Below are 72,089 nucleotides of genomic sequence, written 5' to 3'. Positions count from 1 at the left end.
CTCCAGCTCTTGCTGGCAGGAAAGCTCTGAGGGGCTCTGCACCCAAATTTGTCTTTTAGTCATCTCAACTTGAGCTGTCTGACAGTTTGGAGCACATGGAAGGTGCCCTGAAGCTTTGGTAACTGTCCGGCTGTTAATCCTTGACAGGGTATAACCCATATAGCTAAGGTTTCTGCAGAAGTGATCATTCAAACATTTGCTGTTATGTTAAATTTTACTTGCACAGCTGTACTTTCTACAGATGAATGCCATCTTCAAAATGACCAGGTAACTAGGCATAGGGGAGAAGCAGCAGGCACTACCACCTGCCAGGTAATGCATTGCACTGTAGCTCTACAGCTGGGATGTGCTTGTGCAGATGTATGCACATGTATGTGGACCAACATCGCAGGGATTGTACACTGCTTGCCTGTTGTCGGGGGGGGGGGTAGTGTATAATAAAAATCAAGGAAGCCAATACCTGACACTTTTCCTACACTGCCTGACCATACGTTCAGGATACTAATAAGGGTGAATCTGCATTGAAATGATACGATTCCTGATGGTCTCAAGCAAAATAGTGAGCTAATGTAACAGCTGCATGACTGGGAATCCCTCTTTTAAGTGGATTCTGCAGAGTGAGATTTGTGTTTCCTTGTAAGACAGTAGTGTTAGACGCTCACAAGTTAAATGTTGATGAGCTTTTGTGTAAACGAAGACCAAGATGGACAAACTTTTACACAAACCTTAAAACAATCACAAGTGAGTTAGCAAGACTGAACAATGCGGTGAGTGGGGTTTCTGTAGAACCAGGGTAAAAGGAAATACAACTGGACAGTGTGCTGCAGGAGCAGCAAGTTTTTGTTCAGTTTCACATTGAGACAGAACAGCAGTGAGATTAGAAAGCTAAAAGAAAAACTGAATGCTACAGATATGGCAAGATGGTACAGAAAAGGTGGCAAAATGAGAGGGCATTAGATTAACAGACTAGAACAGCAGTGAGATTAGAAAGCTGAAAGAGAAACTGAGTGCAGATAGGGTAAGATGGTACAGTAAGGGGGGCAAAGTGAGAGAGCATCAGATTAATAGGCTTGCTTAAGGAGTGTAAGAAGGGCATATGATACAGATTCTGAAGGAACACTTACAGCTGATCCTAAGAAGGCCTGGACTGGGTTTTGCAACTGAGCCCTCAATGTATAAAAGGCTATGAAAGACCTTAGAAGATTGAGGCATCTCTCACTCATAAAACAGTGGATTCTAAAGATGGCTATAGAATTTAGTGGACTAATAAGGCCATAATATGAAGTATGCCTGTAACTTCTTGAGGGACCTCTATAACAGGGGCAGGAATTTCCTTCTGACTGGGCTGTTATTTGTGGCAAGAGTGTGCAGTAGCAAAAACTGTGTACCCTGGAAACATTTTTTTGTAACCTGGAGGGATACATGATAGTCACTGGAGTCATGCAAGAAGGTAATAGATTTTTATAGCAAGGTGATGAGAAGGTTTGAGCTGGAATAAAGGTCTCCAGGTGGATTCTGATTCATCAGCAGGTGCACAGGTTTAGCCTATATACCAGGTGGGGTAAGGAAAATGTATACAGGGGGTTGTCAGGCCACCAGTTGTCTGGAACAAAAGCCACATTGAAAAGTCATGGTATTGTAAGAGGTGGGAAAAGTATAGGCAAAGCCATAATCCTGTTTGGAAGATGACTTTTTCAATGTTGTATTTACTTTTAAACTGTAGCAAATGGCTTGCTATAATTTAGCAAACAGTTACTGCAGTTTAGACCACTCATTTATCCCAGCTTCCCTGTTTTGCATTTATTGATTTAGTCGAATTCATCACCATTTTTCAGTCTGCACTTATAAAGGAATGCCATCTGTTTGTTACTGTACTGATATTAGGTTGTTTTTAACAGTATTCTCATATTTTCTAACCACCTCTGATACTGCAAAAGCTGTTCTGAGTTTGTCAAAGTTCACCTGAGTTTGCCAAAATATTTCTTAGTTTTGCAAAAGTTTTTCTGTGTTTGTAGAAGTTCTCCTACATTTGCACACATTTTCTTGTATGGGGACCATTTCTCAGGGTTTGTGAACTTAATTCCAAGATTCCTGATAATGCAGGAGAACATTTGATGTTAAGTTGTCTATTTCACCTTCGTTCTTGCTGGTTGGGATCGGAGCCGATCCTCGGCTCCAACTCGGTCATCTTCTATAGTTCGAGAGCTGTTTACTGGCTCGAGGCTACCCCTTATCCCATGATGCCTAACGATAACTACCCAGATCTCATTTGCCGCTTCAGCTGCGAAGTGTCGTTTTTCTGGCTCAGGCTCATATAAAGTTTATTCGTATAACTTTCTTACTCTAGAAATATATTTTTTCAGTGTTTTATTGTTAATGTTTAGTTGTAGTATCCCTTCTTGTAGAACTCGTTTAACTTAGAGAGTTCTCCCCCGCCCCTGTCCCCCTATCCTTCGTGTCAGGTTAGCCATTTAGGTTAGAGGCTTTCCTTATACCTTTCTTTCATGGGTTAGCCATTTAAGTTAGAGGCTTTTCCTATTTAAAAAAAAAAAAATCCTTTAGCTATATTTAGTACAGTGTGTTTTTTTTTGTAAACTGTATTTTACTTTGGTAGCTGTTGTGGTATTTGTTGTTTCCTTCTTTCAGGATGTCAAAGGAATCCAAAGTGTCTGTATTTAAGAAGTGTGACTCATGCTGCAGAAAATGTCTCTGACAGATGGGCACACTGCTTGCGTCTATTATTTAGGCACTGTGCACCTGCAGGACTCTTGTTCTGTCTGCCATGCATTTAGTCCAAGAGTCCTGCAGGAGCGTAAGAATAAGCTTATTCTTAGGGGTCTTTTAAAGCCCCAGGATTCTCTGGCCAAGACCTCTCAGCCTGTGAAATCCTCTAAATCTACCAAGCTGTCGGCTCCAAGTTCGGAGCCGTCCTCGGTTCAAACTCTGCCTTCTACTTTAGTTCTGGCTGGCACTGATAAGACTATCTCCCTGTTGGCTCTGTCAGAAACTTCGGAGCCTTCGCGGAGCCACAAGAGGCTGAGGTCCCCTTCATTGGAATAGGTACATTTGGCTTCTCGATCTCCATTGTTTCAGAGCGAGCGCAGTCACAGATCCTCTCACTCCTCTCGATCCTCTAGGCTATAGGATCACGATGTGGAGAGAGTGGTCAGTAGGTTGCTAAAGTCGCAGGCACTTGCCAAGATGTTGTCCAGCCCTCCTCAAAAGGTGTCGGCTCCGTCCACTTCTATCGATGTTCCTCCTCCGACTCCAATGAGTTTGGAGCCGGAGTTCGTTGGGGTTCGAGTAGTGGAACCGTCGGCTCCGATAACTCTATCTCCTTCAGTTCCGTCGTTGGCTCTGATCTCCTCGGTGGTGCTGTCCATCGAGGGATCTGGGTGCCGGGGCTCCGTCGTTGGCTCCGAGGGGGTGAGTGGCATCTGACCCTTGTCCGACCCTGTTCTCCCTCTCGGAGCTTCGGTGCAGGTGAGCTCAGCTCCTACATCGGCCTCGGAGCCATCTCCCTCAGTGCAGAGACAGATTCCAATTTCCTCAGAACTGGAGCTTTCTCTGCATCGTGGCAGGGATGCCTTCGATGTCATGAGGAGTGTGCTGGCCACTGAGGTAGCTCCACGATCGGCCCCACTGGCTCCATCCCCTGTAGTGCCTGTGCCAACCTCTGCTCCTCCTCCAGACCCCAAGTGTAGGGAACTGGCGCTCCAGGGCACCCCATTGGGTGTTTCCTCTTCTTCTGAGGCCTCCCCTGATCATTCAGAGGAGCCCCCTCATAAGAAGAAGTGCAAGAGGAAGCACATTGACTCTCCTGAGTTTGTCACTTCTGATACAGACTTAGATGAATCGGAAGGGTCCCCGAGATCCCCCTCTGAAGATGTTTCCTTCTTGGACATCCTAGAAATGCTTAAGCAGAGGGGGAACTGGAATCCCCTAGCACCTACCGAGGATGAGTCTGTATTTCTGGATGTGTTCGGTTCCCGACCGTCCACCTCCTGGGTTTCTCCGCCTTTCGATCCAGTTATGGCAGTGGTGGCTCGAAAGGCTTGGTCAACTCTGGATACAGTGGAACCAACTCCAAGGAGACCTGGCAAATTCATCACACCACTCCAAGATAAGCAGTTCCTTACCAAAGGTGTTCCTGTTGATGCCATGGTGGTAGCAGCAGCCACCAAAAAAGAGTTAGCAGAGACCTCTTTGTCTGTCCAGCCTCCTAACAAGGAGTCTAGGACCATGGACAGATACGGGAAGTGAATGTTTGCTTCAGCGACCTTTTCTATGAGGTCACTGAACTACTTATGTCATTTTTCCCGGCTTCAGAGGGATCTCCTTAAAGAGCTCGGTGATACCCTTCAAGATCCATCAAATGAGGGTGCTCAAGCTAAAATAGCTTCCCAGCTGGTGACATTTAATTCTGTAGTTAACTCCTCCATGAGGCTCATTTCCTATGCAGCCGATGGTGCGGGTTGAGCCGCAGGTACTGGTGTGGCCCTTAGGAGGCATGCATGGATGCGGCTGTGTAATTTTGCGGAACCCTTTTGAACATCATTCACCAACACTCCCTTTGATGGTTCCTTTCTTTTTGGACCACAGGTGAAAGACACTTTGACTAGGTGTGAGCAAGAAGGCAAGACTCTCTCTGCTGTGGGAATCCGTTTTTCCACTCCTCTTAGACCGTACCCCAAAGGTCAGAAGAGTGGCAAAATGTGGTTTTGAAAATCCCAGGGAGCCCTGCCTGACACATGTAGCGATTTTTCCTCCAGGGGCAGAGGGGGAAACAATAACAACAGGCGCCGCCCTCATGGCAGAGGGGGTCCGCAGAACCAGGGCAACAGGGTTGGGAGAGTGGCCTAATGGTGAAGGTGTTTGCCTTACAAACACAAGGTGCAGGGTTTGAGGCTCACAAGGGATAATTGGCTAGGCTTAAAATGTCTCACAAGGGCAGTTAGCTTAGTACTAATCTATGAACCTATGAACCTATGAGAGTCTTTCTCTGTTAAGCCCTTTCAGCATCCCTGAAGGGTTGCCCGGCTGCCCACCTCTGGAGGCAGTCGGGGGAAGACTTTCACTGTTCCCAAAAGCCTGGCAAGATTTAATGCAAGACAGATGGGTATGGTCCATTATATCCGGAGGTTACAAAATTCCCTTCTATCAACCCCCCTTACCGTCAAGGAAATCCCTTCCAGATGTTGCACCCAATCTGAAGGACCAAGCAGTAATAGAAGTTTCAAAACTGCTAGAAAAAAAGAGTTGTCCAGGAAGTCCCGGCAGACCAGCATGGATCCGGAACTTACTTAAGGTTCTTTTTGGTACCAAAAAAGACAGGGGACTGGAGACCGATTCTGGATCGCAGCAGACTAAACAGGTCTGTACAAAGAACAAAGTTTCGGATGGTCACACTACAGTTCATTCTACCCTTTCTGGGTCAGGACAATTAGATGTGCTCGATAGAGCTTCAGGACGCGTACTACCATATCAAGATGGACAGGCACTCAGCTGGGAGCCAGTTATTACCAGTTCAGAGCTCTGCCCTTTGGTCTCACCACAGCCCCCAGGGTGTTCACCAAATGTATGGCAATTGTCACGGCTCACCTGAGACGTCGAGGATTCCAGGTGTTTCCATATCTAGACGACTGGCCTTTGGCTAACAAAGTTCACAGATGACTGCAAACTAGGAGCCATAATCAAAACTGCTTGACAGGGGCACAGGAAAATAATTTTCTTGGGTGGCAAAAGCCAGGGTACCGTTTGGCTAGGCTTATATAGGCCCTAGGGCCAATAGCCTAGTCTACCTATGAACCTATGATCGACTTTTCACAAAGTCGAAATTCATATGGCCGAGACCATATGATTGACTATTGAAAAGCCAACCATGGGGAACCGCTATCTCTGTACAGTGCAGAGTGGGAAAATTTCCCTCTTCCACACTGTAATGCGATCTCGAAGTTGGTATATTTAAGTTATGGGGGGCGTGAGGGGTGGAGCTCCCCACAGAGGGGTGCATAGTCCTCCTGTTAATAGCTTTTAGGTAAGTGTTTGTTGTGTTTCTGTGTTTACTTTACATGTTCAGCTTCTCAAAAGTCGATCATATGGTCTCTGCCATATAAATTTCGACTTTGTGAAAAGTCAATCATGTAAAGTAGACCCCTATATATATATATATATATATATATATATATATATATATATATATATATATATATATATATATATATATATATATATATATATATATATATATATATATGGGTTCCATACACTAGATCGAAGTTTCACTAATTCGAAATAGTGCATGGAATGCTCACTGCAGCAAAAGTGCACTTAATCAAAAGTGCACTTACGTGAAGTTCAGTATAACGAACGGGTGTTGTATTGAACTTCCTTGCAGTACTCACGGACCTTAGGGTTAGGGCATGGGTCATAGTAAGGGGCTATCCTCTTACCATGACCCGTGCCCTAACCCTAAGGTCCGTGACGACTGCAGCGCAGTGAAGGACATACCAATGTCCTCCACTATGGTGCGACAGTCATGAACCTTAGGGTTAGGGCATGGGTTAGGGTAAGGGGATAGCTTTACTAACTATCCCCTTACCCTAACCCGTGCCCTAACCCTAAGGTCCATGACTATCGCACCATAGTGGAGGACATAGCTTGTTTTTTATAGGTTCATAGGTTCATACTAGGTTATCTGCCCTAGGGAATTTATAAGCCTAGCCAGAGTGTGTTTGGCTTTCGCCACCCATTTTAAATTAATTTTGCTATGCCCTTTTTCGAGGTTAGTATACTGTGCCTCTGTCTAACAGTGACACAGAAGTGATACTCGGGGTAAACCTACGATCTCCCATCCACTCATCACTTGAAGAGAGTCAATGAGGTACTCTGCCTAACCTGGACTGGGATTTTATTCCAGAGTGAAGGGAGCCTGTGGGTTATGAATCTGTCCCTCCAGCATGTCCTATTTATTTCAGTGCTGAGGTTCAAGTCGCTCGAGCGCGTAGCTCAATGGGATTTGGATTTTCTGAGGTGCAGCATGTCCATTAATTCCGGGTTGGACATGGCTTTATACGTCAGGCACAGATCGCCTCTGAGCAGGCGGTATGCCACTGAGTAGAGCTGGAGTTTCTTTAACCGGGCAGCGTATGGCATCTGTTTGAGCTCTTTGATCCTCTTGGTGAGGTACTTTTGGGGTCTTTCCAGTTGCTGCAGGTGTCTGGTAAGGTACATCCCAAAAGGGGCATTGTACTCAATTATGGGCCCGATGAGGGATGAGTAAAGAGGCAAGATGACCTTCCCTGATCTAGATATGAATCCCTTTATGATTAGGTGGGCTACATAAAATGTTTTTCTAACCACTTTGGCCACGTGGTTTTCAAATGAGATATTGCTATCAACTTGGGTCCCCAGGTCCCTAATTACTTCTTCCGTACTTAATGGATTACCACCTATGTGGTAATTTGTGGGCACTTTGGTTTTGCCAAAGGGGATGACTATACACTTTTTGGCGTTTAGCTTCAGGCCATGGCTCTGACACCAGTTGTCTGTTTCTATGAGCCCCTTTTGTAGGATGCTTGTGTCAGCTGGAGAGTCAATTATGGCGCCTAGTTTGCAGTCATCTGTGAACTTGGTCAGCCACAGTCCTTCCGTGTTGACCTGTACCTCCGAGGAATATATACCAAACAAGAGAGGTCCCAGGACTGAGCCTTGTGGGACGCCACTTGTAACTGGTTTGGAGTCTGACATGGCTCCAGCAATTCTAACCATGTGGGTTCTGTCCTTGAGCCAGTTTGCAACCCATCTAGTGACATAGGGGTTTATATTTAAGCTGGTGAGCTTATCTATAATGCCTGAGTGGGGTATTGTATTGAAGGCTTTTGCGAGGTCCAGGTAGGCTGTGTAGACCACCTTCCCCTCGTCAGTGGCCTTGGTGACTGTTTCAGAGAAATTGACCAGGTTTAAGAGGCAGGATCTGCCCTTAACAAAGCCGAACTGGGTAGGATCCAGTGTCTGTAGGTCCCCAATATCTTTATTTATGAGGTCCATGATGATCCTTTCCATAGCTTTGCAGACCAAGCTAGTCAGGCTTATGGGGCGATAGTTTCCAGGATCCATTGAGGCACCACCTTTGTGGAGAGGGACCACTGTTGCTGTACGCCACTCTTTGGGTACATATCCTGTAGTAAGGCTGAGATTGAACAGTAGTTTTATGTTTGGGTTTAGCTCTTCTTGGAGTTCATGTAGGGCAGCCGGGACACAGTCTGGTCCCATTGATGCTGTGTTTTTTGCTTTGGAGAGGGCGGCTCTTACCTGAGCATCTGAGATGTCAGGGGGCAGCACTCTGCTGGGATAGATATTTGCCCTTTTGGTGGGGAGGGGGGGGAGAAGTTTGCGCTGAACCTGTCAGCTAGGATGTTGGCAATGTCTGTGGGTTCGGTGTATTTTTTGTCATTTTGGACTAATTCTGAGCATATCTGGGAATTCCCACCCAGGTTCATAGGTTCGTACTAGGCTATCTGCCCTAGGGCATTTATAAGCCTAGCCAGAGTATGTTTGGCTTTCGCCACCCATTTTAAATTAATTTTGCTATGCCCTTTTTTGACGTTAGTATACTGTGCCTCTGTCTAACAGTGACACAGAAGTGATACCCGGGGTAAACTAACATAACTAAAGAAAGCCTTGTGATTATCCTTAGTGTCCTGTGCAATTTTTCTCTCGAAGCTGGCCTTAGACGATTTTATGAGTGCCCGTAGTTTTTTGCTAATACTGATGAGAGATGCCTTCCCTTTTTGGGATTTTGCTCTATCATGTAGTTCATAGGTTCATAGGTTTATACTAGGCTATCTGCCCTAAGGCATTTATAAGCCTAGCCCAAATTTTTGTGGCTTACGCCACCCCTTATATGAAAAAATACTGTGCCCATTAGTTTGTTGTGCCTCTGTCCAGCAGTGACACAGAGATGATTCCCGGGGTAAACCTACGATCTCCCATCCACAGGTCTAGATTTCTCTTGAACAGAGTCAGCGAGGTGCTCTGCCTCACATGGACCGGGATTTTATTCCACAGCATAGGGAGTCTCTGAGTGATAAATCTATCCCTCCAGCACGTCCTATTTATATCCGTGCTAAGGTTTAAGTCGCTTGCTCTAGTGGTTTTGGTGGATTTGGACTTTGAGGTGGAGCATGTCCATTAATTCCGGGTTGGACATGGCCTTGTATGTCAGGCACATGTCACCTCTGAGCAGACGGTATGCGACTGAATAGAGCTGGAGTTTCTTCAATCTGGCAGCATATGACAGATTTTGGAGTCCCTTTATCCTTCTGGTGAGGAACTTTTGGGGTCTCTCCAATTGCTGCAGATGTCGGGTGAGATACATCCCGAATGGGGCATTGTACTTGATCATTGGTCTGATAAGTGAAGAGTACAGGGAACAATGACCTCACTAGATCTGGATGTGAATCCCTTCATGATCAGGTGGGCAATGTAGAAGGTCTTTCTAACCACTTTAGCAACGTGAGTGTCAATAAAAAGGCCACTGTCAACCTGGGTCCCCAGGTCCCTGATAACCTCTTCTGTGCTTAGTGGATTGCCACCTATATGGTAGCTTGGGGTTACCTTGTTTTTCCCGAAGGGTATGACTATACATTTTTGGCGTTTAACTTCAGGCCATGGCTCTGGCACCAGCTATCTGTTTCCGTGAGTCCTTTCTGAAGGATATCCGTGTCCGATGCACTTTCCACTATGGCCCAGTTTGCAGTCGTCTGCAAACTTTGTCAGCCAAAGTCCTCCCATGTTGGCCTGTACTTCTGAGAAGTAGATGCCAAACAATAGGGGCCAAGGACCGAGCCCTGTGGGACACCACTTGTGACCGGCTTGGAGTCTGACACAGCGCCAGCAACTCTAACCCTGTGGGTTCTGTCCTTAAGCCAGTTTGCAACCCATCTTGTGACATATGGGTTTACATTTAAGCTGGTAAGTTTTTCTACAATACCCGAGTGGGGTATTGTGTCGAAAGCCTTTGCAAGGTCAAGGTAGGCTGTATGGACTGCCTTTCCCTCATCAATGGCCTTGGTGACTGTTTCGAAGAAGTCGACCAAGTTCAAAAGGCATGATCTTCCCTTGACAAAGCCAAACTGGGTCGGGTCCAATGTCTGCAAGTCCCCTATATCTTTGTTTATGAGCTCCATTATGATCCTCTCCATAGCTTTGCAGACTAGACTTGTTAAGCTTCTGGGGCGGTAATTACCAGGGTCCGTAGAGGCGCCGCCTTTGTGGAGTGGGACCACAGTTGCCATACGCCACTCCTTGGGCACATATCCTGTGGTAAGGCTAAGATTAAACAGCTGCCTTATGTATGGGTTTAATTCCTCATTTAGCTCGTGTAGCACACAGCCGGGGACACCATCCGGTCCCATTGATGCTGTGTTTTTAGCTTTAGAGAGAGCAGCTTTCACCTGCGCATTTGAGATGTCTGGGAGGCTACACTCGGCTGGGATAGTTATCTCTCCTTTGGGGGGGAGAGGGGGGTGAAGTTTGCACTGAACCTGTCTGCCAGTATGTTGGCAATGTCTGTGAGTTCAGTGATTTTTGTATCATTTTGGACTAATTCTGAGCATATCTGGGAGTTTCCACCCAGGTTCCTAACATAGCTGAAAAAGGCCTTATGATTGTCCTTTGAATCCATGGCAATTTTTCTCTCAAAATTGGCCTCAGTTGATTTTATGAGTGCTCGTATTTTTTTACTAATAATGATCAGGGGTGACTTCCCTTTTATGGATTTTGTTCTATCATGTAATAGCTTTCTCCTCTTATTGTAAAGTTTGTTAATGGCTGGGGTCCAGCAGACTGGACGTTTGCCCTTTGTGGAAAGAGTCTTGGTTTTATTTGGGATTGCCTGATCCATGCAGTCCTGGAGGTGTTCATAGAAGGCATTTGTAAGGGCTTCCGCAGCTTGGTTTGTGGTTTCCTCTGGCTCAGGGGCCTTGAAGGATACCACACCAGTCTTGAGTAGTGTGAAGTTTGCTTTAGAGAAGTTCTTCACTATGGTCTTTTTGTTTGGGGGGGGGGGGGGGTTGTGGATTTCCAGTGAGATTAGTTTATGATCAGATCTCACCAATGAGGGATATACTTCCGGTGTGGAGCATTTTGTCCCCATGTTTGTGACAATGAGATCTAGTATATTTTCTCCTCTCGTGGGAACAGTGACTAGCTGTTCCATGGCATTTGAATTTATGAACTCCAGGAACCGTTGGGCTAGAAAGTTATGGCTTGAGTAATGTTCCCAGTCTATATTCGGTAGTTGAAGTCACCCAATATGATGGTGTTTGTAGATACATTTATACCCTCCAGTGTCTTCAGGAAGGCTGTGTGGGTTTCCTGAGTTTGAGAGGGTGGCCTGTAGCATGCTACAATTTGTAGAGCAGTTTTGCCTATGGTTAGTTGCACCTGGATGGTTTCCGAGCTTGTGCATTGCCACCAACCTGGAGGTGTGGGTATCCTTTATGAATATGGATACACCCCTCCTTCTGTGGTGTGGTCCGGGTTTTGGGCCGGAGCATGATATGAGGTAAAACCTAATAGTGCCGGGGTGCTCTCAGGAGCCTTGAACCAGGTTTCAGTTACAGCACAGACATCAATGTTCTCCATACTGAAAAGGGCCTCGAGTGCGTGCATTTTGAGATTTAGACTTCTGGCATTGAGCAGCATTACCCTCAGTTTCTTCCCATTTTTGTTTTCTAGGGTGGTAGGTTTAGAATTTGAGCCTTGCTTAAAAAGGCACTATGGGGTGGCAAGAGCCTTAGCCAATATCCGAATCCCAGGGGTGACAGGTGCAAGCTGTCCCTTGGCAGTGTGGCTTGTCAAGCATGTCATCCCAGGCAGACAGACACTGGATCCCCTTTGAATGACACCAGATATTAAGCCAATTGTTAAAGCTGATCATCTTGTCTCTATATTGTGGCATCATTCTTGGTGAAGGAAGGATACTGCTCAGGGTTAGGGTCATACCTGCCTGGGCTACATAATCAGAGAGCTCCTCTATGTCTCTTTTCATGTAGTCCAGGGAGGTGCGTCTCAGGTCGTTCACACCAGCATGGACAATGACTGTGTCATATTTGTACTTGCCGTGGAGTGACCCGAGTGCTTGTGTTATGTGGCGGATTCTAGCGCCCGATAGGCAGCTTACTGTGACCCTCTCCTTGTTCAGCCTGGTGAGTGGGACGTCAGTGTGTCTGACTATGGAGTCACCTATGACAAGTATGTTTGGTGTTGTATTTGGCCTTAAGGGATGTGACTGCTTTGCACACTGCTTTTGTGGTTTATGTGTTGCTTGTGGGGTGTCTTGAGGTAGCAGTTGTTTGGGTGTCTGCTTTGGAGGCCTCTGCTGTTTAGGTAAATTTTTACTCAGAGCCTCCGAGTATGTCTTTGTGTGTTTATGTGTTTGATTCAGTGGAGTGGTAGCATTATGTGAGGCTGGTTTTGTGGTGTGTGTAGTTGCCTTCTCCTCCTGTCTGGTCTTGCCAGTCCTGAGTTGAGAGAGCTCAGCCTCCAGTTTGGCTAAATAGCTGCATCTCTCGCAAGTATTTGTGTTATGTGGGAGGAGGAGAGGGTTGTCTGTGTACATGAGGCAGTTATAACATTGCCTCAAGATTCCCAGATTCACCAGCTGGACCGGAGAGGAGATTGACAACTGACCTTTGGACATGCTAGAATAATATTGGGAAATCCTTAATTGAAAACAAGGGCCAGTGGGGAGCGAGGGTGTAGTGCTTTTAATTTTTAGTGCTGACTTATATAATTGCTTTAGTGAGCAAGTGCCAGGTTCCTCCTTCTATTGTATAGTTTGTTTATGGCTGGAGTCCACCAGACAGGACGCCTGCCTTTGGAGGATTGGGTCTTGGTTTTATTTGGGATTGCATGATCCATGCATTCCTGAAGGTGTTCATAGAATGCGTTTATAAAGGATTCTGAGGTCTGGGCCGTATTTTCCACAGGCTCGGGGGCTTTGAAGGATTCCACCTCAGTTTTGAGGAGTGTGAAATTTGCTTTAGAGAAGTTTTTCACTGTGGTTTTCTGGGCAGGGGGTGGGGTCGGGATGTCAATACCCAGTGAGATTAGTTTATGGTCTGATCTTACCAGTGAGAGATACACTTCTGGTCTGGAGCATAGAGCCCCCATGTTAGTGATGAACATGTCCAGTATGTTTTCCCCTCTTGAGGGAGTGGTAACAAGTTGTTCCATAGCATTTGAGTTTATAAATTCTAGGAACCTTTGGGCTAGGGTGTTGGAGCTAGAGTAATGCTCCCAGTCTATGTTTGGGTAGTTGAAGTCACCCAATATAATGATGTTTGGAGAGACCTTCATATTTTGCAGTGTTCTCAGGAAGGCCGAGTGGGGTTCCTGGGTTTGGGAAGGTGGTCTGTAGCAGGCTATAAACTGGAAGGCAGTTTTACCCACTGTTAGTTGCACATGGATAGTCTCTGATGCTTCGTGCTGTGCCACCAACCTGGAGGTGTGGGTATCTTTGACAAATATTGATACTCCCCCTCCTTTTGTGGTTCGGTCCAAGTTTTGGGGCCGAAAAGCATGGTATGAGGTATAACCTGGTAGTACTGGGGTGCTCTCGGGAGCCTTGAACCAGGTTTCTGTTACTGCACAGATATCGATGTTCTCCATGCTAAGGAGAGTTTCAAGTGCGTGCATCTTGAGGTTTAGACTTCTGACGTTGAGTAGCATTACTCTTAGTTTCTTATCCCTTGTGATACCTATGGAGGTGGGTTTGTCTTTTGAGCCTTGCCTAAAAAAGGCACTATGGTGTTGGCAAGAGCCTTTGCCAATATCCGAAAGCCCAGCGGTGACAGGTGCAAGCCGTCCCTAGCGAAGCATCGTGGCTTGTCGAGCATGTCATCCCAGGCTGACAGGTATTGGATCCCCTTTGAATGACACCAATACTTAAGCCAATTGTTGAAATTGATCATCTTGTCTTCATATTGTGGCATCATTCTTGGTGAGGGTAAGATGCTACTCAAGGTCAGGGTCATACCAGCCTGGGCTACATGCTCAGAGAGCTCCTCTATGGCTCTTTTCACTGTGCTGCGGTGTTTTCGGTGAAGTGCACTTAAAGTTCACTTTCGTTAAAGTGAACTTTTGCAGAAGTGAGACTTCCTATTACAAGTTCGAAGTAGTGAACTTTTGTTCTTGTAATAGGAATCCATATATATATATATATATATATATATATATATATATATATATATATATATATATATATATTTATAGACCAACTCTGAGATTGCACTACACTGGGGAAAGAGCAAACTTATGATCCCCAAAAATACTGGCAACCAGCAAACAAAAAAGAAAAAAAGCTGCTTTGATATTATAAAAGCTTTTTTTATTCCGTTTATTAAATTATCACTTAAGATACAGGCAAATATGTATTAACAGAAAAGAAAGTAAACCATATTAACATTGTATCTGATGTTGTTAGTTTTCATTCATTCAACAGCTGGGTTTGGATCCAACCCTCAAATCCAACTCGGATGTTATTTTCAGCTCATGGCCACTGGAAGCCCAGAATGCTCTATCCTTAACATCGTCAGATCTCGTTTGCTGCTTTCAAGAAAGGACATGGTCATTGTGAGCTTTTAAGTGTATTTTTCATTTTTTTCAGCTGTCTGTTTTTTTTATCTGATATAACTTCCTTTCTTTATAACATTGTATTTTTGTATTTTTTTTAATTAGCATACTTAGTATTCTTTCTTCTTTATTTTTTTACACTTTCTAGTGGATCTCTGATTACCATTGCTGGTATTTCCTCTCCTTTTCCCATTTTTTCTTGCTGTTGTTGAAAAAAAATGTTCCTTTTTCTCTTTTCCTTTTTCTGGTAGATTGCACACATGGCAGAAAAACCTTTGGATTTTAAAAAATGTAGAAAATGTGGTCACAAACTTGCTCTATCAGATGCACGATTGGTGTGTTTATTGTTTGGGTCCTGACCATCTCAAAGTGGATGCAGGTTATTTAACCCAAGGGTGGTTGAAGACTGCAAAAACAAATAATTTTAAAAAGTATGCTTCCCTCAACATTTTCAGAGGCTTTATCTGGGGTTCAACCCCCTAGACCTGACAGCAATGAGCTAAAAAAGAGGCCTTCAGATCCACCTGGCTGTTCAACTCCTTCCTGAAATCCGATGTCAGATCTGGCCCATAAGAAGTCAATGAAGTCAATGAAGTCAGATCCAAAGCTGGTGTCAGATAGTAAATCTGCTTCCTCAGATCCAGTGGCCTTGTATCTGAAGCCCCTCTCCCATACAAGGTATGCATCCTCCTTGGGTCCGGTGCCTTCTTGAGTCCCCCCACCTTTCTTAGAGACACGCGGGTGTTCCAGATCCCACTCTGTCACCTCATCCTCTCATTCTTCCAGGAGCCTGACAGAAGCTGATGTGGATAGAATGAGGAGGACGTTTCTTTTGGTGCAGATCCAGATGGGATTTCTTCCAACTCCTACCTTTGCTTCCACATTTTTTTATATTTCTTTACTGGATCTATTTGTTTATTTCTTAGTTCTTACCAGCACTCAACCCCCTATCATGACTCCTTCTCTGATCTGACCCATGGCTTTAGATCCCTTGGATCTGAGTTTACCAGGACGGTCTATGTCAGGTCCAACGATCATTGTATCTTTGGTTCCAATATTTTCTTGGAGTGCACTGGTTCAGAGCATGTCGGAGCAAGACAACTCTCAGAGCTGATGTGTCCATGTTGGATCCAAGGCGTTATAGTCAACTCCAAAGTTGTTGGAGCTGTCTCTACTCCTCAGAGCTTCGACATTGGACAGCTAAGCTCCCATCTCTGCCTCGAGTGCACTGCCTTCAGGTCAGAGGGACCAGATGGTTCAAAAGCAGGGCTTCTCAGCTCCATTGGCCTCCTCCTGCACAGAGAGCTCTGTCTTTGAGGTGGTGGAGAGAGTTTCCTCTGCCTTTTCAGGGTAGATGGTCCCGCCACCCACCTCCACCCTTGGATCTTCTGTCTGCATCCCATGTGTCTCTGTGCCTTGAGCATCATCAGTCTACTCCACAGGGACAGCCAACCCGAAGTCTCCAGGCTACTCAGCAGAGTGTTTCCATTTCTTCTGATACTTTCCAGAACACCCCACCGAAAGAAGTTCCTAAGAAGAGAAAGTGCAACAGGAGGCACTTGGACTCCCCTTAGGAGTTGGTCACTGAAGATACCGATTTTGATGAGGGGGAAGGGTCCCCAAGATCACCACCCCCTGACATTTCATTTGGAGGCATCCTAGAGATCCTTAAGCAGAGGGGTGGTTGGTCTACTGATAACCCTTCCCAAGAGGAATCAGTATTCCTGGAAGCCTTTGGGTCTGGCCTATTTACCTCCTGGGTGACTCCACCTGCCTATGAGCTCATTGACTTGATCTTTAGGCAGGTGTGGAAGGAACCAGGTATGGTTGAGCTGATCCCCAAAAGACCAGACCGGATTTTGGCACCACCTAAAATAAGGGAATTGTGGAGCAAGGGAATACCAGTAGATGTTATGGTCATGACAGAGGCCACCAAGAAGGAACTTGTGGAACAGAGTTCTTCTGTCCATCCCCCTAACAGGGATTCAAGAGCATTGAACAGATTTGAGAAGTGTGTTTATGCTTCAGTGACATTTGCTCTTAGATCGCTGAATTATTTGGCACACTTCAGTAGACTGCAGAGGGATTTGATTAAGGAACTCTCCCAATCTCTCACTGGTACCAGTACTTTTGAGGCTCAGACTTTTGTGACCTCACAGTTGGCTACCTTACAGTCTATTAGAAATTTGTCCATGAGGCTCATTTCACATGTGGTTGAAGGTACCTCAAGGGTGGCAAGTTCCGGAATGTCCATGAGGAGGCATGCTTGGATGCACTTGTGTGACTTTGCGGAGCCCTTCAAGTCCTCTTTTATCAATACACCCTTTGACAGAAGTTCTGTTTTTGGCCCTAAGATAAAGGACACACTCTCCAGGTACGAGCAAGACAGAAAGACACACTCTGCTTTAGGAGTATGTTTTTCAACCCATCAAAGGACCTTTTCCAAGAATGAAGGAGAAGGTAGAAAAATGTGTTTCAAGAAGTCCCATGTTCCTTTCCAAGATCCCCTTGGAGATGTTTTCCCCAGGGGCAGAGTTGAGAACGCGAATGGAAGACGCCACGCATGTAGCAGAAGAGTCCTACAGAACCAAGGATTTAGAGATTCCTTCTCTGACAGAACCTTCCAGCACTCCTGAAAGGAAGCCTGATTGTCCACCTCTGGAGGAAGTCGGGGGTCGTATGTCCCTGCACCAAACAGCCTGGCTAGACCTTACAAAAGATACGCGGGTGCAGAGGATTATTTCCAGAGGTTATATAATTCCCTTTTCCCTGCCACCTCCACCTGTATGCCAAAATTCCCGATGTTCCACCCAGTCAGAGGAAAGTAGCAGCAATAGAAACAGAAAAGCTGTTAGAAAAAAGAGTCATCCAGGAGCCCCCCCAGACCAGATATATCCAGAACTTACTCAAGATGCCAAAGACAGAGGACTGGAGACCAATTTTGGATCTCAGCAGTCTGAACAGATCAATTCAGCACACCAATTCTGGATTGTCACATTTCAGTCCATTCTGCCATTTTTGTGCAAGGACAACTGGATATGTTTGATAGACCTTCAGAATGCATAATATCACATAAAAATGAACAGACAATTCAGAAGGTACTTATGCTTATGGCTAGGAGCCAGTCATTACCAAGTCAGAGCACTGCCCTTTGGCTTCGCCACAGCCCCCAGAGTGTTCACCAAATGCATGGCAGTGGAAGGAGCTCACTTGAGACTGCAGGGATTCCGAGTGTTTCTGTATTTGGACGACTGGCTAACAACCGCTCCAACCAGGCACATACTGATAAAATCTCGAGGCCAGGTACTCCAGACTTGCCCCCTCCTGGGGATTACCATAAATTACAACAAATCTCAGTTAGAATTGTGTCAGACATTGGAGTTCATAGGAGAATTTTTCAACACAGTATCTATGACAGCCTGTTCTCCTTTTCCAAGAGTACAGACTGTCTGATTCCTGGCCAGAAAGATAATACAAAATCTCTCAGTTTCATCCCAATTGATTCTACAAGCCTTGGGATCAATGGCTGTGATGATAGTTCTAGTGCCACTAGCAAGATTTCATATGAGGAAGGATTCTTCAATGGATGTTAGCAACTCAGTGGCCCATTCTTCATCAGCATATGTCCACTCAGATACGAGTTACCCAAGCATGCAAAAGATACCTTTGGTGGTGGATCTGCTCAGATCAAGTTCTACGTGGCCATCCCTTCATTCTTCCTCAGTCCAAAGCCATAGTGACCACGGACACATCCCAGATTGGGAGAGGAGCACTTTTTGAGAAAAACTGTCCAAGGCACATAGTCCCCCAAAGAGGCCAGCTTGCATATCAGTTTCCTGGAAATGACAGCAGTGGTCTTAGCATTGCAGGCTTTTCAAGATTCTCTCTCCCTTTTGGGACAATTGCTTCAGACAGACAATGTGTCCTTGGTGTATTACATCAACAACCAAGGAGGATCAGATCTTACCCCTTGTATCAAGAAGCTCTCATAGTGTGGCAATGGGTGATCTCCTCCAACCGATTTCTGGTAGCAACACACATTTGGGGGAAATCCACTGTGATAGCAGACAAGTTGAGCAGGTCCATTCTACTACCTCATAACTGGTCTCTTAACAAGAAAGTAGCGGAAAGGATTTTTCTCCAGTGGGACCAACCATGCTACGACCTATTTGCATCTCCCCTAAACAACAAGAACAGCAGGTTCTTTGCCCTAATCTCCCTGCCAGGGGAGTCACCAAGAGATGCTCTGCTACACGATTAGCTTCCTGGTCTCCACCATGTGTATCTCCCAACTCCCTTAATCTCCAGTTCCTACAGAAAGCATCCCTGTTGAAGAGCAAAGTCATCACTCCTTACTGGCCTTGACAAATTTTGTTCCCCTTTCTTTGGCCTCATCTAGTCTACCATCCTTGGATTCTGGATCTAGTTCCAGACATTTTGTCTCACCCGACAAACATGATTCACCCGAATATCTCAAACCTAAAACTGGCCGCATGGTTCTCCACTTCCATTGATAGCCAGACAGTTTTCACTTTCTTCCACTGTCCATAATATACTTTTGTCTTCCCACAAAGCTTCCACAAGAAAACGTTACAGAAGTAAATGGAAAAGATTTGATTTTTGGGCGCAGCAGAAACATATTGACCCTTTTTTCAGCACCAGTGCATAGTGTGCTTGAATTTTTAGCAACAATTTTCAGTGAAGGAGCTAGTTCCTCAACTATTAAAGTACAACTAGCTGCCATCTCCAGTTTTCATATAGGGATTAAAAACTCCTCCTTGGCTGCATCAAAACTGTAAGGCCTTTTTGAAAGGTACCCATCTTTTGAGATCTCCTTATAAGGATCCACCTCCACCATGAGACTTAAATTTAGTGTTACATGCCTTAATTCATTCTCCCTTCAAACCAGCAGCAAAATGCAAGCTAAAGTTTTTGATCTGAAAAACTATCTTTTTGGTAGCTGTCACATCTGCTAGAAGACTGCCAGAACTTCAAGTATTGTCTTTTAAACCTCCTTACTTAATATTTCACAAGGATAGGTTAGCTTTACAAACAAATCCTTCCTTCCTAAGGTGGTGTCAGAATCCAACATCAGCCAATCTATTAATCTTCCAGTCTTCTTTTCAAATTTTACAAACAAAGGTGAATATATGATCTGAAGTAGGATATTCATTTGTCTGCAACCTGTGGGTTATGGATCCGATATCGGATCCAAGCTCTCAGCTCCTCCCCTCACCCATAATGCCCTGCTCTACCCTCATGACCTCAGATCTTGTTTGCCGCGCTGGTAACTAGATGTGGATACATAGCTCTCAGCTAAGTAGACTATTTTCTTGTTCAAAAATAGAGAATTTTTTCTTTATTTAACAATTTTTGTGTGAAAGTTGTAGGTTTCCTATTATTATTGACTGTTTTTAGTTTAATTTAATTTTCAATAGTAATTTTTATTCCCTCCCGTGTGTGTGAGGCCTGTGTGCTTCTTTTATTTTTTTAAGTTACTTTCTGTAACTTCAGGTTAAATTTAGAGACTATGGCTGAACAGCCTAAGTCCATATTTTCTGTGGCCATAAGCTCTCACCGCTGATGGCCACACTCGTGTGTCTTGGGGTTGAACACCTCACATCTGGTTGTTCCATTTGTGCAGGGTTCAACCCCAGGGCACTGAGGCGGAGATCCAAGCTGGTCTTGGCGGGTCCGACCTCCGTGCAGTTGTTCCTCCTGTGGCACCCCTCCTGCTCCTGGGACTCAAACTCCCGCTTCAGGACAGGAGAGGGATGCATCTAAAGGACCGGAGGGAGAAGCACCTAGCGGCGGTCCGAGACCTCTGTTTCGCCCCGCCAGCCAAGCGGGCTTCTCCCGGCTTCGGTCTCCTCCTTCTCGGCTCCGGTCCCCTGTGTGCTTCTCACGGGTCCTGAGGAGGAGGAGAGAGGCTATCGAGGAGGCATTCCAGGCCTACCGATGCTGATCTGGACCGGATGATGAGAAGGTTCATCCAGGCCCAGATGCAGATGGGAGTGTTCTCCGACCGGGTTGGGAGGTCGGGATCCGACCATGCCGGATCCGATCTCGGAGCCTGGATCCGAGCCGGATCCGGGGATCAGTGCTCGGAGCGCACTGTCGCCGGATCCGAGTGCTTGGCGGCTCGATCCACTCTTCGGATCCGGATCCTTTGGTCGAGGGCTCCCCCCCGCGATGTAGTGGAGAGGGCTCTGTTGAGGGTCTCCGGACCCCGGCACTTGCTCCCTCTGCACTGGGCCAGGCTTCCACCATCCGGCCCCTGGGACAGTGCTCCCATGGAGCAAATTGCTGCTGCGAGGACTCCTCTGACAGCCCCCAGAGGAGGCTCGAGGCACATTGACTCCCTGAGTCTCTCACTGAAGACACGGACTTGGAGGAAGGGAAGGCTCCCCACGGTCACCCCGAGGATGTCTCCTTGAGACATCATGGAAATGCTCCGTATTAGGGGGTGGTCTGGTCTTCCTCGGACGAGTCCGTGTTCTTGGAGGCATTCCGTCTACCTCTTGGGTGTCCCCTGCCGACCCCTGGTGGACCTTATTACCACCAGGGCGTGGAAGGAACCGGACACCGTGGAGCCAATTCCCAAAGACCTGATAAAATCCTCAGCCCGCCTTCCGACAGGACCCATTGGAGTAAGGGGCCTCCTGTAGATGCCATGTTGATGGCGGCGGCCACAAGGGAACTGGCTCAGGAGAGTCCTCAGTCCACCCACCGAGCAAGGAGTCTCGGATGATGGACCGCTTAGCGGATGTTCAGTTCGGCGACCTTCGGTAAGGGGCGCTGAACGGATGCAGCGAGACCTTATTAACGCTGCATCCCTGAGTCCATTTCGGAGGAGGACAGAGCTCTGCACTCCACCAAAATGGCCACTCTTAGGTCAGTCACAAATACTTCTATGCGGCTACTCTCCCATGCTACGGAGGGCGCCAGAGCTGAGGGACAGGACTGGTCACTGGAGCGTCAGGCCTGGCTCGCAAGTTCTGAGCCCTTCAAGGCGCTGCTTGCGCCTTTGATGGTTCTGCTCTGTTTGGCAAGACCGCTGACGTTGACCCAGGAAGACGCTGTCTGCCGTCGAATCTTCTTCTGCACCCCAGAGGCCCTATTCTAGGAACCAAAAGGGTCAGAAGAAGATGTGGTTCCGAAGTCGCAGCAGTCCCAGCCTGCTCCGGACAACCAGTCCTTCCGTGGCAGAGGAGGACAGGGAGGCCCTAGAGGCAGAGGGGCTCCCAGAAACTTCGGGTCCAGGGAACCTTTCTCTGAACGGTTGCCCGACTGCTCTACTCTGGAGGCAGTCGGGGCACCTAGCGGCATGGGAGTCCATAACATCGGACCGCTGGGTTCTCCAAATCATATCCAGGGATATCGCATTTTCCTTCACCTTCCAAAGATGAAGTCCCTCCCAGAGGCCGCTTTGGCAGAAATTGGCCATCTGCTAGAGAAAGAGCCATCCAGCCCGTTCCCCAGACCAGATCGGATCAGGGTTCTACTCCAGGTTCTTTTAGTGCCAAAAAGACGGGGAACTAAGACCAATCCTAGACCTCTCTCTTGAACCTGGCAGTCCCCAAAGAAAAATTCGAATGGTCACTCTACAATCTATTCTCCCCTTCTGGGAGAAGGCCACTGGATGTGCTCGATAGATCTCAAGGACGCGTACTACCACATCCTAATGGACAGCAGGAGGTTTCTCCGGCTGGGAGCCAGTCACTACCAGTTCCGGGTCCTTCCCTTTGGTCTCACCACAGCCCCAGGGTGTTTACCAAAGTACTAGCAGTGGTAGCGGCCCACCTGAGGCTTCAGGGGTGCAGGTCTTTCCCTACCTGGACGACTGGCTCCTTACCGCCCCAACAAGGCATCTACTTCTCTCGGCGAGACTCCTTTCTCCATCTTGCTCCATTTCTGGGCATCACAATAAATACAAACAAGTCCAACCTGGCACCCACTCAGCTCTTAGATTTCATAGGGGCCAGACTAGACACAAGGAGTTTACGAGCCTTCCTCACTGCGGACAGAGTTCTAAATCTGCAGCTCCAGGTGCGGGCCATTCTCCATTCATGTTCTGTTCCAGCGGAGTTGGTCCTGAGGGCTCTAGGGTCCATGGCGCACTTCTTCCTCTTGCCAGGCTCAATATGCATTCTACAGTGGACGCTCTTAGTACAGTGGTCATACCTTGTTCTCCCCATGCATCATCCCATAGCGATCAGCAAGGCTTGCAAGCGGTCCCTCTTGTGGTGGCTCCACTCCCGGATCTCCAGCCCATTTTGTGGTGACCACGGACGCCTCCCGCCTCGGGTGACAGTCCAAGGCACGTGGAGCGATTCAGAGACCTTACTGCATATCAATGTTCTAGAGATTAGCACTTCAGGACTTTCTTCCCTTGGGAACAATTGCGATTCAATCGGACAATATGTCTGTTGTCTGGTACATCAACAAGCAAGGGAACAAGATCTTACCCTCTTTGTCGAGAGGCCATGAGAGTTTGGGAATGGGCAATCTCCTGTCCTTTCTCTTAGCAACGCATTCCGGTCGGTCCAACATCCTAGCGGACAAGCTCAGTCGCACCATTCTGACCGACCCTGTGGTCTCTCAATTGTCAAATATTCGCACGGTGGGACCCTTCATGCGATCTTTTGCTTCTCCCTCAAACACCAAGTGCGACGTTTTTTTTCTAATACCTCCTCCCGGAGGTACCCCAAGAGCAAGAAGGCTCTGGTGCATGCTTGCACCGGTCTTCTGTATGCCTATCCACCCTTGCCTCTGATGCTGCAAGTTCTTCAGAAAGCCTCTCGGGTGGGTTGCAGAATGATTCTCATTGCTCCATTCTGGCCTCGACAGATCTGGTTGTCTCACTCGGTGAATCCTCCTTGGATTCTAGATCCCATTCCGGATCTGATATCCCATCCATCCTGCATTCCTCCTCCGAACCTGGACAACCTGAAGCTGACTGCTCCAGTTCCACTCTTGATAAGGACTCCGGTATTTCTTCACCGTAAAGGCTATTTTGGTGGCGGCTCATAAACCATCCACTAGAAAGGTTTAACGTAGCAAATGGAAACGTTTCTCTGTGTGGGCGGAGCGGCAAGGCCTAGATCCCTTCACGGTTCCTCTCCCTGTAGTGCTTGATTTTCTAACCTCTCTCTTTAATGATGGTGCCAGCAGTTCCACAGTCAAAGTTCAACTGGCGGCAATTTCTCACTATCACATTGGTCAAGAGTCTAATCCTCTTATGTCAGCCAAATTGTGCAAAACATTTCTTAAAGGTACTTTCCTTCTCAGGCCCCCTATAAAGCAAGCAGTTCCTCCTTGGGACCTTTCTTTGGTCCTACAGGCCTTGACCGCAGTGGATCTCAAATTCTTGTCTTACAAGACAGCCTTTTTGGTAGCCATTACTTCAGCCAAGAGAGTTTCTGAACTTCAAGCTTTATCAGCTAAACCTCCTTATTTGGTTTTATCCGGACCGTGTCTCCCTCAGGACCAACCCGTCCTTCCTTCCTAAAATCGCTTCTGAAGCAAACATCAATCAATCCATTAACCTCCCTGTTTTCTTCCTAAGTATGAAAACAAAGGTGAATATAGGCTACACTCACTAGATGTTCACAGGCAACTAAGATTTTATCTTAGCAGGACAGCTGGTCATAGGCAATCCGACCAGCTGTTTATTTCCTTTGCAAAATTCAATTTGGGCAAGCCAATTTCTAAAGTTTCTCTGTCCCGCTGGATTTCACAGTGCATTTTATTGGCTTATCTGTTCATGCCCATTCAACCCGGTCAGTATCTACCTCGGCAGCCTTCAAGGCTAGGATTCCTCTAGATGATATTTGTGCAGCAGCCACGTGGGCTTCATCTCATACATTTATTTCTCACTATAAGTTGGATCTTGCATCTAGGGTAGAGCATCCTTTGGCTCCGGAATATCCTTCCATGATGGCCGCCCAAGATTCAGGTAGCTGGGGACTCTGTCAATGAATATCCTACTTCAGATTTCTCACCATAACGTTCCATCTGAGTAGGTGTATTCATTGTCTCTATCCCCTGGCCTTTCAGTTTCCTGCATATTCCTTGTTACCCTTTTCAGGGTATTGTTGCTTTGGCAAACTCGATCTGAGGTCATGAGGGTAGAGCAGGGCATTATGGGTGAGGGGAGGAGCTGAGAGCTTGGATCCATAGCTGGAAAACTATGCCGGTTCGGATCCGATATCGGATCCATAACCCACAGGTTGCAGACAAATGAATACACCTACTCAGATGGAACGTTATGGTGAGTACATAACTTCTAATTACACTTACTGGATGTGCATAGGCAATCACGTTTTTACTTACATAGAACAAAGGATTTCAGAAAAATAGATCAATTTGTCTCCTTTGCGGATTTCAAACTAGGCAAGCCAGTTACAAAAGTAAAATTAGCTAGATGGCTGACTGTATTTTCTTTGTCTATGATAAATTGGGCCTTTCCTTACCAAAAGATGTCTGAGCCCATTCAGCCAGGTGCATGGCAACATCATTAGCATTTTTATCCAGGGATTCTATGGGTGATATATGTGTGGCTGCTACTTGGGCTAACCCTCATACTTTTATTACTTATTACAAATTGGATCTGTTCTGGAGGGGAAGAGCAGCCTTTGGCTCAACTGTGCTCAGGAATATCGTTTCTTAGATTTCTCCCTCGATTTCAGGTAGGTGGACACTCTGTCCCAGTTGTTGAGGAATGAATGAAAATTGACAACATCCCTCTGTGGTGCAGCGGTTAGCGTTGCTGACTCACAGAAAGAGGTTCTATGATTAGATCCTCGGCTGGGATGCCTTTTGTGTGGAGTCTGCATGTCCTCCCTGTGGTCATGTGGGTTTCCTCCAGGTGCTCCGGTTTCCTCCCACATCCCAAAGACATGCTGTAGGTGGATTGGCCCTAGGCATGAGTATGTGCGTGTGTGTGCCTTCTATGGAAGGTTGGGTGCCGGGCTGGCAACTTGACACTGTAAAACTCCACTGCCAATCATGAGCGGACAGGTGATCCGCTGTGGTGACCCCTAACCGGGAAAAGCCGAAAGAAGAAGACGAAGACAAAGAACTTATGTACTCACCTTAACGTTCCATGTGTGTTGTCCATTTTCATTGTTCCTCAATTCCCCTCCCAGCATCCCTCTACCTTTAAACTAATAACTTCTGGAAGCAAGACACTTTATAAGAGTACCACTGTTCCTTATGTTGAGCTCCAGATATGTTTTTCTATTACCAGGTTACACATATTTCCTTTGATATTGTAAGCCAGCAAACAAGATCTGAGGACATTAGGGATACAGCATTGTGGATAAGGAAGGAGCTTGAGAGTTTCCAGTGGCCATGAGCTGAAAATAATGGCCGAGTCAGATCTAAACCCAATTGTTGCGGAAGAATGAAAATGGGCAACACAATGGAATGTTATGGTGAGTACATAACTTCTTTTTCCCATTTAATTATATTATACATGGAAAATATATTTTCTTTCTTTGAAATTATCATCAGTCCAACATTACATAAACTGTGGAATTCCTGCCTTCCCTTATACCTCACTCTTACTCCTCCTGAAAATTATTTTGCATTTATTGTTCCCCCAATTTCCATTTATTTCTGTGTAATGTGCACCTTCTATTTTCTAAGGATTCCTCTTCCAGTTCTTTTATCTCTTTTATGATATTCAGTACATCAAATATCATTGGTTTAGACTTTGATTTCCATTTTCTAGTAATTACTTTTTTGGTAGCCAACAGAATTAATTTTAGCAAGACCTTACTATGTTCTAGGCAATTCAGATCCTGCGTCCCAGCTCAAAAAATTCATATCCTTAGTTACAGCCATTTGTTCACCCAATATTTCTGACATAGTACTCTGTAGAGGATTTTTTTAATCTGCCAACTCATTGCACTCCCAAAACACTTCCCAAATACCTCTTTCTTCCTCATCACACTTCCAACATTTGCTATCTACCTGAGGAAAAATTATTTGAAGTCTCCTTGGGGTATAACAATACCTATGCAAACACCTCCAAGCAAAGATCTTAAACCTTATGGACTTTGTTGCATACATGGAGCCATGCATATGTCCTCCAATTATTCTCCTGTAAATCTCTTTTCCAGGTTTTCTTCCAAATCTTTTCTAACTTCCTCTGATTTCTTCTTATAGTAATCATGGAATATTTTATATGTGATAATAATTGTCCTTTTTTAACAGCAGCTTCTGTTCTAAATTTGACCACAACCAAAGCAAGTTTTTCATTTAAAATTCCCTTATCCCATTCTCTTTGCCTATACCCTTTTACTCTTTCCATTTTAAATTATAATCGTTTGCTTTTGTTATGTATATGAGCCTTAGCTGTAGCTCCAAAATATCCCTTCAAATCAGGTAATCCTAAGCCACATTGTTCTGTTGGAAGGATCAACTTATCCCACTTGACCCTTGCCCTGTTTGCCTTCTAGATAAAATACTTCAACTCTGTATTAATTACAATACAAAACTTCTCCTCTGGTTGATAAAAATATGCCTGACCTGTATATAAAACTAAAAGGGCTAAAAACATTTTACTGCTTGTACCTTCATATCCTTATTCATTAACAAGAGCTTCCAGTTTCTCAGTTTTTTTATTAGCGTTTGTTAGATGTCTTCCCACATATCCTTAGCTGCATTAACAGAATCCTTTTTAACCCGTACTCCTAAATACTTCATCTTATTGTGCCCCCGTACGTTAAGGGTTTTGCTGAACCAATCATGTGAGTACACAGTTTACAGCTCTAACCTTTGTTCTGTCTTCATTAATTTTATATCTCAGAAAAAAAAAACTTGAAACAGTCTCAGAATGTTCCATAACACTGAAATGTTCTTTGTTGGTTTTATCAGATACAAAATAATATTGTCTGCAAATGAAGCCAACTTTGCTTCATTACCATACCAGTTATATCCTTGAATTTCTAAGTCCCTTATTTTCTTTGCCAGTGGCTCTAAATGTAACACAAATAACAAAGGGAAAAGAGGACAGCCCTACCTAGTTCCTCGGTTTAGACACAGCTTATCAGAGAGAGAGAAACCCCCTCACTTTAATTTTTTGCCTGTGATCCCTAAATATACTCCTAATTAACCTCATTATTGTATTAGGGAATGCAAATGCCTCCATTGCCGTACTCATAAAATCCCATCTTACTCTGTTGAATGCTTTCTCTGCATCAAGACTCACCAACAATAGTGATATTTTCTTACAGTCTGCTTCCCTCTTGATTACCACTGTTCAATTAATGTTGTCAAATGTTTGCCTTCTCTCCACAAATCCACACTGATCCATATCTATCAATTTTGCAACACTTTTGACATTCTTTTAGCAATTATAGACATGAATCCAATCCAGTTCAATCCAATCCATGCCCCTCCCTCCATCCCCCTTGTTTTTTTTTTTTTTTTTTTTTGGTGGGTTTTTTATGCCAGGGTATGGGCATTTGTTTTGTTGTTCTTAGAACTGTCCTTTCAGGGTCACCCCCCCCCCCCCAGCTGGCAGGAAGGCTACATGACTGGATGAATAGAAGGTGCCCTGAAGCTTGGAAGCTGGCCAGCTGTTATATCCTTGGCAGAATATATCCCATATAGCTAAGGCTACTGCAGCAGTAATCATTCAGACATCTACTGTTATGGTAGATTTTACTTACACATCTCAACTTTCTCACTGTTGCAATAGACTTTAGGCTTTGTGGACTGTGTCTTATCCAAAAACTATGTATCCCTCCCATACTTCCCAACTCTGATGCCCACAAGAAGTGCTGTACTGCTTAGGAGCTGCCCATCTGGACACTCTGTGTCCTATCTGCAGTACCTTTAATCTGAGAGCACTCTTGGATTGACAAAATAAACTTATTCTGAATGGATTATTGCCTGTTGGGGCTCAAATCCTCCACTAAATCATCACAGGTGATCTTGGAGCCAAGAAAGAGACCTCACAAGCCATCTCCTTCCTCCTTGGAGCCGTCAGCGAAATCAACTATGGATCCAATAACTATCGGGCCTGCCTCAGATCTCATACCCACCTTAGATCTGACAGTTTCGGCCCAGATGACCACCTCTCCAATCCAGCTTACCTCTGTCTCGGATCCCAGGTCCTTGGATCTGATGGCCAAAGGCTGCTCTCCAGACGTAATACTAAAGCCAGTGTCACTGATTCTTCCTCCCACCAAACATTCCAAACCCTCTTCTTCCATCTCATTTAGGTCATCCAGGAGTTACTCTGAATTTGATATTGACAGCATAATGTGGAGATTCCTTAGAGCTCAAATTCAGATGGGGATCATTCCAGCTCTATGCCCTACCACATCCGTGAGCTCTCCTGCTAGAAAAAGATTATCTCCTTCTCAGATCATAAGCTCAGCTTTGGAGCCCTAGAATCCTGAGAGATCCCACATTGGATCCGAGGAAGCTCCCTCACTCTGATCCAATGACAGCCCTGACCACTCCTGTTCCATTGTCTTCAGATCAGAGCGGGTCTTGGATCCAAGAAGTCTAGGCCAGGTCCAAGGGGCAGAGTTCAGCTACTACTTTTTTTGGATCTGTCCCTCCCCCTGGATGTCTTGGCCCTAGACAGCTTGGATCTGATTCTCTCCAGTCAGCATGGATCTGAGGCTGCCCACCACTTCCCTTCCTTGGCTGTTTCAGCTCCAAGGGAGGGGATGGAGGTTTCGCTCCAAAGGAGGGGACGGAGGTTTCCTTGGGTCCATCAGCCTTCTTGATCATAGAAAGGGCTTTTTCTACTCCTAAGGAACTGTCCTCTCGAATCTCAGGTCCTACCCCACATTCTTTATTGGCTTTGAGCTCTGAGCCCATCACCTCTGATGCTTCAGGTCAGCCAGTTCCAGAAAGCCTTCAGTCACCCTCCCCACAGAGATTTCCCACCTCTTCTGACACCCCCCCCCGGAACACCCCATGCAGAAGGGTCCTTGGAAGAAGATGTGCAATAGGAGACGCATAGACTCCCCCATGGCGTGTCTCACAGAGGACACAGATTTTAATGAAGGCAAAGGATCCCCCTGATCACCACCTGACAATGTTTCCTTCAGAGACATCATGGAAATCCTTAGGCAAAGAGGTAGCTGGTCTTCACAAATCCATCTCCTGAAGAGCCAGTGTTCCTGGAGGCTGGCCCATCTACGTCTTGAGTGTCCCCTCCTTCTTCCAGTAGATGAGCTTTTCAATTTTGTCTCCTGCCAGGCATGGAAGGAGCCAGACACTGTTGAACCTGTCCCCAAACATCCAGATAAGTCTCTATCTTCCCCTGCAGACCGACTACATTGGAGCAAGAATGTTGCAATAGATACCATGGTTGTGGCAGCAGCTATGAAGAAAGAGCTAGTGCAACATAGCTCCACTGTCCAGCCATGGAACATGGAGTCCAGAGTGATGGACAGATCTGGCAAAGTGCATCTATGCCTCAGCTACTTTCGCACTGAGGTTGTTAAATTACCTGGCACATTTCACTCAGTTGCAGAGAGATTTGATCAAGGAGCCATCAAACTCTCTAACTAAGATCATGTCGGCAGCAAATCTCAAGCAGCTGGCTGAGGCATAGCGGTAAGGTGTCGTGCCTGGATGAGACTTTGTGATTTTGCAGAACCTTTTAAGATGTTTTTCATAAACGTCCCCTTCGATGGCTTTTCCTTGTTTGGGCCATCAGTAAAAGAAGTGCTTACCAGCAGTGAGCAGGAAGGAAAGACCCTGTCTGCTGTCGGAATCAAGTTTTTTGTTCCTTAGCATACGTTCTCCAGGAACCAGCAAGCTAGTAAGAAGATATGGTTCCTTAAATCTCAGGGACCTTTCCAAGACTCGCAGGGAGATACCTCTTCTACAGGCAGAGGAGGAGGTTTCAGTGGTAGACGTCACCCCAGGGGTAGAGTGGGTCTGCAGAATAAGGGCTTTAGGGATTCTTTTTTTGATAGGCCTTATCAGTGCTCCTGAAGTCCTGCCTGACTATCCATCTGTGGAGGCAGTCAGGGGTAATTTTTCCTTGCACCTAGACGCCTGGAGAAACACTTTTAAACAACAACTGAGTGCTAAGCATAATATTCAGAGGCTGTTATATTCTCTTTTGCATTCCACCTCCAGGACCAAGGAGGAAACTCCCGGATGTTCCATCTGGTCAGAGGGAGTATGTAGCTCGAAAAATGCAAAACTGCTTCAAAAAAAGAGTCATCCAAGAAGTCCCGACCAAACAGACAGCATTCGGAACTTAGTCCTGCTTCTTTTTGGTGCCGAAGAAAACTGGGGACCTAAGACCGATTCTGGATCTAAGCAATCTAAATTAGTATGTAAAGAAGTCCAAGTTCTGAGGTCAGTTTATCCTGCCTCTTCTATACAAGGACAAATGGACAGGCGCTCCAGGGGACAGCTACGCTTTCAGCTGGGACCTAATCATTACCAATTCAGAGCACTGCCCTTTGGACTCACCACAGCCCCCCGGGTGTTCAGCAAATGCATGGCAGTCATTGCAGCTCACTTGAGGCTCAAAGGATTACAGGTGTTTCCCTACCTAGATGATTGGCTCTTTACTGCCCCAACCAAGCAGCAACTCATTCAAGCCAGGGATTGTTTACTCCAGACCTCGAACTATCTGGGAATAACCATAAACCTGACCAAATCCAAGTTGACTCCTGTACGGAATTTAGAGTTTACAGGAACTCAGCTAAATACCATACACCAAGTGGCTTCGCTTCCTATGTATCAGATCACATCATTGAGAAATCAGGTACTTGACTTACTATCCCATCCATCTCCTCCTGCAAAGTTGGTGTTTAAGGCTCTTGGATCGATGTCAATCGCCATTATTCTAGTTCCCTTAGCCAGGTTCTTCATGCGACTATTTCAGTGGACCCTGGCAGTGCAGTGGTCAATTCTTTACCAGTCTCTATCTGTTCCCATAAAATTTACAACGGTGGATACAGTCAGAAGACCTGTTATTGAGCAGGCTGTTCTCTCTTCCCCCTCCAGTAGCCACGGTGACCACGGACGCTTCCCATTTGGGGTTAGGGGGCATTACAAGTGAAAGATGGTCCAAGGCACATGATCCCCCTCTGAGATCAAGCTGCATATCATTGTCCTGGAAATAAGAACAGTCCTATTATCATTGCAAGCCTTTCAGGACATTCTTCCTCTGGGGACAACTGCTATTCATACAGACATGTCAGTAATATGGTACATCAACAAACAAGGAGGAATCTGTTCATAGCCATTATGCAGGGAGGCCATGAGGGTCTGGGAATGGGTGATTGCTTTAAACCATTTTCTAGTTGCAGCACATATACTGGAGAAAACCAGCATGCTGGCAGACTCAGCAGGTCCATTCTGATTCCTCACGAATGGCCCTTCAATCAGTCAGTAGCGAATAGAATTTTCAGCCATTGGGGCCAGCCTTGCTTCGCCCTATTTGCCTCTCCTCTCAACAAGTGCAGCAAGTACTTCGCTCTGATCCCCCCTCAGGGGGATTCACTGAGGGATGCTGTAGTTCACGAATGGTTCCCCAGTCTACTTTATGCTTATCCTCCTCTCCCTTTGATTTCCAGGTTTCTGCAGAAAGCAAGCAGGCTGAAGAGCTCACTCATCCTCATCGCCCCCTTATGGCATCGTTAGGTGTTGTTCCCCTTCCGATGGTCTCATTTATTTATTTATTTTATTTTATTTATTTTCAGTTTGTTTGCCAGGATGGTCCATTGGGCCACGAGGAGCCCGTTTTTAATGGAGTCCTGGGGAGAAAAGCTCCAGAGAAGTACAAAATACACATAGCGATAAGACAAATATAATATACATAGAAATGCAAGAAGTTACAGAGTAATAGGTTGCAATAACAATACAAATTACATTTCTTATAAAATATGATTGTTCCAACAGTTATTGTTAGGAGTTATGAGACGGGAGGTGGCTCTTTAGCAGCTATATTAGCTTGTGGAGAGTAACTGTGGTTGGGAAAGCTATGTAGGGAGGGAGCAGGAGCATTCCCACTATGAGTTTAGATGGGAGTGGAGTAAAGTTTTGAAAGCAGAGAGTTTGCTAGTGGTACAGATGTGTGGTGGAAATGACTTCCAATGGTGTGCTATGGAGAAGGATAGAAGATGATTGCCTGGTGGACGGACAGGTTTATTTAGCTCAATAAGATTTTGGAAGTTGCATCTTGGGCATCTATTTGGTTGATGCATTTGGAAGGTAGAGGTAAGGGAGGGGCAGAGAGAGGGGCTAAAAATAAGTTTGTGTGCTTGGATCAGTTGAGTATAGGTGAGGTAATTGGGTAGCTCAAGCTAGTTCAGTTAATGTAGGGATGTACAGTGATGGTAGAGGATCTGTGGCCTGTAGCAAATTTAGAAATTTTGTAGTAGCAGCAGGAGAGTTTTGACTTGAAGGATTGAAGATAAGTAAGGATAGAGGCACCATATAAGAGGAAAGGGATGAGGTAAGTAGTAGCAAGAGTGATATTGGTGGCAGGAGAGATGAAGCGGTAGTGGCAGTAGAGCATGCCAAGTTTATTGCGTGTTTTTTTGATGTTTACATGTAGATGGTTATCAAACTTTAGTTAGTCATCAATGAGGATTCCTAATAGTTTTGCAGTGGGGACTATTTCGAGAAGTGTGTTATTTTGGCTAGTGATACAGAAAGAGTCTTTATCTAGGATGGTGGTTTTAGAAGGGGTGAATATCATCAATTTGGTCTTGGATGCATTGAGTGCCAGGTGGTTGTCAAGCATCCATTGTTCAGTAGAAGGGAAGGCATCCTGAGTTAATTTTGCTAATGAATAGGCTGATGTGGCAGAGCAGATAATTGTAGAGTCATCAGCGTATTGGATGAGTTTAGCATTAGGGATGGCAAGATAGAAATCATTTATGAAAATATTCAATAGGAGGGGTCCTAGAATAGAACCTTGGGGCATACCTGTGGGAGTAGTAAGGAAAGGTGAAATGGTTTTATTCTACTTGACTGCTTGTTGTCTGCTAGTTAGGTAACTGGTAAACCAGTTGATAGTTGAGTGGGAAAGATTTAGTTTGGAGAGTTTAGTAAGGAGCAGGTTGTGAGAGATGGTGTCAAAGGCCTTAGAAAGGTCTAAGAGCAGGGTGGAAACAATGTGACCGGATTCTCGGGCCTTGTTGACAGTTTCAAGGAAGGAGAGTAGAGCGATGGTGGTGCTATGGCCAGGTTGGAAACCCTGCTGGATACAAGTAAGAAGGTTACTTCTTGAGATATAAGTAAGAAGTTATAGGTGAATACATTAGAAATAGGGGATAGGATAGCAATAGGTCGGAAGTTAGAGATGTTATTATTGTTGCCTCCTTTATGAAGTGGGATAATGAAGGCTTTTTTCCAGAGTTGGAGGACATGACATTCAGAAATTGATCGATTTATTAGTATGCAGATCGGGAGGGCAGTGGCTTCTGCTGATATTCTCTTGCTTACCTTGAACAAGCTTAAACTGTTTTTTTAACTGTTTGTTACATTATATATTATCTGCACTTAAAGTTTCATTTAGTCGAAAATTGGTCGAAAGTTGTTTGTTTGTTTGCTAATTTAACTGTTGAGGCTGCCTACTAAAGTGTGCTAGCCTGTGTAACTGATTTATTACTGTTTCCTGCATTTCTGTGTGCTTTCTATCTCAAAAACAAAAAAATATCCTTGTTTTCCCGCCTCTCCTCGACTAGTTTAGACCAGTATACAGGCTTTGCTGTATTCTGGGCTGTGGTGTAGTTCCTGTGGTGTCCATTGCCTTACTTGGATAGAAGGAAGTTTCTTTGCTCACCAGTGGGAGTGGGGAGCCTTGAGCAGCCTATCTGTCCCTGAAGGAGTGACCTCAGCACAAGAGCTTGTAGTAATTGGTTGTTTTGGACCATTTCTAGCTCTTTTGAAGTTCCCTGTTTAAAATCCGCCTCTGAGCATTTTTTCTGGCTATACTACTCAGCAACAGCTCCTCGTGGTCCTGCAGAGTGGTCCTAGCAGCAGAGAACTGAGAAAAGCGACTACTTTCCTGATTTAAGTATTTTTGCTGTTTTTACCTGAAATACCTTCTCTTGCTTACCTTGAACAAGCTTAAACTGTTTTTTTAACTGTTTGTTGCATTATATATTATCTGCACTTAAAGTTTCATTTAGTTGAAAATTGGTCGAAAGTTGTTTGTTTGTTTGTTAATTTAACTGTTGAGGCTGCCTACTAAAGTGTGCTAGCCTGTGTAACTGATGTATTACTGTTTCCTGCATTTCTGTGTGCTTTCTATCTCAAAAACAAAAAAAAAAAAATATCCTTGTTTTCCCGCCTCTCCTCGACTAGTTTAGACCAGTATACAGGCTTTGCTGTATTCTGGGCTGTGGTGTAGTTCCTGTGGTGTCCATTGCCTTACTTGGATAGAAGGAAGTTTCTTTGCTCACCAGTGGGAGTGGAGAGCCTTGAGCAGCCTATCTGTCCCTGAAGGAGTGACCTCAGCACAAGAGCTTGTAGTAATTGGTTGTTTTGGACCATTTCTAGCTCTTTTGAAGTTCCCTGTTTAAAATCCGCCTCTGAGCGTTTTTTCTGGCTATACTACTCAGCAACAGCTCCTCGTGGTCCTGCAGAGTGGTCCTAGCAGCAGAGAACTGAGAAAAGCGACTACTTTCCTGATTTAAGTATTTTTTGCTGTTTTTTACCTGAAATACCTTCTCTTGCTTACCTTGAACAAGCTTAAACTGTTTTTTAACTGTTTGTTGCATTATATATTATCTGTACTTAAAGTTTCATTTAGTCGAAAATTGGTCGAACGTTGTTTGTTTGTTTGTTAATTTAACTGTTGAGGCTGCCTACTAAAGTGTGCTAGCCTGTGTAACTGATTTATTACCGTTTCCTGCATTTCTGTGTGCTTTCTATCTCAAAAACAAAAAACAAAAAAAATCCTTGTTTTCCCACCTCTCCTCGACTAGTTTAGACCAGTATACAGGCTTTGCTGTATTCTGGGCTGTGGTGTAGTTCCTGTGGTGTCCATTGCCTTACTTGGATAGAAGGAAGTTTCTTTGCTCACCAGTGGGAGTGGGGAGCCTTGAGCAGCCTATCTGTCCCTGAAGGAGGGATCTCAGCACAAGAGCTTGTAGTAATTGGTTGTTTTGGACCATTTCTAGCTCTTTTGAAGTTCCCTGTTTAAAATCCGCATTTGCACGGCTTTGCTGGTTAAACAAGGTTAAACTTTTTCTGGCTCCGCGAAGTCTGCTCTTCAAATTTTCCCTTAAGAAAGCTCTACTCTTATAATAATCTAGTCCAATCGCTTTATTATAAGCCTAGCACTTGTTCTCAAAACCTCTCTTCTAAGTAAGCACTCACTAACTAAAGTAAGCACTATATCCACCTACCTTCCCTGTGAGTACCCACTTCCCTTAAAGGCACAGCACTCCCTTATAATATTCTAGCATGTCGAGTGGTAGATTGCTGGCATCCTCTCCGGTTCAGCTGGTTAATCTGGGAATCTTGAGACAATGCTACAATTGTCTCATGTACACAGACAACCCTCTCCTCTTCCCAACAAACACAAATACATGTGAGAGATGCAACTATATAGCCAAACTGGAGGCTGAACTCTCTCAACTCAGGACTGGCAAGACCAGACAGGAGGAGAAGGTAACCACACACACCAAACCCAGTCCCACATAGACCTACCACAACTGCAAACCAAACACATAAAAACACAAAGACATACTCGGAGGCTCTAACAAAAAACTTACCAAAACAACAGAGGCTCCCAAAGCAGACACCCAAAAATCCACCACCTCAAAACATAACACATGCATCACATACTTCAATAAATCAGTGTGTCAAACAATCACAGCCCTTAAGGCCAAACACCATGCCTGATACACTAGTAATAGGTGACTCTATAGTCAGACACACTGACGTTCCGCTTACCAGGCTGAACAAGGAGAGGGTAACGGTGAGCTGCTTATCGGGAGCTAGGATCCGCCACATAACACACGCACTCAGGTCACTCCAAAGCAAGTACAAATATGACTCCGTCATTGTCCATGTCGGTGTGAATGACCTGAGATGTACCTCCCTGGACTACATGAAAAGAGACATAGAGGAGTGGTCTGATTATGTAGCCCAGGCTGGTATGACCCTGACCCTGAGCAGCATCTTGCCCTCACTAAGAATGATGCCACAATACAAAGACAAGATGACCAGCTTTAATAATTGGCTCAAATACTGGTGTCATTCTAGGGGGATCCAATGTCTGTCTGCTTGGGATGATATGCTGGACAAGCCATGCTGCTTCGCAAGGGATGGCTTGCATCTGTCAGCACTGGGCTTCCGGATATTGGCTAAGGCTCTTGCCTCCCCCATAGTGCCTTTTTTAGGCAAGGCTCAAAAGACAAACCCACCTCCTTAGAAAACAAAAATGGAAAAAAATTAAGGGTAATGCTGCTCAACGCCAGAAGTCTAAATCTCAAGATGCAGACTCTCAAAGCACTCCTCAGTATAGAGGACATTGATGTCTGTGCAGTAACTGAAACCTGGTTCAAGGCTCCTGAGAGCACCCCAGTGCTACCAGGCTATACCTCGTATCATGCTTTTCGGCTCCAAAACTCGGGCCAAACCAAAAAGGGAGGGGGAGTGTCCATATTCATCAAGGACACCCACACCTCCAGGTTAGTGGCAACACATGAAGCATCAGAGACCATCCAGGTGCAACTAACCATAGGCAAAACTGCTATACAACTGGTAGCATGTTACAGACCACCCTCCCAATCTCAGGAACCCCACTCAGCCTTCCTGAAGACATTGGAGGACATGAATGTCTCACCAAACACCATCATATTGGGAGACTTCAACTACCCTAACATAGACTGAGTGCATTATTCTAGCCCAAACACCCAGGCCCAAAGGTTCCTGGAATTCATAAATTCAAACGCAATGGAACAGCTAGTCACCTCTCCCACAAGGGGAGATAATATACTAGACCTGGTCATCACAAACATGGGGACAAAGTGCTCCACACCGGAAGTATACCCTTCACTAGTGAGATCTGACCACAAACTAATCACCCTGGATATACATATCCCACCTCCACCCCCAACACAAAAGACTACAGTGAAAAACTTCTCAAAAGCCGACTTTACACTTCTTAAAACTGAGATGGTATCCTTTAAGCCCACTGGGACAGTGGAAACCACATCCCACAATGCAGAATCCTTCACAAATGCTTTCTACGAACATCTCCAAGAATGCATGGATCATGCAATCCCAAATAAAACCAAGACCCTCTCCAACAAGGGCAGGCGTCCTGTCTGGTGGACCCCAGCCATAAACAAATTGTATAACAAAAGAAGGAAGCTACTGCACGTCAGAGTAAAATCCCATAAAGAGAAGGCATCTCTGATCAGCACTAGTAGAAAGCTACGTTCTCTCATAAAAACATCCAAGGCCAACTTTGAGAGAAAAATCGTTATGGACACTAAAGATAACCACAAGGCCTTCTTCAGCTATGTTAGAAACCTGTGCGGAAACTCTCAAATATGTTCAGAGTTAGTTCACAATGACAAAAAATACACTGAACTCACAGATATTGCCAACATTCTGGCAGACAGGTTCAGTGCAAATTTCTCCCCTCCCTCACCCCCAAAAGAAGAAATACTTATCCCAGCTGAATGTAACCTCCCTGTCATCTCAGATGTCCAGGTGAGAACCGCCCTCAGCAAAGCTAAAAACACATCATCAATGGCACCTGACGGTATCCTGGGTTGCGTGCTACGTGAACTCCAAGAGGAGCTAAACCCACACATAAAAATGCTATTTAACCTTAGCCTTACTACAGGATATGTACCTGAAAACTGGCGTACAGCAACAGTAGTCCCACTCCACAAAGGAGGCACCTCTACTGACCCTGGTAACTACCGCCCCATAAGCTTAACCAGCCTGGTCTGCAAAGCTATGGAAAGAATCATTATGGAACTAATAAACAGAGACATTGGGGACTTACAGACACTTGATCCCACCCAGTTCGGCTTTGTAAAAGGCAGATCCTGCCTTTGAACCTGGTTGACTTTTTCGAAACAGTCACTAGAGCCATTGACGAGGGCAAAGCAGTCCATACAGCCTACTTGGACTTGGCTAAAGCTTTCGACACAATACCCCACTCTGGCATCATAGACAAGCTCAACAGCTTAAATGTAAATCTATATGTCACAAGATGGGTGGCAAACTGGCTAAAGGATAGAACCCATAAAGTCAAAATCGCTGGAGCCATGTCAGACTCAAAGCCAGTGACAAGTGGTGTCCCACAGGGCTCTGTCCTGGGACCCCTCTTGTTCGGCATTTATTTCTCAGATGTGGAAGCAAACATGGGAGGGTTGTGGCTGACAAAGTTCACAGATGACTGCAAACTAGGCGCCATAGTCGATACACCAGCTGACACATACACCCTACAGAAAGGCCTCACTGAAATGGACAACTGGTGCCGGAGTCATGGCCTTAAACTAAATGCCAAAAAATGTATAGTCATCCCCTTTGGGAAAAACAAAGTGCCCACAAATTATCACATAGGCAGTAACCCACTGAGTACGGAAAAAGTAATCAGAGACCTGGGGACCCAAGTCCATAGTGACCTCTCATTTGACACCCACGTTGCCAAAGTGGTTAGAAAGACTTTCTACCTTGCCCACCTTATCATGAAGGGATTCACATCCAGATCAAAGGAGGTCATTGTGCCCCTGTACTCCTCCCTTATCAGGCCCATGATTGAGTACAATGCCCCATTTGGTATGTACCTCACCCGGCACTTGCAACAGCTAGAGAGACCCCAAAAGTGCCTCACCAAGAGGATCAAGGGTCTCCAACATATGTCATATGCTGCCAGACTAAAGAAACTCCAACTCTATTCAGTAGCATACCGCGTACTCAGAGGTGATCTGTGCCTGATGTACAAGGCCATGTCCAATCAGAAATTCATGGACATGCTCCACCTCAAAAAATCCAAATGCATCAGAACCACGAGAGCTAAAGATTTGAACCTCAGCACAAATATGAATAGGACATGCTGGAGGGACAGATTCATAACTCAGAGGCTTCCCATACTCTGGAACAGAATCCCAGTTCATGTTAGGCAGAGCCCCTCACTGACTCTCTTCAAGAGAAATCTTGACGAGTGGATGGGAGATCGTAGGTTTACCCCAGGGGTCATCTCTGTGTCACTACTAGACAGAGGCACAGTAAACTAATTCTATTATGTAAGGGGGTCTTCACTGTGTCACTACTAGACAGAGGCACAGTATTCTAAATCTATTCTGTACACTTTTGTACCATTACATGGGGTAGCGAAAGCCACATCACTATGGCTAGGCTTATAAATGCCCCAGGGCAGATAGCCTAATACCAAACTATGAAACTATGAAGTAGGAGGGTATGTCGTCTGGGGCATTAAAACAAGGTTTCAGTTTTAGAAGTAGTTTTTTATTGTAGAGACAGGAATGGGGGTTATGGAAAATGGCGGAGGTTGGGAGCTGGAGTTGACAGAGGTAGGAGGGATGTGTGGGGGTTGATGTGGGGAAGTTGGGTTATTAGAGAAGGATGATGTTAGTTTGGCTATGGAGTCTATAAAGAAAGAGTTAAACTGGGAAGCTAATTCCAAATGGGAGGCATTTGGGTCAGGCAGGGATTCTCTTTTTTACCTGGGTTGAGGAGAGAGGAGATTCCATCCCAGAATTTTTTTGGATTACAGTTATGATTGGTTTGGAGTGTGGAAAAATAGGTTTTGCTATCTGAGGTTATAAGTTTCTTTATTTTGTTACAGAATGTTTTGTATTCATTAAGGGTAGATGTGGTTTCGGTTTTATGGTAGTGTTTCTAAGCTTTATCACGGAGCTTCATGCAGAGTAGGGTGTTCTTAGGTAGCCATGGGACGGGATTGCTTTTTGTGCGTTTTGTTTTCCAGGGTGCAAAGGAGTCAAGCAAGTTTAAGAAAGTTGTATTAAAGTAGGTAACAGCATTGTCTAGGGGTAGTGTTTTTAGTGGGTTCCAGTTTGTGCTTTGTAGTGCTTTTGAGAAATCATTGGGGATAAAGTTCTTTAGGTACCGAGTAGAGGTATAGGTATGGGTTAGCTGTGGGGGAGGGGGGATGCGATGAGCGAAAGTGGGAACATGGTCACCTAGTGGGTCAGGAAAGGTACCACTATTACTTATGTAGTGGGGATGTGAAACTAGAATCCAGTCTAGGATACTTCCAGAGAGGAAGTCTTTAGATGGTCTGGTTGTTGAGGAAATCAGTTGAGTGAAGTTGTAAAGATTTATATTTAGATAGTTGGCTGGTGATTGAACTGTGTCCCAGTTAATGTTGACATCACCCAGGATTATAGTTTCATTGGTAATGTTGGAATAGAACCAGGAGAGAATGTTTTCAAGGATTGAGACATTGTCTCCTGCAGGGATATAAAGGGTGACAATACAGATAGATTTGTGCTTATTTATCTGCAGAAGGACTGGGAGTAATTCAGAGTTACCGAATTTGGAAATAGTTTTGGAGCAGGGGGTAACTAGGAGGGATGAGGTGTAGAGGAGAGCAACACCTCCCCTTTTTTGTGTGTTCTGTCATTTCTAATAAAACAGAAGTTGGGTGCTATTAATTCTGAATCTTTTATATGGAGCTTCAGCCAAGTTTCAGAGATGGAGATAATATCTGGTTAATTGTGGATAAGCCAGGCATGGAGGTTGGGGATTTTATTACAAATGCTCTGCGCATTTACAGCTGTGAAATGGAGGGACTTACTGGGTGAGTGGGGTGGGTCAGATGGGGAGTTTTGGTTGTTTGGGGGGGATGGGCCACGGTTTGGGTGTATGTCTCTAGAGAGAAGGAGAGAGATAAGTTGACAAATATCCTTCATGGATTCTGGAACCCAATCAAGATCTCCTGTCTCACCCATCAGAATTCCAACATCCCAATCTCCATGCCTTCAAATTGATTGCATGATTTCTCAAATTCCAGTGATAGTAAGACAGTCCAGGCTTTCCTCCCCAGTCCATAACATTATATTAGCTTCCCAGAAGTCTTCCGCTAAAAAAGTATATAAAAGTAAGTGGAAAAGGTTTTCTGTATGGGCTTCCAAAGAGAACATTGATCCCCCTTTCAGTCCCTTTTCCAGCCACCCTTCTTTTCTCAACACTCTTTTCAGAGAAAGATACAGTTATTCTACTATTAAATTGCAATTAGCCGCAATATCCAACTTTCATAGGAGGAATGAGCTTTCTTCTTTGTCTGCTTCTAGACTATGTAAGGTTTTTATGAAAGGAATTTTCTTTTTTAGACTTCCCATAAGGGATCCATCCCCTCCTCGGGATCTCATGATGAATCTCCAAGGGTTGATTCAAAAGCCCTTTGAACCTCCTCTTCCTTTTCAAACCTCCCAGATCCTCTTTCATGCCTAAGAATCAGTAAAGATGGCAGGAAGGGAACAATAACAAACATGTACCTTTCCAATAAAGGGACAGTATAGAACTTCAGGAAGGCTGTGCTACCATGCCTTCTTCTTCCCCCTACCCTCCTGCCTCAGTCTCTTAAATCCTGTCCCATCAACTGTCTCTCGTGTGTTAAAGATTGTTCAGGAGGGATGCAAACCTCCTTTCAGGGAAGTTCCTCTCCTTCTTCTAATCCAAACAGAAATGTTCTTCCTTTTTTGGATGACTTACTTATTTTTGCAGAGTTTTCTCCCAGATGTCTAAACTCCTTAGATTGGTGAGAATAAGTGAAACCCATGTTGAGATTCCAGATAAACATTCATTAATTCTCATTTACCATGTCAGGAAAGTGGAGTTTTCTCTTGAAACCTTCCTGAGCTTCTCAAGTCAGTCTCAGACTTAAGCATGGGACTTATCAAGATTATGAGGTGCATCTTTGTTTTTCATGATTCCTCTTCCCAAGTTGTCCATGAAAACAGTAGCATCTAAAAAGACATGAACCTGAAACTTTCATTGTATAGATTTTCAGGTACTTATCTTGCACTTTATATAAAGTGAACTATACTGGTGGAGAATACAAATATTTGCATTTACATGTCTCCTTGTTTTCTCCTCAACTTCCAAATCCATCTGTAACTACAGATGCTTCAGAATTTCTTTAAAGGGCAGTTCCTGTGAGGGTGAAGGTGCAAGGCCTGTGGGATTCTTTAGACAGACCAAAGCACATTATTTTCAAACTGGTGTACAACACCTCAGTAACGTGATAAATCATCATGCTTGAAGACAAGACTTTACCCTCTATACATGCTGGCTGAGATCACTTGGGAGTTAGTTCTTTAGCATTTCTTAATCCCCCCAAGCATATTACTGTCGGTCAATACATGATGGCAGAGCAGAACATGGACAGACCCTCACATATATGATGTGCATTCGATGAATTGATCCAGTTCTGGGGAACACCTCAAAAGAGACCTGTTGATCTCCTTTCAGAACAAACAATATATACTTTTTCATTCTCTTCAAGGCAAATTTTCTTTATGCATCCCATCCTCTACACTGATATATCCAGGGTAATTCTGAATATTCAGAAGGACACTCCAAAGAATATTTTTGGTGACCCACTTTTGGCCCAGGCAATATTGATTCTCCCTTTAATTAAATTGGCCAAGGGCAATTACTACAAGCTTCCCAACTATTTGGATCTACTCACACAAGACAGGTGTAGTTTGACACACCCCAACATAAGGCATCTTAAATTTTCTGCCTGGCTTCTGATACCTTTTGGGCACCTCTTTGAGGATGTACAGCAGGTACTAAAGGAGACAAGAAACTCTGCTACTAGAAAATCTTATATTGACATATGGAAGACTTCTAGTTGGTGCCTACCCAGTAACTAGGGTCCACCTTGGGATAGTACCACTGGTGCTCAAATATTTGTGTGAGTTACTAACCCTAGCATTTGTACAACTTTATCGGGGTACATCTTGCGGCCACTTCAGTATGTGTGGCCATAGATTCTTCTCTTTTTTAAGTGTTTTCTAAGTTAAACAGTTTCAGATAGGAGTCTTTCATCAGGGATCACCTTGCAAATACATTGCTCCCTTTTGGGATCTTAACTTTCTGCGAGAAAAGTTAACCACATTTGCACTTTAATTTCATGCAAAATTTTTCCTCTATTTGCTCTGACATCTGCAAGGTCAGTATCTGACTTGCAAGCTCCCTTAATGGGTAAACCCTATCTGATCTGCATGTGGGATAGGGTAAATGTATGAATGCATCCCTCATTCATGCCCAGTGTTGTTTCAGTTTCTTTACATCAGGCTGCCAGTCTCCCTGTGATATATCCTAATCATCAGAACCATGGAGAAGGGAATTCACATACTGTGGACATGCAAAGGCAACTCTGGTACTAACTAGACAGAATTAAGTCCTTTAGAAAAGCCAATCAGCAATTTAGTTTTTATGTTGGGACCAAGAAAGGACAACACAAGTCAAACACATGATTTCCGGTTGATTATCCTTGGCTGTTGCCTTTTGTTATAGCCACCATTGTAAGCCAATTCCAGGCGTTATTAAGGCACACTCTTTCAGGACCATGTCTTCTTTGATGCATATTGGAAAAGAATGGACTCTAGAAGCTTACTAGAGATTGATGCATTGCCCTCTGTATATACCTGTTCAAGGCATTTCATACTGGATTCCTTTCACTAGATCCAGGATTGGCTTTGCTGGGACTATTTTCCAGGTGCTCCTGGATCCATATCCTTCCTGCTGTCCCCCAGGCTGGATAGGCGTTGGTACTCAGCCCATATAGCCTAAAGGCTACTGCAGCAGTGGGAGTGATGAACATGGTACAGACATGTGAGTTGCACTTGCCCATAAAAGTAGAAGTTCAAATTCTTCACTGCTGTAGTAGCTGCATCCACCTACCACCCCTCTAGTGGTGGAGAGGGCTGTTTCTTTAATTCAGGATGAACATGCTACTTCTGAACTATGAGGCAAGAAAGTCCTGAAGATTTTAAATTCTGACTGCTGATGTTCCTTCCTCAGAGCTGACCAATCAGCAGTGAGAGTGTAAGTGCAGGAGCCAGAGCTTTGTGAAGCTGGCCGGTTGTTAAGTCTTGGGCAAAACACAATCCGTATAGCCTAAAGGCTACTGCAACATAACAAATCCAAACATGTACCGTAGTGAATTAAGTGCAACATAACAACGTTACTTTTTTGACACTTACCAGTAGTATGTGAATCGTCACTATGTTTGTATACCTATTTTATTCATCTTTGTAGCCGAAACAGGTGCATTTCATCAGTACAACTACCCAATTAACAAAAAAAAAAAAAAGATAAAGACATTACTGAGTACAGCTTAAAAAGTCATAAATTAGTACGTTGTAAATATATTTTGCTGTGGCAATGTCACATTTATGATGTCAGAAATGCTGTGCGCCAGAACATGATTGCATACCTTAGCTTGCCTACCTCTCCCTTAACACTTTCCTGTACAAGCAACTTAAAAAATAAGTGGCAGTAAGAGCAGTGAAGATTACAAACAGTACAGAATTAATGTTTGCAAAGGCACCTACCTGGTAAACAGCTGTTTGGCAGATACTGCCCTATACAGATATGTGCAGCTCTAGACTAGATTTAGAATCATACGTGAATAATTTATTTTTTACAAGTAGTATGAGTATGAACGTAGTGTAAGAATGTTTTTAATAGCTTGCTTACATTAAACGAGGGACACATAACACGCAGCTAAAAGTTTAATAGATGTCATTTTAAGAAGAAACCAGGCAGAATGTCTGCCATATGTTATGCTTACATTCTTTACTTCCTGTTTTCTAAAGAAATCTTGAGGAAGTTTCTCTACATATATACAAGTTCATCTTTATTTTAGAAATGTTAATTTTGGTTGCCCGCTCACAGCAGCTTCATCTCTAGAAATGACTACATCTGCTTTGTAAGGAACAGTGCTGCAGGGTTCACAGATATGCATTGGAACTGTATGTGTACATTGGGCCTCAGCTAGTTCTTTCTTTCAGCTTTTTCCCGGTTAGGCATCGCCACAGCAGAACTCCGGTCCGCTAATGATTGGCAGTATATTTTTTATGGGTGCCGAGGTGCCAGCTCAACGCCCAACCTTCAACGAAGGCACGCCCATTGTATGCATGTCTTTCAAATGCCACTCGACCGTGGGAAGGACATACAGACTCCACACAAAAGGCACTCCAGCCGAGAATCGAACGGGAAAACCTCTTGCTGTGAGGCAATAACGCTACCGCTGCACCACCTAGACTGATCATTAATCAGACATCCTCTGTCATGCCAAAGTACAAGTTGTGCTTGTTAGAAAGCCTTGATAGAAAAGAGAGCAGTTTATGTACTTCATTAATATTTGATCCTGAATAAATGGTCACTCTCTAGCTTTGTACTGTCATCTAGCCAATTAGGCTAGATGACAGTTAGTAATTTTGGTAAATTTTTCATCAAGACGACTTGCTCCAAACTGTAAGTACAGTGCATCTGATTTGGTTTAGCATAAATGACAGACTTTGAGAAAGTCATCAGCAAGTGCTTCTGTGACTGTTTGAGTCTCCCAGTGACTGTTAAGAGTCATCTATGAGAGAGTCACCTTTTTGTATTCTGTAGAGGGCACAGTAATGAGTCCTTTATTCTGTGTTCTTCATTTAATAAATAGACATTGACTAAAATGGCTAGGAACCTTATACCATTCATGGAATATAACAAGCTTTATTATGCATATTTTACTCATCTCTCTTGTCGGTCATCTGTACCATCATACCGCTCAACCTCTTAGTGCAAGAAATCTGGACAAAGCTTAACAAAAATTAGGGACAGATTTTAAATATTGCTCTTATAAACTTAGAAAGTTGTTAGAGTAACAGGATTTGTGTTAACATATATTTTTTGAAGGATTTGAAGTCTGAAACTCAAACATGTCATTATAAATTGACTTAAATCCTCAGATCATTCCAGTGATTTGCCAATGAACCACAAATTTTATGAGGACTAGACCAACAATATGAGGCAAAAATCTGTCCATTCAGCAAAAATCTGGACAGTTTTGAGGTATGTGTACCAAAAATCTGAAGAGAAACATAGGCAGCCTCCAGAAATGTATAGCATTAAAAAAATTAGGACTTTGGAGTCCACTGAATCGGCTAAGGTGCAGACCACAGGCGTTTCTGGGTAATTTCTCTGAATGGCATCTTTACCTCACTAACTGCTGGAATTCAGGTTCATTAACCCACTCCCTGCTATAAAGCCTTTTTCAGTTCCTTTGTTCTCCCAACTAGCCAGTTTATTTTAAGGAAATCCTAGGGAGGGGAGATGACCTTGACCCTTTCCATTTCTACTGATGAGCAAAAGTCTAAACAGACTTGGGAGCCTGTATTTATATCTGAAGGAGAAAGTTCACCTCCCATAAAATTGATCCTCAGATATCTGGGTTATATATTAATGCTATCCTGTTTTTTTTGTTCCAGAGCACGCCAATGTTTTTCTCCCAGTCCCTCCTAGATTTCTTTTATTGCAGTCTTGTAGGCAACGTTTGGGGGCATGACATCAGCTAGGCAAATGCATGAGCAGCAACCAACCTTTTATATTTGTGAACAGACACCTGCCTCGCAAACATGAGTAGTGCAGGCATCTGAGAGTCATGTGTCTGCCCACTCATTTTTCAAAAGCACTTGTTTTCATTAACTACAAAGATGTAGCACAGGAATACTTTAATGTGACACAAAAAAGCTGCATCCAGTTTAGGTCAGGACCAGAACATTCCAGAAAAGCTCAACAGAAAAAAAGAAGGAAGTAACCTACATACTAGCAACAGAAGATGAGGGTGAATAAGAAGACCACAAGCTAAAATACACTGATCACATATTCTTCCGTGTGTGGAATAAAACAGATGTTGATAATAAGGCCAACATGCAACTCAGGCAGAGTTCCTCTTAGTAAGGAAAGGGCAGTGGGATAGAATCAGTGATTGAAAAGTCATCCCCAGTGAAGCAGTCAGCCCAAAGCAGAAACCTCTGGTTTCAGCAGTCAGCTGAAAGCAGTGGTCAGAGAAGGCTCTAAGATCAACAGAGACCAGGTGAAGATATGGAAGTTAACTGGAGAGAAACCGCAACCGTTCAAGAAATTACTTAGGACTCTTAAAACCTCAAGAAGAACAAGAAGAAGAAGAGGAGGTAATAGGTGGAGGTGAAGAAGAATGGCAGCACCTGAAAACAGCATGTGTGAGGACTACAGAACATATGAGAGGCTGAACCAGGTATGGAATTAAGGCACATAAGGAAAGCAGGTGGTGGAATGCAAATGTCTGTGAAGTTATCAAAAGAAAGGAGTGCAGGAAAAAGTGGGCGATAGAAAAGACAGACCAGGCTTGGAAGGAATACTGGTTGGTTAACAAGGAGGCTAAGAGAGGTGTTACAATAGTAAAATACAAGGCATCAAAGGCACTCTCCCAACTTCTGGAAAGTGACTTAGTAAATGGCACAAAGAAACCATATCAGGTTACAAGGCAAAGATGAAAAGATTTATTTATTATTTATTTTTATTTTACATTTGTTGACTGGGATAGTCCGACTGGATACATGTCCATTTTCAACCGACGCCCGGGGAGAAAAGCTTCAGGCTATAAACTACACACATATTAGAAAGGCTATCAATATATACATATAACTTATTACAATTTCAATACAGACAGACAAACAGACAGAGAGGTAGAAAGTAAGATGAAGAAGATAGTCAGGCACTCTTCGAAGGGATGCCAGCAACAACCTGCTCACCAGTCCATGGGACATCAAAGGCAGATGGATGGAAATGTACTGCCACAGATGCAGCCTACAATGGAAGAAGAGGAGGAGCCCACTATGGAAGAAGTAGGAACAGCAATAAGGAAAATGAAATCAGGAAAACAGCAGGTCAGATGAGGTCACAGCAGATATAATAAAGATATTGGGTGAGAGGGTGAGATAGGAGAGAAATTGTTCTTGAGGATACTTATAAGAGTACAGAGAGAAAAGCATATCCTAGATGACCACAGAATAAGCATACTAGCACCAGCATTCGAGGACAAAGGGGTCTTCCACAACTGTGGACAGTACAGAGGTATCAAACTCCTGTCACACTGCATGGAAGTTCTGTAGAGGGTGACTGACAAATGAATATGCAGAGAGGTAGAAAGTAAGATGGGAGGTGAACAGTTCAAATCAGATCAGGATGCAGCACAACTGCCCTGATGTTTGCAATGAGACAGATACTTGAGAAGAATCTACAGATGAGGAAAGAGTCCAACTGGGCATTCCTAGAATTGGAGAAAGCATATAACAAGGCCCCAAGAAAACTGATTTGGGCAGTCCTGCAGTGGTTTAAAGACTCAGAAACATTGGTAGAGTTATTGCAGACTCTCTAGAAGGACTCATTGACTCAAGTATGAACAGTATATGATATCAGAGAAGGGTTCCAAGTGGGAGTGGGTGTGCATCACTGTTCATATGAGTGTTGGACTACATTAGCAAACAGGTCAGAAAGGACAGATGAAAGTTGCTCCAGATGACGTGGCATTACAGGCAGACTCTTAGCAAGAACTTCAGCAAAGGATAGGGGAATAGGATGAAGAACTGAAGGCACATGAGATGAAACTGAGCACAGGTAAGACAGCTGTCATGGCAACAAATGGGAGAATAAGAAGAAGTTGAGAATTGAGATAGAAGGGAAAATAGTAGAACAGGTTAACAGCTTCAGGTGTCTGGGGGAAGTCTGAATGAGGAGGTCAAGCTAGAATCTGAGGGGCTGCAGCCAAATAGCACAAAGTGAAGAGTAGTGCATGATGGAAGAATGCCAAAGAAGCTGAAAAGTAAGATGTACAAGACAGTGGTGCGACCACTACTACTGTACGGTACATAAACCTGGGCAGTAAAGGCAGAACAGTTGAAGAAGCTAGAGGTAATGGAAATGAAGTGCCTGAGACAGGTGGCAGGCTGCACACTGTAGGACAGATGAAGAAATGAAGACAGAGCAGAAGCCAGAGTAGCTCCAACTGCAGAAAAGGTCAGACAGAACAGATTACAGTGGTTCAGGTACATTAGCAGAAAAGCAGAAGACAGCCAGGTAAAGAAGATTTGTGACAGGACGAAGGCTAGAGAAAATGAGGGCATCCAGCAAAGAGGTGGATGGATTGCGTGAGAGAAGATATGCAACAGTCAGGCATGAGTGTCAAAGAAAATAGGAGAGTAACATTGAATAGAGAGAGATGGTGACAGTTGACACAACACCCCAATCCCATATAGAAATTGGGAAGAAGGGTGTTGATGATGTTATACATTGATGACAGGGTCTATATTAGATCAGCGAACGCTTAAAAAAGCGAACGCTGATTATTCAAACTTATATAAGAGAAAGCTTACAATCTCAAACTGTCAGAACAGCGATTCTTTTTCCTAGGGGAAAAAAATCACTGATGCAAAACACATACACACAACACAAGCACACCAAACAAACAGCAATCCACACACATACACCTAAAATCTGACACCTAACCCTAGACTAAACTATACACACACCACTAACTATCCACTTACCTTAACCCAAACCCTAACCCTAAGGTCCGTCACTATTGCACACTCACCTAACCCGCCCTAACCCTCACATCCACACAATCGCATACATACCTAACCTGCGCCCTAACCCTAACTCACATAACCCGCCCTAACACTCACATCCACACAATCGCACACTTACCTGAACCAACCCGTAACTTTCCACCACAGCACTGAAAATACCGAAACAACAGAAACGGACAACGGAATTCTTTCCCTAGGAAAAAAATCGGGTTTCTGTTGCTTCGATATTTTAAGCTTTTGCTTACATAATTTCAATCAATCAGCGTTCGCTTTTTTAAGCGTTCACTGATCTAATATAGACCCTTGATGACAAGGGTTATTTATGTTTGAATTCTCAGCAAACTAGGAAAACTAAAACCATTACTTAGAAACAAAAAACGGCAAAGGCAGAAATTACCAAAACACTAATTTAATGTAGAAAACAGGATAAAATAAGCACTTTCGTTCAATGCAGTGGAAGAACTTCATCAAACAAATTCACTACAACTATTCCAAGCAATAAATATCCCTCTTTAAGTCATATGATCACTGAAAATCCACACCACCCCACTCATTAGTTAGCTAGTTAAAAAAATATACATTCACTATTACATAATGGCTAAAATATGTACGCAACAACATAAGAAGTACACTTACAACCAACCAGGGCTAAATGATTTGTGTTCTATTTACTGTATGTTTAAATTAAAAAGTTTGGAAAGATGAACTGTTTAGTTTAAATGACAACTTTTACCACTTACAGTGTACATATTTTTAGCTATTATGTAATAGTGAATGTATATTTTTTTAACTAGCTGAGTGGGTGGTGCAGTTTTTCAGTGATCAAGTGACTTAAACAGGGATATTTATTGCTTGAAATAGTTGCAGTGAATTTGTCTGATGAAATTCTTTCACTACATTGAACAAAAGCGCTTATTTTATCCAGTTTTCTACATTAAATTAGTGTTTTGATAATTTCTGCCTTTGCCGTTTTATGTTTGAATTCTCTTCCAGATTAAATGTTTTTTGGAGACATGACTAACTTAATGAAAAACAACTAATTAGTATCAGTGGCTGTTTGAATTTTTGGTGATAGTTAATGTTGCACTATGAAGGCTCTGTATAATATAACTGTAGTCAGGCGGAAAACAGCCTTAAAACTTCTAGGAATATATCCCTTCTCATCATAGCCTTAATTTTAGGAATTAACAGTGGACGCCTAAACTTTCTATGACACTTTATGATAATATATTGCATTGTGCCTGTAATTATGTAATAACAGGCATTTTTGTAAGGGTCTGCAAAGGACTATAAGGTGGTATTTGGATTTGAGTATTTATATCTTTTTAAGTATGGCCTATCAAGTACATGGACTTAACTAGTTTGAGAACGTTTGCTAAATGTTTGGAGGACATTTGGCCCAATTCGACATATTTAGCAATTTTTTTGCTCAAAGTGTGAAAAGTAGGTGGAGTTAATGGTCAATGGTGTGTCCCCATGCCCTTCGTAGTATTTATTTATTTTTTTTTCATTTGGACTGAACATTTAAGTCAAGCAATTTAACACGTGTTTTCTAGGTCCTCAATTTCCCTTCTTGTTTAAGAAAAAGACAATCTGATTAAATCACCCCAATAGTAGTTTTTAAAGCAGTCGGTCTGACATTGTAATGAATACTGCCATTTTTTAATTATATTGAGAAGTTAAGAATTATCCCCCAAAATTGTTCATAGCTAGTCCACAATAGTTCTGCACACTGTGACCAAAGGAAATAGATTGCATCCTAGCTGACACATTTAGTATAAATTTTGCTCTGCTACAGCTATAGAAATTCCAAAGATTCCAGAATCCAAGCTGCCCATTTAATTCGGGTCTATATTAGATCACCGAACGCTTAGGTTAAAAGCGAACGGTGATTAATCGACCCCATGTAAGCAAAAGCTTACAAAACTGAACTGTCAGAACAGCGATTTCTTTCCAAGGGAAAAAATTTGCTGTTCCAACAAAAAAAAAAAAAAAAAGAAAACACTTTAATACATGATATTAAGTTTTAAGTGGGGGGCTTCTCCCCCACACCCCCCGCCGATGTGGGGGGCTGTGCCCCCCACGCACACCCTACTTAAATATGCCAACTCCGAGACCGCACTACAGTGCCGAAAATGGCAAACTACCAAAGCAGCCAAGCGAATTCTTTCCCAGGGAAAGAATTCGCTTACATGCCGCTTTAGTGTTTACAGCTCGACCAAGTCGCATTCACTAACCTGCGTCTTCGGTCAGCTGATAGGAACCCTTTAATTACTACAAACAAGTTCTCTCAGCCCTCTCAAAAACTAAATTCCTGGTAATACACCAAGTTGCCTGATTATCAGTGCTAAATATGGCCTATCTGAACACATGCTTAAGCTCTTTTAATCAGCCTGTCCACATGTTAAATTTCTGAAGCCTGGAAAACATCCATCGTAATACTGTTACACAAACTACCCACTCATGGATTCTGATAACTACAGACCCATTAGTTTCACTAGCCTCATATGAACAGCTGTGGATTATACTATCTCAGACCTCATTAATTTGGACATTGAAAATCTCATTAATCTGGACAATGAAAATTTCTTAACCGTGGACCCCCCCCAATCTGGCATTGTCAAAGGAAGGGCCTGCTACTTTCACCTCAGAAATTTCTTTGAAAAAGTAACTAAAGTAGTTGATAGCAGTTATGCAGTACATATGTCATATCTGAACCTGGCCAAGGTCTTTGACAGTATTCCACATGCAAGTGTTGACAGAGTTGTAAATCTTTCTGAAAGAACCCATATGATTAGAGTCATAGGTGGCACTTCTGACAGCAAAAAAATGTTACCAGGAGTGTAGCACATGATTCGGTGTTGGGCCGTCTCCTCTTTGGCAGTTTGGCTTCTGGTTATGTAAGTTTTCAGACAACTTTAAATTGGATATTGTTATCCAATCTTCTACTGACTTAATATTGCTCCAATGATGGGGTATACCATGTTAACAGTTGGTGTAAGCACAATGGTCTCAAATTACATGTGAAGAAAATGTAGCATAGTTCATTTTAATACAACAACAGCAAAACAAACATTTTCACATACCATATAGGTGAGAGAGAGCACTCCAATCAGATGCTGTCGTAAGTAATCTTCCTGGTAATTCCTTATTGTCTGACCATCATTCTCCACAGTAGTTTGGAAAGCTTTCTCTCTGGCTTATCTAATTACCAAAGAAGTCTTAATTCCCCTTTATTCATATCTTATCAGACCCATTATTAAATATAATGCACCTTTGGCATGTATGAGAATAAACATATCACTTAAGAGACTTCAGAGATTCATAGCTGAGAAGATCAGTGACCTCAAAAATCTCAATTATCAAGACAGATTGGTGTACTCCCTGTGCCCAGTCTCATATAGACTTCTCTGTGAATAGCTTTTTGAGCAATGAAAAATCCAAACCTCTTTAACCTCCTATTCATTAACAGAACAAATGGTACCTCAAATACCTGGTTAAAGGAACTAACCTTCATTAGTAGATAAATAAGACATGTTGGCTCATATCCCAATGTATCTTTCACTTCTGGAATGAACTTCCACTGCATGTCAAGTAGAGTAGCACCCTTGCAACCTTCAAGGTAAACCTAGATAATTGGATGGGCAGTCTCAAATTCTTCCCCTCTCTATATTGTCTTGCCCTCCTTGAGGTTATGTTTTTAATGGTCTGCAGACTGATTGCCTAGTACTTACTTGTGAACTGTGTTTTGTCTTAAAGTTTTTTTGCTGATCCTCTTTACACTGAACAATCCTATCCTCATTTAGTAGGGCTATGTATTTCTAGGTTGTTTTTTAATTAATACATTCTTTTCAAAAATACTGATCACTGTGTTTAAACAAATACATAAGTAAAGCTATTTTCTGCTTTATTTGGAACTAAAAGGATCATAGATTAAATCAATATGAATTAGCCTTCCCTAAAGAAAAAAAGGTGGCTTAAGGCTTCCAGATTTTAGACGGTATTACCTGATGAGCAGATGTATTAACATTACCTAAAATCTCAGAGCATCTCAAATTTTCAAATAGCTGAGTCCTCTCTTATATCATGATCTTGAAGGAATTACTTATATCCCGAGGTAAATCCTAGAATATTGCCTTTTACTGACATACAGTTGTCACAAAAAGTCAGCTTACCTTAGTCCATAGTCAGCATAACTGAAGCTGCAAGTAAACTAATATGAGGTTATAGACTCTGAACAAGCCATTAATATATCAACAGCTCGTAAATATTTTAAACATTACAGCAAAGAACTCTGTCTTCAGGTTGAAGTGCCTTAGCGATAAAAAATGAAGAATCAGAAGTAAATCCAAAGGCACACCATGGGCTAGGGTGCAAACAAATTCTTTAATTGTAGAACCAGATCAAACAGTGTGCGCTTTTGCATTGCACATAATGCTTCTTCAGACTTAATGAATTCAAAAAAAACCAAATTGCCATTTAAATAAGAGTTAATTAGTTAATTAGTCCAACTGACCAATGACAGAACATGTAGAAAATATATGAAAGCAATGCCCTACCAAATAAAAAGGTTTCTGGTGGTGCTTATAGCAACTACTTGTCACAAATATACCTATTCATATTCTATGAGATATATTAATTTAAAGACAATGTGTAAAACGTATAACACAAAACATTTAATATGTATTTAAAAACACTATAATATATAAATAAACATCTATCTAAAAAGTAATCTTGTTGTTGTTTGTCTTTTCAGCTTTTCCCGGTTAGGGGTTGCCACAGTGGAACTCCGGTCCGCTAATGATTGGCAGTAGATTTTTATGGTGCCGAGTTGCCAGCCCGACGCCCAACCTTCAGCGAAGGCACGCCCATTCACTCATGTCTTTCAAACGACACTCGACCGCTATCTAAAAAGCAATAATCAAGATAAAAAACACTAGATAGCTGTATGGCAATAGAAAAAATGTGTTAAAACTGCTGTTTGACACAGTGTTACAAAAGCATCCTATGGATATATCAAAACGGTGTATATTTGCCCTAAATGAGGAACTTATTCACTTCATATGGATGTACAAACTTTATATATACAGGTAATGAAATAATGTGTGGCCATCTAGATATATATAGAAACAATTATCCTAAAAGACTTACTTAAAACCTACATTAAATAACATTCACATCTTGGTGTAACTACCCCCAATAGAAAACATGCTCCTACATATCATGTATATATCCATAAGGTATACTAAACTACTTCACTTTAAAAACAATATATACAGACATATGATGCAAAAACATTTCATATGTACTTAAAAACACTTTGTTGTTGTTGTGTCTTTCGGCTTTTCCCGGTTGGGGTCGCCACAGTGGAACTCCGGTCCGCTAATGATTGGCAGTAGATTTTTATGTGCTGAGTTGCCAACTCTGACACACAACCTTCAACGAAGGTACGCCCAATATATAAATGTGCATCTATCTAAAAAGCAGTAATCAAGGTAAAAACACTAGATGGCAGTATAACAATATGTTAAAACTGCTATTCAAAACAGTGTTGCAAAAGCATCCTATGGACATATCAAAATGTGTATATTTACCAACAATAAGGAACATATTCAGTTTTTATACAAACTTTATATATGTAGGTAATGAAATAATATGCGGCAAGCTAGATATAAATAAAACAACATAAAAGACTTACTTGCAAACTTCATTGAATAACATTCACGTCGTGGTGTATCAGCCCCCAATAAAAAGCATGCTCCTAAATATCATATGTAGAGAGAATATTAATCATTAGCGATTTACTGGCCTATCCTTTAAAAAGGGTTTCAAACTCACTTTTTCATTCAGGCCATGCCCCTTGTCTGCCTGAAACCTCAAGATCCATTTGTTCTCCTCCTTTTCAGTATGGTTCTTAATATTTCCTAGCCTAGCATTAGTTTTAATAAGTTCTATGGCTAAAAAGCTAAACCTGTGGGTTAAATCATGACTTATACTGTGTCTCGCTAGGGCATTACACTCATCTTCTCTACATATGGCAACAGGTGTTCTCTGGCTTTCTCCCTTAAAGTCCTGTTAGTCTTCCCTATATAGAACGAGGTACATTTAGAACATTGGGCCAGGTATACTAAATTTCTAGATTTACAGTCAGCATAATGTTGAAAGGTATATAATTTCCCTCTATCTGGATGCTTAAAGGTATTAGTATTCGCCATAAAGGCATATTGGTTGCAACTACGGCAGGCAAAAGTGCATTGCCTAACTGATTTCACTGTCAGTGGTATTTTTTTCATAACAAAGCATTCTCTTAAGGGATTTGGTATTCCTGTAGGAGTATCTAGGTTGCTCCCCTACTATTTGTAAGACTGTTTCATCCACAGTCAATATACTCCAGTGCCTTTTAATTATCTCATTAATCTTCTTGTTATTATTGGTGTTTTCCAATATCATTTTGTTCTTATGCAAATGGTATCTATCCTGTTTAAAGAGGAACTAATCCCTTAAATAAAACAGCTATACAATCTCAGCCTCACTACAGGATATGTGCCCACAGAATGGTGTACAGCAACAGTGGTCCCACTCCACAAAGGTGGAGCCTCTACGGACCCTGGAAACTATCGCCCCATAAGCCTGACTAGCTTAGTCTGCAAGGCTATGGAGAGGATCATCATGGAGCTCATAAACAAAGACATTGGGGACCTACAGACACTAGATCCTACCCAGTTCGGCTTTGTCAAGGGCAGATCCTGCCTTTTGAACCTGGTTGACTTCTTTGAAACAGTCACCAAAGCCATAGATGAAGGGAAGGTAGTCCACACAGCCTATCTGGACCTTGCAAAGGCATTTGACACAATACCCCACTTGGGCATCATAGATAAGCTATCCAGCTTAAATATAAACCCCTATGTCACAAGATGGGTCGCAAACTGGCTCAAAGACAGAACCCACAGAGTGAGAGTTGCTGGAGCCATGTCAGACTCGAAACCGGTCACAAGTGGCGTCCCACAGGGTTCTGTCCTGGGACCACTCTTGTTCGGTATATACTTTTCCGAGGTACAGGCAAACGTGGGAGGACTATGGCTCACCAAGTTCGTAGACGACTGCAAACTGGGCGCCATAATCAACTCTCCAGCTGACACAAACATCCTTCAAAAAGGTCTCACAGAGACAGATAACTGGTGCCAGTGCCATGGTTTAAAGCTAAATGCCAAAAAATGTATAGTCATACCCTTTGGCAAAAACAATGTGCCCTCAAATTACCACATAGGTGGAAACCCATTAAGTACAGAGAAAGTTATTAGGGACCTGGGGACCCAAGTTGATAGCAATCTCACCTTTGAAAACCACATTGCCAAAGTGGTTAGAAAGACCTTCTACATAGCCCACCTCATCACGAAGGGTTTCACATCTAGATCAAGAGAGGTAATCGTGCCTTTATTCATCCCTCATCAGGCCCATCATAGAATACAATGCCCCTTTTGGGATGTACCTTACCTGACACCTGCAGCAATTAGAAAGACCCCAAAAGTATCTCACCAAGAGGATCAAGGGTCTCAAACAGATGCCATATGCTGCTTGGTTAAAAAAACTCCAGCTCTACTCAGTTGCATACCGCCTACTTCGAGGTGATCTATGCCTGACATACAAAGCTATGTCAAATCCAGAATTAATGGACATGCTCCATCTCAGTAAATCTAAATCCCTTAGAGCTACACGCTCGAGGGACTTGAACCTCAGCACAGAAATAAATAGAACTTGCTGGAGGGACAGGTTCATAACCCAGAGGCTCCATTCGCTCTGGAATAGAATTCCAGTTCATGTGAGGCAGAGCACCTCACTGAATCTCTTCAAGAATAATCTCGATAAGTGGATGGGGGATCGTAGGTTTGTCCCAGGGATTACTCCCGTGTCACTATTGGACAGAGACACCGTAAACTAAACCTTAAAAAGGGCACAGTATACTCAAATGAAGGGGTGGCGTAAGCCATACAGAATCGGGCTAGGCTTATAATTGCCCCAGGGCAGATAGCCTAGTATGAACCTATGAACCTATAAGTGTCTACCTCTGTCATGTCTACATGTGGCTAGGGCACTTTCTCTATCATTATAACCTCTATCTCTGAATTCATTTTTAAGGTCATCTGTAGTCCTTTCAAAAGTTAGATCATGACTAGTTAGCCGAGATACCCTTAGTCCTTGGACTTTCACTATATTATGATATATATGGGGGGGTGCATGCTATTCCCGTGTAATAACATATTCTTTCTACAACTCTTTCTATATAATTGTGTTTGAATCTCATCTGTACCTATAATTATGGAGACATCAAGAAAATCTATCTCTTTTCTAGACCAGCTGGCTGTAAATTTTAGAAACCTGGTAGTGCCATTTACGTATTCAATGAAATCATTTAATGTCTCTAGGTTCCCTTTCCATACTAAAAAAACATCGTCCACAAAACGTTTGTAGTATCTGATGTTCTCACTAAACAAATTATTAATTACATAAGTATGCTCCCATTAAGCCATAACAATGTTTGCGTATGAGTTAGCACAGGGCGTCCTCATTGCCACTCCATTAACTTGTAGATAATATTTACTCTGATAAGTAAAAACATTGCTATTAAGTATTATATCTAATAATATCATAATTCTAATAATCTCTTCTCTGGGGATCCCTTTGCTTATCAAAAGCAGCCTCACATACTCCAAACCTGTGCTATTTGGATATTGGTAAATAAAGATGTGACATCTAACGTAACTAAGTAACAAACAAAAATGCTGTTATCAGTGTGTGCATAACTAGAGAAAGTCTCAAGAAAATGTATCTCTTATAATAGTCACAGTGTTACCCACTACTGGTCTCAAACATTTTTCTACATAAATAGACAATGTATCAGTTAACCAGCCTCTACTATATACAATGGGCCTCATTGGTGGATTCATGATGTCCTAATGTACTTTAGGCAGCCCCCTAAAGGTAGGGACTAAAGGTGTTTCTATCAAAAAATAATTATAAAGTTCATTGCTTATAATGTTAGACATAAACTAGTCATATAATTCTCCATGTACAACCCTAATCAATTTATTTAACTGATTAGTATTCAGTTCCTGATATGTAGTAGCATCATTAAGTATTTCATTATGTTAGCTTCATAATATACCCTGTCTAATATGACTATGGCTCCACCTTTATCAGCCGGTCTAATAATTATATCGGTATTCATTTGTAAATTTTTTAGAGCTTCTAACTCTTTACTAGTCATATTGAAAAATTTACTTCTAACATTCTGTCTATTATTTTCAAAAACTTTCAATAAGTCTTTTTCACAAGCCTTTTTGAAAGCTTCCTGCAACGGATTGACTGGAGGTATGAAAGTGGAGGGTTTCCTATGCCCCACCACAACATTATTGCCTTGATTTCCAAACATAATCTTTAATATGACATTCCTAACAAACATTTTAATGTCTATGAGTAAGTCCACAACATTAACTGAAGTTGATGGAATGAACGAAAGTCCCTTATTAAGTAAAGATTTCTCTGCTTCATTTAAGTTATAATTAGAAATGTTAATGATTATGTCTGACTTACATGTTTCAGGACTTTCTTCTGGAACTCGAATTGTTCCTCCGATGATTTGTGCTTCTTCACTCTGTTCGAGGGTGTCCATTGTGGCTTCTGCGGTGGTCGGATAGGTAAAGGAAAAGAATGTTGAATGTTGGAAGTTGTGGGCATCAGCATTGCAGTTTCTTCATGCTGATTCTTCTTTCTGACATCAGCGTTCATCCGTACAGACGATGAAACAACTGTAGAAGTGGATGAGGAAGCTGCTCGTACTTCTCCATTGCTGCTGGGCCTCTCAGCTTCTTCGTTCACTGTTCCCTGGACTGCCTCCGGAATGGTAGGCGTCATTGTGATAGGTGGAACTTCCGATTGGTGCAACTGAGCTGCCGGTATGGGCTCTGATTGGCTGGATGGTAAAATATCCCCTCTGATAGGTTCCCTGGGCTAAGAGAAGACGTTGCCTAGGTGAAAGTCAATAACGTCTCGTTCTAACTTCTTCTTTTTAGCTTGAAGAAGTTTATTCTCCACCAACAAAATATTGGTGCTAAACTCTATATCAGAAGCATTCAGTTCCATCAAAGCTTTTTTGAATTCATTAAGTCTGAAGAAGAGTTCTGTGCGACGCGAAAGCACTCACTGTTTGATCTGGTTCTACAATTAAAGAATTTGTTCGTACCCTAGCCCATGGTGTGCTTTGGAGTTACTTCTGATTTTAAACGTTACACCGAACAATGTCATGATTATATTTTATGTTGTCCTTAAATTTAAAAAATTATGGGATTCCTTGTATAAGGGTAGTGTTATTGATGAATTTTCTAAAAAAAAAAAAAAATTGGGAAACAAAGGCAGACCTGATAATTGTAAACCTATTTTTGATGACCATCTCAAAGTATGTCTTTTTTAAACACATTTACTAACGTCTCGCATTTTGAACATGTGTATACAAACAGTTACAGAAAAGAAAAAATGTATTGTAAACCTTTTTCATTAGTGTCATACATTATGCATATACGTTTTATGTTTTAACAATTATTATTCACTCCAACATTACATAAATTGCTTAAGTTGTACATTTCATTACATTTTAGTCCTCCTCCTGAATATTTTTCTGTTTGCACCATTCTCACAAATTCCCTTTTTATTCTATGTAATTTGTTCCTTACCTTTTATAAACATACAACTCCAATTCATTATCTCCTTTACCGTGTTCAGTACTTCAGTTATGGTTGGTTTAGATTTTGTTTTCCATTTTCTAGTAATTGTTTTTTGCCAACCAGTAACATTCAGCTTAGCAAGGCCTTACCATGTCTAGGAAATTCAGATATTATATCTCAGGACAAAATTATCATTTCTTTAATTAGTAATGTATTCCCCCAAACATTTCTGACAAAGTACTCCATAGGAAAGCTTTAAAAGCTGCTAACATGCTACATTCCCAAAAACATGTCCAGAAATACCTCTCTCTTTTCCATCACACCTCCATCAATTGCCACCTACCTGGGGAAAATTCTGTCAGGTTTGCTTGGGATATGAAAGTACCTGTGCAAATACATCCTTACAAAAATCTTAAACCTTCTTAACTTTGCTGCATGCAAGTGAGCCATATAGATGTCCTCCCTCTTTGTCTTTTTTAGATTGCATTTCCAGTCCCTGTTTTTCTCAGTCGTTGATAACCTCTTCTGATTCTTATTGTTATCATTCAGTATTTATATGCCCTACTAATTATCGAATTTTAATGTCAGCTTCTGTTCTAGACTCCACTAAAAACTTAACCAGAGCTGGTCTTTCACTTTGGACTCCCCTATCCCTTTTTGTTTGCCGTTACTGTAATATCAATACCTGGTAGGGAAGGCAGTCTCTAATCTGCAGTCCAAATTTCTGCTTTGGCCTCATCCCACCCGGTTACCTTTACATTCACAGTTATTTGCTGCCAACACCTTGGTGCTTTTACTAATTTCCTCCTGTAAATTCCAGACCACTCTTGCCTATGTGTATGGGTAGATTCAGCTTTGAGTTATTCTGATCCAGATGTCCTGTAACTCCTGTGCTTTAAGTTTCAAAATAGGCAAAATGGACACATCATCATTAAGACCTGGTGACACTCTGGCATTCACTTTAAATTGCCAAAAAGTTCTCTTTTTTTATATTTCCAATTACCACCACCAACCTCTTTCATTCCTAGGGATGATAGCAATGTTCAGAAACTTAAATTTGGAATCACCTGTGCAGCTAAGGGTGTGTTTAAAAAAGGTATTATTCACATTGTTCCTACTTGAATGCCAGAGTCTCGGCGGGTCTTAATGTCAGTGTGCCTATTTGGCCTATATGGATTCAGCTTAGGCACATAATTAAATGGAAGTTTTCCAAGTGGGTGATTTTAAGGAATTATCATTTTATGGGTTTATGACAGTCTGAACATTCTTATATTTTTAAACATTTCTATGTTGCTTTTTCATACTGGGAAATGGGGGGGGGGACAAATAACATAGCATTCTGAGGTTGCTATTTTACCTACTTTTTATCCAAATGTGGTTGTTTTAAAACACTGTTTTTAAAAGTTACTGTATATTTAAATATATTGTATTCTTACAAGCTTCCACATCACTGCTTTAGAACGCTTTGTAACTAGTATCACAGGAAATTGATGATAATGTTAGTTGCTTTTCTATGACATGACTTAGCCCTTTAAAAGTTACAAGACAAGGTTTTAAGTAATAGTGCTGTATAATACTATACAAATGTATTATATTTTTTCAAGTTTTAAACAGTACTGTTTTAGATATTTTTGTATTTAGTATCATAGGAAATGTTAATAATGTTAGTTGCTTTTTTTAACACAACTTAGCCCTTTAAAAGTTGCATGAAAGGGTTTCAAGCAACAGTGCCGCATGATACACTAGTAGCTATTTTAATTGATGTGAGTCACATGGCCTTTTAAATTGAAGGGTAGTCTGCATATTTAAAGTTTGTTAGTATTATACGATTTTATGGTTCTGAAGAAATCCCACAAAAATTCCAGGGACAAAAGCACTTCACCATTTGTATTTTTGTGGATTTTACTGTCTCTTCATGTTCTGTGTGGTTTATTAAATGTATTTTTGTACTTTGGACTTTGGTATACATTTTGTGAAGAGAACCCTTGTTGGACTACAAAAGTATTTTTACTGCCATTTTCTGCTCAGTACACACAGTGTGAAGTTTTTTTCCTGTTTACTGGCTTTGTTTCTATTTCACATCATTCACACTATTTTTTCCACATGTATATATATAGGTTGTTTAAAAAGATTCATAAAGTTTAGGAAATCAAAAATGATTAAATCATTGTTTGTAAGTTACATTATATCCAAACTAGAGTAAGGAATAACAATACACAAACCTTGTAAGGAAACAGGCACGATAAATTGAAAAGAGTACAGTGGAAATATACTAAGGGCATCCATGGATGTGAAAATGTAAGTTATCACGAAGGTCTAAAATATCTGAACTTGTATAGTGTCTTATATATATATATATATATATATATATATATATATATATATATATATATATATTTAAGAGGATAGTTTATTCAGGTATATAGGACATTTAAAACATCTGGGGTGTTTGGGGTTATCACAAAGCAATAGAGAATCATCAGAGAACCTATGTAGAAGATTCTGTAGGAATGAGAGATGTGCAAATTGGTTCTGTGTGAGAGTAGCTGATGCATGAAATAGACTAGCACACTGTATTAAAGCAAGGGCTAGTTTAGAGATTTTAAAAACAAGCTGGGCACATTTTGGGAATTGTGGTATATTTGCAGGCTAGATGGCATGATTGCCATACCTGAAGTATTTGTATGAATGTATGCCCCTACCTGCACTCATCCCTACTGTAGAAATCTCCCTTCGCCATCACCATTTGGGTTAGCTCTTAGAATGCTCTCTACTACTTAATAAATATAGTATTCTGCATGCTTGTTATTCTCCTAAAGAGTCAGCATCCAAAATCATACTCTCTTCTTATTTCTTGAACTCCCCCTTGTTTCAACATCATGCCTTTACACTCTGATTTGTAGATGCTTTGCTTGTGTTGTATATATAAACCACAACTGCATAGATCTAAAGTATCCATTCCAATCGGGCAATCCTAAACCATCTTGTTCTACGAAAAGAAACAACTTGCCTTGTTTAACATTTCCCCTCCCAAATAAATTCCTTCAACTGTTTATTAAGTATGGCCTACACATTCTCCTCTGGCTGATAAAAATAAGCCTGATCTGTTTATAAAAACTATAGAGACTAAAGCATTTTCACTGCTTGTATCCTACTATCTGTAATCAAGAGCTTCCATCTTCTCATTTTTTTTATTATTTTTGTTTAGTCTCTTCAGACATATCTCTGTCTGTCATAATAGAATCCTTTTTAATCCATACATCTAAATACTTTGTCTTATATTATTCCGAAAGATATTGTTGTTGATGAACTAATTCATGTGTGCGTACCTAGTTTACTGATATGGTCTTTGTTTTATTTTAATTTATTTTATATCCTTAAAATACCTAAAACTGTCTCATAACATTCCACAATAATGAAGTGCACTTTTCTGCATTTATCAAATACAAAACAATATTATCTATGAATAAAACTAACTTTTCCTGATTACCATGCCAGTTGTATCCCTGAATTTGTGATTCTCTTGTTTCCTTTCCTAATAATCTAAATATAAAGCATATAATAACACTCTTGCCTGATTCTTCAATCCAAATAAATCTTGTTAGAAGGGAATCCATCCACCTCAGTTCTTGCTTCTGACCCTTCATTTCAAATATCCTCTTAATTAACTCTATTATTCTGTCAGGAAATACAAATGCCACCGTTGCCCTAGTCATAATATCCCAGTTGTCTCTAATGAAAGCCTTCTCTGCATCAAGACCTACCAACACTCTGCTTCTATCTGTATCATCACTGTTGTATTAATGATGTTAAATGGTTGCCTCCATAAAACTACATTGATCCACATCTATCAATTTTGTCATCAGCTTTGCTATTCTCTTTGCTGTACTGTTCTCATAGTTAGTATAGGGATGAACACTTTAAAATCATGGTTTATGACACTGGGTCTGAAGAGTCTTTCTCCTCTTTTGAAATACAGCAACCTTGTCTTTCTTACTTGATACTGGTTATTTTAAAATTGTTAAATAAACCTTTCAGAAATTCTAGACTTCCTGGATAAATAAATTATTTTATCCCTTTGCCCTTGTCACTGATAGTTTGCTGATTATTCATTCTGAAGTCCTTTCTTTGCCAAATTCACATGCTCATTTTGATGTGCCTCCTGCAACAATGGTATTTGTACCCTACACTTCTTGAAATAATTCAGTACTGTTTTGTTTTTTGTCTCTAGCTGCAATGCCATTAACATTCTATGATCAAATTGATAAGACAGCCATTCTGTGAAGAAGCTATTACTTTCACATATTCTGGATTACAGTTTTTTGATAAATCCTTCCAACTTGCAATTTAAATGTACACATTAATGCTTTGCAGGCTAATCTTGTATGCAGTTGCTGCTTCTCATCTATATTTCAACCCATATTGCAGTTTACCAGACTTTTTGCTTCAACAAAACACTCAGGAAAACACTTAAGAAACAAGAAACTAAATACATTTTGAAACCTCCCTAACCCCTTCTAACTCAATGCAAACACTTAAAACTATATATACTTTCCAAAAAAATAGGGAAGTTACCTCTCTTATTGGGGCAGTTGCTTCAGATAGGCAACTCCACCCACAGGCTTTACCTATTTTAAGGTTAAGCTTACTCATTCTAAAAGTGAATGCTAAGGCCCATGTTCCTTCCTGCTCAGATACCATATATCCTTCCTATCTCTATTTCCTTCCCCAGTGTGAAAATCAGCTTGCATGCTCTCAGGTAACTGATTTTTAGCCTTATGAAAAAATGCACTGGCTACTCTTAAATGAAAACACTGAGTTGTGTACTGTTCATACGAGGACTGAGGCTGCCAGGGATGCAACTACCTGCAAAAGTATTTCCTTCTTTCAGTATCAAACTTTAATTTATTTTGTCAGTTCCCCTTTAAATGTTAATCATGGTATTTCTGATACAAAAATTCCTCAGAGCACATTCTTTAGTCATTTCCTGATTAAATGCCTGCATCTGTAGACTCACCATCTCCAGCTGCTGGCTCATGTTGATGAGAAAAAAAGGTAACAGCTAATATTTTTACTGATGCAAGAAAACTCTTTTTAATTACTGAGAAACTACAATGGGTCATGATTTCCCTTTTTTATAGGTTCATAGGTTCATAGGTTCATACTAGGCTATCTGCCCAAGGGCATTTATAAGCCTAGCCCATAGTTATGTGGCTTTCGCCACCCCTTTAGTTTGAATAAAACTATGCCTATTATTTTGCTGGCCTGCTTCTTGGAAAAAAATCCATTGTCTGCAAGATAAATTAAGAACATTAACTTATACTTCCACCTGAATGAATAAAAAAAAAAAAAACCAGACTAAACTATTATATTTCAATAGCCATATATGACTAGCGCACTTTAACTTCTTTGTCCAATATCACAACTTATATTGCTTATATCCAGCCTTTACCTTGTCGCAGTATAAACCCTAGGAATATTACAGTCAAGAAAAAAATACTTTTTTACTTTAATATCACTACCATAAACGGCTGTCACTGATAAGACCTTGCCCAGCTCACATTTAAAACATCTCTGCTTACTATACAGAAGTACAACAGAACACGAGATCAAAACTTTTTTATTAATTTCAGTTACATCTTCAGTCCCCTCATTATCCTTGTAAACACTAATGACACAGTGGAAATGATGCTTTAGAGTCCTCCCACCAATTCATTGTGGTCAAAAATGTCCAGTCTTCTTTTAGCCACTTCTTGCAGAAGCACACATTGTCATGTCCAAACTACATCTAATGGAAATGCTGCTTTATAATTCATTGATTTTTTTTTAGTACTCTCCCGTTATTTCTGGTCTTCCACGTCATCATCCTAGTCACCAAATACAAGTCTATGGTTCAAGTCTAAAGCACTCTTGATTTTTCTAGTCTTATCCTAAGCTTTTTTCTGTCACTTAACTGGTTTCCCTTGGAAAAATGGGAAAGGTTTCCTGTCAAGTTCTTTGCATTGGCTTTGTTATTGTGAGAAGAAGAAGAATCAAGAGTCCTCTTCAACTTGATGACTTGTTTTTACTCTGTAAACCTATTTCCTCCTTAGGCTGTTCTGTATCCAAAAATATCTTTAATACCCAGAAACAAAAAAATATTGTAATAACATGTGGATATAGCAAATTAGATCTCACACCTCAATCCTGGCATCCCCTGATTGCAGGGATAAACTTGCTTCTCTTTTGCCTGGTGTACACTGAATAATTATTTTCCACAAACACTCTGCAAGTCTCCAGTTTTTAATAATTTTCCCTTCTGCCACAGTTTTGTCAGGATGAACTCTTTCTGCTGGTATGATTGTGTTTTTAGTAATACAGGTCTTGATTGTTCTGTTGTGGTCAGGTTTGGAGCATACACCCAGTGAGTCTTTTCATAGGTTGAATACGGTTAGGGATGAGATTTGCTTTACATGGATGGGAAGCGTGTTCTAGAAAAAAGGGGTAATATTTGAGACACATTACTGTGCCTCCAACATCTCCTGCTTATGTTGCAGACTGGGTGTAGGTCCTTAGAATGGGTATTTCTGATACTATTTGTTTTGTTTTTCAATTAACAAAGTTTGTTGTAGAATATCAATCCAGTTGCTTATTTGTCTTATATAAAATTAATGCATCTAGTCCTAAATTTTCTCTGGTATAACTCTCTAATTAGCAGCTTTACTATTTTTTAAACTATTCTTCTCTTATTCAATCACTGTTTCCCCATTTCAACCTCTGATTTCTGCAGTTTTATCAGCTTGTCTGAATAACCACTTAAAGTTTCTGACATTATTTATACTAGACTGTTGTAATTTAACGTTATATATTCATCCAGTGTCTCACTTATTTCAAACACTTCTGAATGCATTTTATTTTCATTTCCCCTCTTAATTACTGGAAGCCATGTCCTGTACCACAGCTGAGACCTGATCTGCTTATTGCTGGACAGCTGCAGGGCCATTTCCCACCAGAATTTTTTCTTCTCAACAGGGAAAGTATCCTAGACTGGATTCTAGTCAACAACCAACCCCAGCTGTACACAGCTGGGACTTTCCCTGATGACCTTAGTGATAATCTACTAACCTATATCATAAAACATAAGGCAGGAAACCCCCACCAAACAAAATTTAAAACACTTAGAAACAGGAAAAACCTTGACCCTGTTACTTTCCTAAACAAACTAAAAACAGTGGAGTGGTCTCAACTAAAAAATCTGTCACTGGAAGAGGCTATAGCTCACTTTAACACTAAATTCCTAGGTATCCTTGATTCCCATGCTCCAGCACGTACAATAAAAACTAGATCAAACCCAGCACCATGGCTCACAAAAAATACCAAATCAAAAACCAAAACCAGCAATAGAGCCAGAGCCAGCTGAAGACCAACTAAAGCCCCACTTGACCACTTAAAATATCGTCAACTCAGGAATGAAACAAAAAAAAAATCCATTCTGCTAGATACAAAAAGCTTTTACCAAAATCTCTTACAAAAACACCAAAACAACCCTCAAAAGTTCTGGGCAGGCTTAAATCACCTTCTTCACCCTGGTCATTCTACCACCTCAACCCCAGCCAACCACACCCATAGTCCCCCAGACACCATAGCCAACGCTTATAACAACTTTTTCACTGAAACAGTCTAATCCCTAGAAAATCAACTAACCTCCACAAACTTAAACCCCACCTCTAATTTACCCACTAACAACCCCCAGTTTAGCTTCCAACCCATATCCACTAGTTTCATCAAAACACTTATAAAAAAACTAAAACCCACCACCCTCTCTGCTGACCTCCTCCCTGTAGAGTACCTACAAATAGTTGCAGATGCCATTGCATTTCCCATATCTATCCTGATCAACAGAATCTTATCCGAAAGCACTATCCCCTCCCTCTGGAAAATATCCCACATCATCCCACTCCATAAACGTGGAAGTTCTACAGACTTATCCAACTATAAACCCATTGCCATTCTTTCTCCACTAGCCAAGATAATGGAGAAATGTGTACACAATCAAGTAATGCAATACCTTGCATAGAATAACCTACTATCTAACTCCTAGCATGGTTTCAGGCCACACCATAGCACCACCTCGGCCCTCCTTTCCTTTACTAATGCCATAAACCAAAACAGAAACAACAATAGGCTATCCTCTGCCCTCTTTCTTGACCTATCAAAAGCCTTTGATATGGTTAACCATGAACTTCTCATTCTTTCTCTAAAGTCAGTTTCCCTTAATAAGCATGCAATCCAGTGGTTCCAGTCCTACCTGACTGGTAGACAACAGGCAGGATTATGGCAGGGCAAGTTGTCCAGCCAGCTACCTCTCACACTTGGTGTCCCTCAAGGCTCCATACTAGGTCCACTACTCTTCTCTATTTTCATCAACAACCTTCACACTGCTATCCCTAAAGCTACCTGCATTCAATACGCAGATGATTCCACTCTGATCTGCTCAGCCACCTCCCCATCCGAACTGCAAACCTTAACCCAGGATACATTTAATAATATTGAAAACTGGCTCGCCAACCAATGCCTATTGCTGAACCCCAATAAAACCAAACTTCTACTTTTCACCCCAACTAGTTGATCTGCCACCCTCTCATTCTCTGTAACATCTAATAAAGGTACCACTATCTCCCCAGATACCCATACCAAGCTTCTAGGGATTACCATAGATAATAATCTTAAATTTGACCTACAGGTCAACAAAACCATACAGACCATCAATAAGAACCTCGGATCACTGTATAGAAACAAGACTTTTTTAACTCCACTGGCTAGAACTTCAATTGCCCGATCACACCTACTCTCTACACTTATGTATGCCTCACCTCTACTCTCAAACCTCAACAGATCGGAACTGACTAAGCTCTCCCATAGCTACAACCACATTGCCAGATTCACCACTAGCTCCACCTATAGAACCCATCATTGCCAGAACCTGAAACAACTAGAGTGGCTAGAACTGCCCAGCTTAATTCAGTTCAATCAACTCCTAATAGCGCACAAAATTCTATACCACCGTGAGGATACCCCCTCACTTACAGATATTATTAAGCCATATAGCAACTTGAGATCCCCTATGATCAGCTAGCAAACTACTGGTCCAAACCCACAAAGCTAATAACTCTGCTGGTGAATCCCTGTTTGCCAACTTTGTTGGCAAAACCTGGAATTTATTGCCAAACCATATAACCATTCAGTCCTCCATAAGTCTCTTCAAAAAAAACCTCAAACAGCATTTCAAAGGAAATTGGCTTTGCCCATGCACTAACCCTGATTAATGTTATAAACTGAAAGCATAAGCTGTAAATACTGTAACATGTAATTAGTTAACCATGCTTTGTTTCCTAACCAAGCTATGTTTCCATTTCTTGCTGTCTTTTTGCTTAAAATTGTGGCAGACCATGAGAATTTCTGAGTCCCTATGTGGGAACATTACTAAACCTCTGTACAAAATATGATGTCCTGCATTTTCTAGTGTTATCTAATGTCTTATGAAACCTTTGTAATATTGTCTATCTGGAGCTTTTCTTCCCGGGCCTCCGCTGAAAATGGACATGTATCCAGTCGGATTATCCCGGTAAACAAATGTAAAATAAATAATAAATTCTCCTTTTTTTACTTGATTTTCTCTTATTTTCTTCGGACTTCTCCATTGTTACTGACATCCGGTCATTCTAGTGACTAGCCAGGAACTGAATTTTGCCCAAATTGATAAACTTTACTTGCTCTTTTGCAATTGTTTTGTTTTCACACTGGGAGGGCACTAATCAACCTGTTGATCAATGTGCAGCCATCTTGGAACTCCATCTGAAAGTTTGTCTTGATACAGTCTCCTCTGCCCAGCATTCCAAATCTGGCACAAAGTGTTCCAAACCATGTTAGACTAAGTATATTGTGTAAAGGCAAAAACAATGTAACTAGAACAGATGTATATTCCATACAGATTCCAACAGTTTGGACAGATGTACAGGATAATTAAAATATATATGCAGATTGGGAGGATTTTTAGACCAGCACATTACAGATACATTCCCTTCTCAAAATTTGAGTATATACAATTTAGGACCAACCATAACTATTATAACACATCACCCAAACTAACCTCTTATTGCATACATCATGCTTGCCAAAATGAGTAGACCAGTCATTGTCAAAGACATAATTGGGAATTGTCAGATGAACATATTGTAGAATGATTGTTGCAGGTTCTAGAAGAGTTAAAAATGTAAATTCTAAGCCTTCACACAGTACAATATCCTGGCAGTTGTGTTCTCTCTGGTTAAATATTGTATAGCTGGAAGCCTGATGTCCAGCTGATTAAATCAATGAAATCCCCTTTCAAGTATCATAGGTATTTAGAACATTTTACAGAATTATGAAACTGTTTTATGAAAACTGTTTAGAGAATGGATGACCTGTAGTTTGCACCCTGACTGGAGAATGAACGTTCTCCAGCAGGGTTTTAATCTACAGATAATACCCACTGAAAAACGAGTGTTCTGCTTCATGGCAGCATATCAAGCTGCTGTGGAGCTTTGCAAAAACAAACAAACTCTCAAAAAACAAATAAGCGAAAAGATGGCAGATACTTCCTAAAACAGAAATACTAGTCTACACCAACAGTTACCGCCCCCAATCACAACTTCAAAAGGAAATGATGTAAGCATACTGTTAGTACAGAAAATTGTTAAACATACATTATGCTAAAAATATATAATTTTTGACATATACATATAAAAATGAATGAATATAAAACCTATGCTTATTAAAAAGTGAAGTTAATTATTAATTAGTAGTTCATCTACTCAAAGCTTTTAACCTTAAAAGACTGTTAATGCCACTTGTATGCCATAAGGAGGGGGAATTTAGCTAATGCTTTAGCGAAACATACACAGGCATGTGTTGATCATAATTTCGAATTTTGTGCCATTCAGCAGATTTATGAGCAACCAAGGGGTGGACCCTGGAGTTTAATTTTAGAAAAAGCTGAATTAAGATGGCAATTATTATTACAATTGTACTATAAACCAGGTCTTAATGAACAATGTGCCATTAACAGTCTTTTAAGGTTAAAGGTTTTGAGTAGATGAACTAATTTCACTTTTTA

Source organism: Protopterus annectens, chromosome 4.part0 (assembly GCF_019279795.1).
Source record: "Protopterus annectens isolate FY-2018-M chromosome 4.part0, PAN1.0, whole genome shotgun sequence".
Taxonomy (NCBI): Eukaryota; Metazoa; Chordata; order Ceratodontiformes; family Protopteridae; genus Protopterus; species Protopterus annectens.
Note: the sequence above shows the minus strand (reverse complement) of the source record.